The 72,089-nt window shown below is 40.0% G+C and overlaps 1 protein-coding gene and 1 non-coding gene across 6 annotated transcripts; both read left to right on the plus strand.

The window, feature by feature from the left end:
* Positions 1-9,490: 9,490 nt before the first annotated feature.
* TRNAW-CCA lies at positions 9,491-9,563 on the plus strand. The gene has a single exon. It is a non-coding gene; the product is annotated as a tRNA-Trp (tRNA).
* Positions 9,564-17,817: 8,254 nt separating this feature from the next.
* TIPARP (TCDD inducible poly(ADP-ribose) polymerase) lies at positions 17,818-46,729 on the plus strand. 5 transcript variants are annotated; one of them, XM_032630605.1, is made up of 7 exons: positions 17,851-18,068; positions 20,932-21,888; positions 36,819-36,987; positions 37,415-37,597; positions 38,643-38,803; positions 43,676-43,954; positions 44,640-46,405. In XM_032630605.1, the coding sequence occupies exons 2-7, from the start codon at positions 20,972-20,974 to the stop codon at positions 45,085-45,087; spliced, it is 2,157 nt and encodes a 718-aa protein (XP_032486496.1). In that variant the 5' UTR covers positions 17,851-18,068; positions 20,932-20,971; the 3' UTR covers positions 45,088-46,405. The 5 variants fall into 5 exon arrangements, with proteins under 5 accessions (XP_032486497.1, XP_032486498.1, XP_032486500.1 ...); XM_032630606.1 differs by lacking the exon at positions 37,415-37,597 and having other exon boundaries at positions 17,818-18,068; positions 44,640-46,729; XM_032630607.1 differs by lacking the exon at positions 37,415-37,597 and having other exon boundaries at positions 17,823-18,176; positions 44,640-46,729.
* Positions 46,730-72,089: the final 25,360 nt, after the last annotated feature.

The raw sequence follows: 72,089 nt of genomic DNA on the forward strand, positions 1-72,089 counted from the left end.
GCTAGCGAAAGCCACATCATGCATGACCTGGTAGGCCACGGTATGATGTTCTTAAAATTTTACTTTCTGACTGTTTGGGTGAAGAGATTGGGGTTGGGGTGAGGGTGACAAGAGGTGTATCAGAGAAATCACAGAGGCCAGGTGTTGGCTTAGACCAAAGTGGTAGAAGAGGAATAAAGAGAAATACATTTAAGATTTTTTGTGAAGGTAGAACCATAGGGCTTACAGATGAGTTAGATGTAGGAGATGAGGGAAAGGCAGAGGTTTCTGGCTTGCACAGTTGCATGATACTGAATATACCACTGTCTGAGTTGGGAAGACTGGGGGAGGACAGGTAGAGCTGGGAGACTTTGAAAGAGAATCAAGAGTTTGACTGGAAAAAAAAAAAAAAAGTTTGACTGGGGCTATGTTGTGTTTGAGATGCCTGAGAGAGATTGAGAGAGAGATGGCAAGTTAGTAATTATGTTTACAATCTGGAGCCTACTGGATATATGGTTGATCAGTGTATATAATATTTATATACAATGTATATTTATTTAATTAAAATAGTATTTAAAGATATGTTAGTGGGACTCCATATTTCAGAGATTGAAGAGGATAGTGTAAGAAGATAGAGAAGGAATGGGGAAAGGAAATAGGAAGGAAACTGGGATGTGTAATGTACCAGAGGTCAAGAGAAGAGAATGGTCAACTGAGAAGTGTGCAGCTTGAAGGCTACTGAGAAGTGAGCGTGAGGATAATAAAGTGACCATTAGATTGGACAACACCAAGGTCACTGGAGGCCTTAATCAGGTAGTTTGGAGAGCATGACAGAGGTGAGCAATTTAAGACAGTACAAGTAGATAAGTCTTTGGGGAGATTAGGATAGCATATAAAAAGGAAATTCAAAAAAAAAGAGACAGATCTGGGGAAGGAGATGGGGCTGAAATGAACTAAGTTTTTAGGTACGGTGAGCTTCAGGTTGCTACAGAACATCTGAGTGATAATATCTTACAGGAGGCTGGATTATGAATTGAGAACTTTGGAACCATGTATGTGCAGCCAAAGCTGGGACAGGCATCTCTGGCCCAGATGCCCTTTTAACATACCAGGTCCCCTCGTACTGTCCCTGCTCAAGGTCCTGATGTAAAAGAGATTTAGCATCTAACCTGTCTTCCAGACATGAGGCTTGAACTACTCACCTCAGCTAGTAGCCACTGACTCCATCCTCTCTCTAGAATCTACAAGCCACCTTAGCCCTTTCCGTGGCCCTACAGTTTTTTTCTGTAAGCGAAATTTCTAGAAGTAGCATTTCTGGGCCACAAGATATGTCTTGATCTGACATTTCAGAGGCATGACTGTGGCAGGTTGGAGAAAGCTGAATGAGATATGCTGTCTCTCTCTGTTCCTGCTCTGAGTGGTACCTTACTTCTGCTTGGTTTCTGTAGCCTTTGCTAAATAAATCAAGAACTTCATCTTTCTTGGGTCAGTTAGTGTGGTCTCTTGAGCCACTCCATGGCCCAAGACTTTCTTTCAGTGTTGGGAAGGAGAAAATAGCTATGAAAATCAGAGGAGGTGGGAGGACTTTTGGAAGTGGAACCTATTATATATGATTACTGAGAACTTTTCTCAGCACTTTGGTTTAGACTGTTTTAAGATTCCTCATGGGAACACTTTCTTGTGAGAGTTGCATGCAGGTATATTTTACAGACTCCTTTTCCTTTTTTCAAAATAACTTTAACATACACCTACTCAAATAAGCCACCCATCTTATATGAACTGAGTCATTTGTCAATAACAAGTGCAGAAGCCAGTGTGGAGGCTGACTGCTCCATCAAGAGCACAAAGTGTATTGTATTTCAGCTTAAGCACGTCGAGCAGTGAACTTTTCCTTGTTCATAGGACATCCATTGACTTACATGTGGGTCCTCAGTGTCCTGAGAGAGACTGTAAGTTCAATGCAAAGGGGACAGGGACACAACATGGGTAGAACATGATAGAGATGATGTATGGTACATCAAGAAAGGACTATCTCATTGTATTCGTTATTGTATTAGTGTCCTAGGGTGGCCACAACAAAGTACCACAAAGGGGTGGCTTAGAACAACAGAGATGTATTGTCTCCCAGTTCTGAAGGCTAGGAGCCCCAAATCAAGGTGTTGGCAGGGCCATGCCTTCTTCTGAAACCTGCAGAAGAAGTCTTCTTTGCTTCTTTCTAGCTTCTGGTGGTTGGCCAGCGACCTTTGGTGTTTGTTGGTTTACAGCTGCATAATTAGTCTCTGCCTTCATCCTCACGTGGTATTCTGTGTCTGCATGTGGCTGCCGTCTCTCAAGAACACTAATTATGTTGGATTAGGGCCCACCCTACTCCAGTATGACCTCATCTTAACTAATTATGTCCATTTCCAAACTTTTGTGACCCTGTTTCCAATTAAGTTCACAGCCTAAAGTACTAGGGATAAGGACTTCAACCTATCTTTTTTCTTTTTTTGAGGAGACGCAGTTCAGCCCACAACACTCATGTTCACATCAAGGAAGGGATGGGAGGGAGGAAAGGGGGAAAGAAAAGTGATAGTTATGGATAATGAGTTGGAAGGCTAGTTGTCCCCATTACTGTTTCCAGACCACTACTTCCCTACCCTTTTCTAACAAAAAATTGCTTCCAGGGGGCCCTGCTATTTGGCTAAACTACCCTCTCTTCCTTTCTTCTGGTAGATATTGTTATGTACTGAACAGTCTTCTGTTCTTTGCACTAAATACTGGGCAGTGGTTCTCAAACTCTTCTGGATATTCCAGATCACCTGGGAACTCGGTAAAAATACACAGAAGTCCAGGCCCTATCCTGCTTCAACCAGCCTGTCTCTGTATCTTCTAAGGCTCCCTCAAGTTTGAGAACCACTGGCTTTGGACATATGGCTTGCAGTCTTTACCCCAACCTTCGCCAACATCGTGGGTACGTCATCATCAGAGTCACAAAGATGACTCTGCCAGCACCAGACCTTTCATTTCTTGACCTCTTCACCCTCAGTGACCTTCTACTCACTCCTTCAGAGCCAGCCTGTCCCACAGCCACACCCTGGACCTTGTTGGCATTATCTCATTAATGTGCGGAAGCAATGTCTCTTGCCTCCTACTGGCTTCCTACAATTCCTTCCTCAGCCCCTGGCCATCTGGTGGCAGCTCCTTCCAGCCCGTCTTGAAATCTGAGATAGCTCCTGACTGCCTCTTCCCACAGGCCCCCATGTGGTCTAGGAGAAATACCCACCGCTGGGAGGGGTGCTCCCAATGCCGCCTTACCGCTCCCCCCCTCCCCTTTGATCAGAGCTTCTCTTACCAGTCCTTACACTTTTCAAACTTAAGGAGGCACATTTGAAGCTCTTCAGGTTGCTTCCTTAAAGTATCTCTCTCACTTGGTTTAAGAAGAGAGGAGAACCATTCCCTTCACCTGGGGGGGTGGGCGCGGAAAGAAAAAGCCAAGGTATTCCAACAATTCTCCAAAGAAAACTTCTCTCAATTTTTCAGCTCTTGTGCTTATACAAACTCCAGTTGGGTGGATTAAAGGTCACAAAACCAGTTTGACCCCTCTTTACAAGTTCTGCATTGGTGGTATAGCCCCTCATTATAGCACCTATTGTTTTCTTCTCAGTCTTTAGGCCAAAACTAAAACAGAAAGAGCCCCAACTGAACATCCTGTTTACACAGTACACTGCTCCCTAATTTAGGAAATGGCTAGTTCCTTTGTTAAACAATTTTCACTAGGACCATTCCTTGACCTTAAGGGGACCCTTCCCTAATTCGTGGTCCCATTTACTTTCACCACTAGCCTTCTCCCACCTCCCTGCATCACAGGTTAGATTTCATGGTTCCTACTCTCAGTAATCCTCTTGCCAATGCCATAAATTTCCTTGTCTTCTTATCTTTTCCTCACATCAATCTGGAAAAACCTCCATCCTGGATGAACTCTACAGCCTCCATGCCTGCACCCAGGCAGCTGTGCACCACACTTTAGAAACACAAAACCGAAGTCATTATACTGTAACACCTTCTCCCTAGCAAATTTGCCACCCAACCTTCAACTGCACCCATCCTATTCTCTTTCCCTCCTGTTAAAATAGAGATATTCCCCCTTTGGTCCAAGACCAATGCCTCTGTTTCTTCTTTGGATCTCATTCCCTCTTACCTTCTTAGGAACCATACACCATTAATTATCCCTTCTTCCATCTGGATTCCTATCAGTGTCTAAATATACTAAAGTCTCCCCTAGATTAACAAACCTGTAACAGCTTACACTATATAAAGTACTGTGCATCACTATTATGCTAAGTACTTCATATATGCAAATTATTTAGTCATCATATTACCCTGTGAAGTAGGTAGTATTTTTATCTCCATTTTTTAAAGAGGAAACAGATTCAGAGAGATTACATAACTTGCCCAAGATCACACAGCTGATGAGTAAAGTGGGATTCAAACCCAAGGAGTTTGGTTCCACAGCCTTTTCTATTCTCTGGATTCCCTGTTGGTCTGTTTTTGTTGTCTGTTGTTTCTCCAGATTTTCCATTTCATTGTCTTGTCTCCTCCATGAACTGCTTATTCCCCCCATCCCGCTCTAACTTTTATTATGATAAATTCAAAATTTACAGAAAAGCTGCAAGAATAGTGCAGTGGGCCCCTATATACACTTTACTGAGATTCACACACATAAATAGGTGTATACACACACACACACACACACAGTTACACAATGACATGATTCAAATTTCAGTTACCATGGTATACTTACTGTAATTGTGTAAAGACTTCCCTGCCAGAGCTTCAAATAGCTACATAATGAACAGATGCCCATGATGATCGGTGACAGTGACCAATCATGACACTTCTTTCAAAAATCCATGATTGGTCACTGCACATCTGTTACTCAGTTCATGCAGACAGCAAAGCATGCAATTGTGTTGCCTCCTTGTCTCTCAGTGATAAACTCACATGACATTTTATAAAAATGGATACTGATCAAAAAAGATGAAAGTGCAGGAAAGAAATTAAAAGTGATAATGCTAAAAGTGAAATTCCAATCAAACATAAATGGAGTTGTAGAAGACAGAACTGGGAATATTGACACTGCCACCATTAGAAACACTCTAGATATGCAGCCAGAGGAACTTAGTGAAGGCAAACCTATCAAGATTAATGAGGAAAGTGGTTGTGATGAAAAGGATGAAGATGTCCTGGAGGGAAGTGACATTAGCAAAAACTTCACATTAAAAGAGCTTTTGGAGATATTTCACAGCACTGTAAGTGCAAATGATAAAAGGATGCAAGCTGATCCAAACTTAGAAAGGAGTATGACAATTTGCAAAGGCATAGAGAAGATTCTATATAGTTAGTTACATGATCAGAAGAACTGTTCAAACTACTCTGTTTTACAAAGAAAATATTTTAATCCTCAATGTTTCTAATGGTTTAAATTACAGTATACTAAATAAAAATTAGTTTTACTAGTATTTCATTTTCCTACATTTATAACTGACCATAAGAGTTCATAGGGTTTTGACAAAACTGTTTAAAGGTCATGCAACAGTGGTAATTTTCCCCATTGATTATTAAAAATAAGTTTGCACAGATTCACTTTACACAGTCATTTCTGAGTCCTGTACTACGATGCAAAGTGAGGACTGCATATATGTATACATATATATATATTTTTTGCCTGAGCCATTTGAAAGTACTCTGCAGATATCATGATGCTTCATCCCCTAAATATTTCAACATGTATCTCTATCTCTTAAGAACGGGGCATTCTTCTAGGTAATCACAGTACCTCTCTTACCACTCTGAAGAACTTTAACATTGATACCATATCTAATATTCATTATGTATTCAAATTTTCCCAACTGTCTGAATAATATCCTTTGTAGCATTTTTTAAAATCCAATGGCTACATAAAGGCCAAACATAGCCTTTAGTTGCCTTTAACGTAGAATAGTTCTGCTGCTTTTTTTTTCCTTTTCTTCTCCTGACATTCATATTCTTTAATGAGTTCTGTAGAGTGTCCCACTACTTGGATTTGTGTGATTGTTCTCTCATGCTTAGATCTAGATATTTATGTTCTAGAACTTGTTTCTTTCACCTGCCCTCCTCCCATTTCCCAACCAGTGCCCAGGTACCTATGGTAAGGTATGGTGAAATTTCTGTAATGTCCTTCTCTCCTTTTTATTCCTTTCTCTCTCCTTAACCAAGTAACCAACCAATCCTCTTCTCTCAAAAAAAAAAAAAACCAAACTACTCTAAGTAACTCCCTCAACCCTGCCACACATTCTTATGACTGACTGAAATTCCATCATCCATTCCCTTCATTCTGTTATTTCTAGGAGAGTCTCTCTTTTCACCCCTTGGGTGCTCAAATGCCTGTACATTCTCTATCCCAATCAAAATCTGCTCTCAAGAAAAGACTGAAAACCCTTATATTCAAAGTGAAATGACTACCAGCAATTTAAAAAGGCACATCTCCCAGGGGAAGATTTGCCTTTTAGCAAAGTTCTGTGGAGATATATGCCCAGTGCTCAGCCAGTTGCCAGGGCATAATAGAGTCTCTAATTTTTTGTTGAATTAAATTGCCATATAGCTCAGCAGGCAAATTAGAGATTTCCATATCAAACTCTGTCTTCATTAAAGCACTGCTTTCAGTGGTAACTCTTTCTACTGATAAGTTCATATAGGAGGGCTAGAGTCTTGGATGACCAGGTGGGCATTTGAAGAAAATCTTTGAAATATTGTTGTTTTACTCTTGGCAAACAAAGTAATACTTGTAATGTAATTTTCATGGATGGCTTGTCTCATGAACTAGTTTATAAACTTGAATTCAGAGAAAACAAAGTTATGATATCTTTAGGTCTCATTCTCCCACGACTCCTAACACATGCCTTACCTGTAATCAAAGTTCAACAGATGTATACATTTGACAAGAATGCTACATAGATGATGGTTTGTCCTCTTTTGTTCATCATATCACAAGGTATATAATGTCTGTTCATAGTCATTTAAGTTTTATCATTGGGTTAAGGTGGTGTGTGAGATTTCTTTAATTGTCAGATTACCTCTTTCCTTTAATTATTAATGAGTACTGTATAAGGAGGTACTTAGAGACTATGTGAATATTTTATTTTCCAATCTTTCACCCAGTAGTGTTAACATCCATTGATAATCCTTCCCTTCTCAGTTATTATTTTGGTGGTTACAAAATGAAGATTTTCTAATCCCATCAATCCATCTACATTTATTACCTGACATTTTTCTGTAAAGAAGAGCTTTCCTTCCTCTCTTGCACCCTACCCCCACCCCCTGCCTTTTTTTTGAATATTTTAATTGACTCATGGATCCTTTTTCATTCAATATGCTATAATGAATTGCCATCATTATTTTTATCTTTCAGATTGCCCTGTTTTGGCTAGTAGGAGGACCTTTAATCTGGCTTCTGTGTCTTTTGACATATCCCATTAGTTTGGAATGCTTATTTGGTTGCTTTTAATTGAGTGCCAGATATTGCATTTGGATAATTGTACAAATAGTTGGAGGCCTACAATAATATTAGCTTTCTCCAAGGAGGATTTATGTTTGCTTCTGGCAAGAGGTTAAGGCCACTAGCAATCCTAGATCATTTTAATCCAATTGGAGAACCTGAGAGGATTTGAAGCTGGGAGGGCTGGTCTATTTCTGGTTTACCCTCACTCCCAATGCAGCTCTTTGGGTCCCAACCCAAAACCTGGCGTCACTCCCTTTGACCTTCCCTGAACTTCAGTTTTTATACCCCTATCCCTGCTAGTCTGTCAAAAGTTCTGTTCAGCTTCTTAGCCACCTCTTTGGAAAAAGTGGCTTGAAATGTTCTGCTCACCTCTGAGTTTTCTTCTCTCAGGTCTTATTACCTTAAATCTTTGTGTTAGCTCTTGGAGTAATTTTTAAAGTATTTTTTTTCCAGCTTTTGTGGGTTTTCTGGGTAAGGTGCTAGCCTGAATTACCTAATCCATTACTAGAAGTGGTAGTTCTCCTGACCCCAGAGTTGACTTTTAAAAATAAAGTATGGTCACATCATCTTTCTAATTTAAACACTTCAGTGACTGCCTATCTTTCTGCAGAATTGTTAATTAAGCCTGAACGTCTACATCCCCAAATCATCTCCAGCCACTCTCCCTCTCACTTTCTGCTTTCCAAACCCACTCACTCTTTTTTGCATGCCACACCTTCACAATTCTGGCTTTGCACTTGCCGTTCCCATCTCCTGACCGCTGTTCGTTTCTCCCACCCATCTCCCTCTGAGCTAGTTAATGCTTACTTAATCATCAGAGCTCAGTCAAATATTTCTTCGCCAAGGAAGCCTTCCCTGGCTCTCCCAGCCTAGGTAGGTCTCAGTGATGGCACCATGCTCTTCTGCAAAGAACTTAGTGAGGTTTGTAAGTTTAGGTTGTTCTGAGTGATTATTCAAGTAAAACCTGTCATCTTCCATATCCTATGTGAAGGCAGGGATCATGTCTGTTCTGCTCACCATTGCACACTCAGCGACTGCTTGTGGCAGGCATTCAGTAAGATAGAAGAATGAATAAAAATAATTGTCAATCAACAAGTCCTTTTCTGGTTCACTTATCTACGCAATTAGCCCACTTATTTTTACCAACAGGTCCTCATGTAGGGTTTTGTTGATGCAGCTAAAATTTCCTGGCTTTTACCTTTGAAGTCTGATTAAAAAAACAGTTTCGGTTTCCATTTCTCTTATGGTCACGTTGATTTCATGTCTATAGAACATTATTTTTAACCAAAGACACACTGTTTTTTTGATGACTTTACAAAACTTTGAAACCAAGAGTTTTCCTAGGTTTCAATAATCATCGAGAAAAAGCCAGTTCAGATCCTTGATTTCCAATTTAGTTAAGTCTTCAGAAAGTGAAAAAAGTCAGAGTCTCAGGCAGGTGATGAAGTCAAAATAATACAGCAAATAATGTTGCAAACATTTTGTTTAATATAGATTTCCCTGATAGAGTAAATTTCCATCTGTTTTGCATTTGAAAATAAAAGACAGCTGTTTTGTAGGCAAGAAGTCAATAAATAATGGGAACTCTAATTGATACTATAGATTTCTGTTTTAAAGCCAGACTTAGGCTTACATTGCTAGAAACTTGTATGCACCTGTACCAATTGTTAATTTTCATACTGTAATATGCTTGACTTGGATATTTTTCTTTCTGTAAACTCATAGAACACACAAGTGTCAACTGTTTCTTTAGACTCTAATTTCTTACTCAGCTTCCCCGAATGGGGTCTTCATTGACAAAGTTAGGTAATAGGAACTGTAAATTAGCTTAGATTTATAGGGATTACAGTTTGCCTCAGCTGGAGAAATATGAAATGAGTGGACATCACTGGGCAACACCTCACTTTCAGGCTTTGTGAAAATAAATCTCCCTCATCTACAAATGAAGAATGCAGCCCAGTACTCTTTTTAAAAGACACACGTTTAGGGACTTCCCTGGTGGTCCAGTGGTTAAGACTCCGTGCTCCCAATGCAGGGGGCCCAGGTTCAATTCCTGGTCAGGGAACTAGATCCCGCATGCCACAATGAAGATCCCGTGTGCTGCAACTAAGACCCAGCGCAGCCAAATAAATAAGTAAATATTTTAAAAAATAAAATAAAAGCTAGCCCTAGTCCCACCAGGGTCCCTAAGTTTAAATAAAATAAAATAAAAGACACATATTTAGGCCCTCCTAATTAACCTTTATGTCAAATGGAGGAACCAATGTATTCACCATGTAGGTTTAGAAATGGGGAAATTCTTAGATATGATAGCAAACAGTCCCAACTTTTCTCCTAAACTCTAGTCTTCTTATCTACTAACCATCTCCTCCTTTTTTTTGCTGCGTTGGGTCTTAGTTGCGGCACACGGGATCTTTGCTGAGGCCTACCGGATCTTTTGTTGTGGCGTGCAGGCTTCGCTCTAGTTGTGGTGTGCGGGTTTTCTCTTTCTAGTTGTGGCGCATAGGCTCCAGGGCCTGTGGGCTCTGTAGTTGTGGTGCACGGGCTCTCTCGTTGAGGCATGTGAGCTCAGTAGTTGTGGCGCATGGGCTTAGTTGCCCCATGGCATGTGGGATCTTAGTTCCCTGACCAGGGATCGAACCTGTGTCCCCTGCCTTGGAAGGTGGATTCTTTACCACTGGACCACCGGGGAAGCCCCTAACCATCTCCTCTTAATGTGTCCAAAACTACACTCTTGTTTCCCTTTGCTCCCAAAAGCCTGCCTTCCACAATCTTCACCCATCTCAATAAATGACAATTCCATTTTCCTAATTGCTAAGCTGAAAACTGAGGGATCATCCCTGGTTCTTCAGTTTCCCTCATAAACTATGTCCAATTCAACAGCAAATCCTCTCAGTTCTACCCTTATCATGCTTCCAGAATCTAATCACATCTCGCCACTGCCACGGTTAGTACACTGGTCCAGGCTACCATAATCTCTTGCCTACACCAATAAATGATCTTCCTGCTTTTACTACTGCCATCCTACAAGGCTCTTCTACAGCCAGTAGCCAGAGTAATCCTTTTAAAATGTAAATTATATAGATTTCTGTCTCACGTTGGAGTCCAAACTCCTTACCATGGGCCTAAAAGATATGAGATCTGGTCTCTGGCCACCCCTTTGACCTCTTCAGCAGAACTTCCTTTCATTCATTCCACTCCAATCAAACTGGCCTCTCTGATTTTTTTTCTAATATGCCAAGCTTGCCTCTACTTCAGATGCTATTCCATCTACCTGGAATGCTCTTCCCCTGATATCCTCATGGCTAGCTCCTTTATCTTCCTCAGACTTCTGCTTAAATGTTTCCCTTTAGGAAATGCCTTTCCTGAACAGCACACCATTTTTAAAAAGCACCATCTTACCCAGAGTGACTATACATCTCGATTTATCCAGGACAGTCCTGGTTTTATTGGCATCGTCTTAACATAATTGTGAATAATTACTCTCAATGTGTCCTTGTGTGATATACTATGTGGTTGTCCACCCTTAACATGTCTTATTTTTACAGCTTTCGTCACTACCTGATATCACCTGTCTGTCTCCTCCCATTAGAATATTTGATAAGAGTTAACCATTTGTTCTATTCTCTAGTATCCCTAGCACTTAGAAATGTCTAGAACATAAATACTCAGTAAATGGGTTGAATGAATGAATGAGTGAATAGGACATTAAGTACCTGATAATGTCAAGTGCTCTCTTGGGAACCAGAGAGGAAAAGATAAATAAGACAGTCTATATTCAACGCACCAGCCCCACCTGAGAGATTCTGGTTTGACTGGTCTTGTGTAGAGACTGGAAACAGATGTATACATATAGGGTGTGTGTGTGTGTACACATATATATAGTCAGTGGCTCAAGTGATTATCACAGGCCAAGTTGCAAACCTATGGTCTAGGAGCTACATGCCTGTAGAGGAGTCAGAGGTGAAAGGCAAGTGCACTTCAGAGCCATCTCTTTTCAGTGAATGGCTAGGATGTCCAATCTGCCAAAATCACCATATTGAGTTTGGACATTAGCATTAAAATTTATGCTCTGTACATGATCTTGCCCAGTGTGGCTGGCCAGGGCTACGATGAATTAAATTCCTAACTTCTGTTTTTGTCACTGGAAACAGTGTTTACTGTAGGGATAGAGTACTGGTTTTACAGAGCCTGAACAGCAAGACTGGGAACTATTTATGGTCCAGAATGTCTTAAGACAATATAAAAAGTAGGGACAGGGAAGTTGTCCATGGAGAACAGATTCTGGGACTTGATGAAAATGAGCAGTTGGACACAATTTATTTGCTGCAGGGAATAGCTTTGTAATCAAACCTGTGCATAACCCTAATTATATCCTTAGGATAAATTTACACAGTAGAAATGCTGTTAACTCAGATGATCTCTGCATACAATTTTCAAGATCATCTTTAATTACTTGGGAATTCACTTTTTTAAAAAGTAAACTTTTTTCTTATTAAATTTAGGAGTACTTCAAGAAGAAACAATTGAGTTGCTTAACATTCTAAGGAATAATAATTCTAGATACTTCAAGAAATCTTGGTAATTCTCTCCTCTGACAATTTATAGTCAGGCTTAATTCTTCCTCACTATGTATTCTTAGCACTTTGCAGGTGTAACTCTATTATAGCACTTACCACACTATAGTGTATTTATTTGTTTTCCTCTTTGGCCATACCCTCCACATCTCCTTTCCCTCCCAGCACTACCTACCCCTGCTCCAAGTCCACCTCCCCAACCCGAGAGTGTTTTAAACTCTGAACTCTTAAAGCAGCAGTGCCTAGAACATCTTCAAAGTGCAGAATCCTCTGCCCTCTGAGATTCTGATTTAGGAGGTCTAGGGTGGGGCTGGGGAATCTGCAGCCAACTTTCCCAGGTGATCTGGGTGGTCAGTTCACAAACAACTGACAGAAAGTAGGAATTATCTTAGTCATCATTGCATAACTAGTACCTGGTACATATACACCCAATAAATGAATAAACTGAATGAATGGCCTGGAAAAAATGTGGGACTTCTCTGAAGGAATCATTTCATATAGACCAAAACCAGTTACATCAGAAAGCACTTTATGTGCTGTGTGAATTACTCAACAGGTCCAAAATGAAGGGGATGAAAGAGCACACTTGGCTGTCATGGATCCTGTGAAGATAAGAACAGTCCAGCAGATGATTAGGCAGTTTACAAATACAAATCTTGGCTAAACAGAATAGCTGGTGATCTGGCATAAGCATTTTAGAATTCATCCTATTCATATTTTATCTATCATTTTCCAGTAGGCCTTCACTTTTCCTAGACATACGTACCTTGTTGCCTCATCAGAGGTGGAGAAAAGAAGTTTCAAGAAAAAGATTATAAATGAGAAATATTTTTAAAACTTGGAAATGGTCTGCAAAGCGAATATTCTATCACTTTATGAAAATATGAATCTTAAGTTTACATTTATCAAGGCATGTTCATGTCAAGCTCTAAACCAACCTACCTCTGAGCTTTGAATGAATTCACCATTCATGCTGATGAAATTCTCTACTTTTAGTTGCTGTGACATATTCTCTAGTAGCTTTTTCCAATCTTCTTCCACCAACACCATATTTAAGACCCACTTGAGGTAAATACATTTCAGCCAAAATCTTTTCTTACTCTAGGATCCAAGGGTGCCGAACTGCCTCTCAGGAAACTAGGAAATCTTCCTTCAGATACATTCCAGGAGTTGGCCCATTAGTACAACATCAAGACAGAATTTTCAATAATAGGTTTTACGTTTTAAAACATCAGTAATTCAGTTGCATAATATCAATTCGGCTTTTCTTTCACTTTGAATACAGTACATACATGCACTTTGAGTTAGAAAATAAGTTTTCCTTATGTACATAGAAAAAATTATAGCTTGGACTTAGCACTGACAGATAAGGAATTGTCAATCTGCCATTTATGCAAATTGGCTGTGTTCTCAGAACAGCATTGCTAAGAGCCAAGGCCTCTGCTTTCAAATCTCAGGTCTTTAATGACTCTCTGAGTCATGCTAGTCAGTTTCCTTCTTGGTGTGGTAACCAGAAATGATTATCTTTCCACCAGAAGGTTGTTGGGGAATTAAGTATTACTGATAAATGTGAAAACAGAAAGGAAGAAAGAGATATTAATACTTTGAAGCATGTATTCTGTTAATAAAAATGAAAACAGGAGGTCTTTGGTCACTTGAAATTTCAGGTGGTCTCAGCTTTTACATAAGTTGTTCATTGGAAGTGCTATACTGATCAGTCACGCTAAAGCAAATCCAGCAGACAAGGATAACAGAAATTATCAATAAAAGGAGTACATGGAAAGGTAATTAGAATATTTCAATCCTATAAGCATATTTAAAAGCAATTAAATGGCTTAGGGCCACATACAGAAAGTGTGCACATGCATATGCTATATATGTCGAATGTTATGTTTTGTCTTTTGTAGTTCTGAAGAGCGTTCAAATAGGAGCCACTTCTTCATGTACTTATAATGTTTAATCCAGTGACTTGAATGTCGTAGATACTCAGTGAATGAATGATTTTTTTAAAAAGTGAATTAAGTTCAGTGACAAGAAACAAGTTAGGTAAAACTTATTATAGTTACTTGGAATGTTAAACAGCTATTTGTTTAAAAGCTATTTGTTTCCATGTGTTAACATGGAAAACTGCTTATAATATAGTGTTAGGTAAAATAGGAATACACTGTAATGTTATTGTGAAAAACCTGTGAATAAAATAAGACAGCATAACTATAGGAAAATGTTAAAATGGGACTTGAGAAGTTTCAACTATGGGTAGTCTTATGTCTCCTCTCTACTTTCTATTTTTTCTTTAATAAACATGTATTTCTTAATCATATAATTTGGCATATCTGGAATTGGCAGCAAATGCTATAGGAGTTGATGTATTGCTTTGTGATAGCTCTTATATTTCTGACATGCTAGGTCATGCTGCTGCTAACTGGTAGAGCCTGCAAGCAGGAAGACTAGTTAGAAGATAACTTATGACAGTTTATGTATTAGCCAAGAATATGTTTAGCTACACATAACAGAAAACAGTTTAACCAAATTGGAGTTTATTTTTCAGACTTACTAAGTCCAGGGGTAGCCACTCTAGGGCTGCTGCAGCAGCTTTAAGATGTCCTGAATGACCCAGGCTCCTCCTCTCATTCTGCTCCAGGATCCTTAGCTTATAGACTTCATATTTTCCACATCATGTTCACCTTCATTTTTGTCATGAGGTTCCATCTCCATCTTCATGTTAATATTCTAGGAGGAAGAAAAAAAAGGAAGAAATGAATTGGGGTATATCTACATTAGGAAAAAAATTCCTTTTTAGACATCTTCACCGTGTGTCTAGAACTATATCCATGGCCACCCAAAAGTGTATGGGATCTAGGGAAAAGCATTTGTGGCTAGGCACATTGCTAGCCCTTCTCCTCAAAAAAAAAGTATCAGGATCTTTCTAATAAGAAAGAGGTAACAAGCAATGTCTTTCCCTTCTTCTCATATAAGGAATACTCATCCCCTCCCTTAAAGAAAGAAAAAATCCCAAAGTCTCTGCCATGAGCTTAGAGTCCAAGATTCAGGAGTCCCAATGATGTGGAGTACTCCCCAGTAAGAGTGTGGATCCTCATGGACCGGCACCAATTAAAAAAGTTACCTGCCTCAATACTCCTATTAAGTGATGATGGATAGACAGGGTACATGATGTTGGTAAAACTCCTATTCAGAAAGGCGAAGATGGAAACACCCAGTGGTCACTGGTCCATAGAACATCTCATATCCTGTTGGAAAGAGCAAAGATTCCCTGCCCTTGCTTCATCAGTCAATTCCTGGTTCTGTTCTTTAGGAGGATCTTACTACTCCATTATATTCCAGGGATCACATCTGAGGCAGACAATATGGAAGATACATTTTCTGGAGAAGTAAAATTTTAGCAGTCTGAGAAGTCTAGATCCAAGAGTGGTGAGTCCAGAATCTGGTGCCATTTTTCCATTTGGGCCAATTGACACTCTGAAAACAGTAATGGAGAGGTTGAGAACTAGCTAGAGTTCTCTGTTGCCTCAAGGGGAGTAACTGGGGAGTGGAGGGTGAAAAATAAGTTGGATTCCAAAGAGCTACATCCTGGGAGTAACTTTTAATTATTAATCCTTGATTGGGGATTAAGGTGATCTGCTCTTAGTCTAAGCATCTCCCAATATTCATGGCCTCAAGCAGTCCCCCTCCCACATAGACTCTGAGCAGGGTAGTGTGACTTGCTTTGGCCAATAACACATTATTGAGCATAACGTAAGCAAAGGCTTGCATATTGAGGCTTGTCTTCTTGGAATGCTCCCTCTTGGAACCCCGAGAGGGGTCCATGCTGTGAGGAAGCCCAAGTTAGCCACATGAAGAAGCCTTGTAGAGGAAAACCAGGGAATTCAGCCAAGGGCCCGAACAGAGGCCCAAGACATGTGGCCCTAGTTGAGCCAGGCCTCAGCCATCTGAGACACCCCAAGTGAGACTCCAGATATGGAGCAGAGATGAGCCATCTGCACTACGCCCTGACTGAATTCCTGAGCCAGAGAATCCCGGATCATAAGCAAACAAGAGTTGTTGTTTTAAGTCATAAGTTTTGGGGTCACTTGTTCACAGCAATAAATAACTGAAACACTGCTAAAAGAATAAAGAATGTATAACAAGTAACCTAATTGTTGAGAGGGAATAGAATTTAAAATACTTCAAAAGAAGGCAGGAAAGGAAAGGAAAGAACACAGAACAGATGAAACAAATAGAAAGCAAACAGTAAAATGGTAGATTTAAACTCAGATACTTGCTTTTAGGAAATTCCATATGTGAGTAGGCACACATCAAGATTTTGTCTCAATACAATTTGTAAAGCCTGGAAATTCTAGACTTTTACTTAGTAGTACCTGAATTCTGTCCATATCATTCTCACCTTAGTTTAAATGGCATCAACGCACCTGCCCTGATGCCATTTGTAATAAGCCTGCTGGGGTAGGATACTACCCTTAATCTATTCTTTGCTGATGTGTCACTCAAGTTTGGTTTAGAACAGTTTAAGAAAGGCTTGGAACCCTAATATTTATTACAAAAACCTCTTATTTTTTACAGGCTTCCATGTTTGGTAAGGTAATAGCTGACTTTTTCAACCCAGAATGCCTCCAAGTTACAGAATTAAGCCACTTTAGATTTCAGGCCACATGAAGAGAGTATCTCTTTGCGAGCTGTGTTCCTTTTTCTGCCAGCTGTTGGGGATACAGTCGTGATTAATTTTCTTTGATTTTGACCAGGGCCTCTCCCCCCGCCCGACACACACACATATATGGCGATTATATGAATTTAACGTAGTGTTTCTTCCTCCACCGCTGAAAAATTATTCAACAGACTCACCATCCAGGGCATTTTACAATCCAGAAAATATGGAAAATTCACAGGCGGTGTATATTTTAGAGGTGAGTACATGGTGCTCCGAAAGCTCCATGAGGACAGGCAAGGTGTCTTGGCTGATCGGGGCTGTAGTCTAAGCCTCCACTTCACCCGGCATGCAATAGGCACTCGACAAATTTGTTGAATGAATAAACAAGTCTCTACCGTGTTTGTGGCCTTTAAGACACATATACGTGCTTCTACTGTCAAAACCCAAAGGTTGGTTTCCCTTCTGCAATGCTGAGAATGTTTCCCGTGAAACAGGAATGCGTGCACCAGGTCGGGCAATCGCAGGGCATGGTGCGCCGCAGGGCCTGCTTGTGCGGAACGGGGCGGGCGACCCCGTCTGGCCGCAACGGCCATAGCAGCTGATCGCCTCCTCTCGGGGTCGGTGGCGTCAGGGGTAGGAAGCCTCTAGTGAGGAGGCAAATAAACAAAGCCAACCGCACAGAAACGGGTTGTTCCGTTTCACATCCTCCCTCTCCTCCCTCGGGTGCCTGAGTTTCCTCCGAACAAAGTGACCCTCCATCTGTCTGCAGGTAGGTGGAGCCCGCCGCACGGTGCGAACCTCCCCTCCTCACAGCCACGCGATCCCGGACGCTTGCGGACGTAGACCCTCCGGGACCCAGCTGGCGGCGAAAGGACACGCCCCCTCCAGGGAGCACGGGGCCGCTGCACGCACACCTCGAGCGCGCCTCCCCGCGAGTAAGCGCGCGTGCGCACGCGGGGCGGGCCGCCTACCCGTCACCCACTGAGCTCCCGATCCCCTCACCCCACCCCAGCCCCCCTGCCTCTCAGGCTCCGCCTCCGCGACGGGGCTGCCGAGAGGAGGCGACCGGAAGCCACTTTAAAGCAGAGCTCGAGGTGACAGGCGAGCGAGCCGGGTCGGGAGTGCAGTCGCGGTTTTCTGCGCTCCCGGCGGCGGAATGGCCCGGGCGCCGCTCGCCGCGTCTCCGGCCTGCGACCCCTAGACGCCCGAGCCCGTCCCCCACGCCCACCCCCACACCCCCCCCTCCCCCCCCCCCCCCGGCGCGAACAGTGTAAGCCGGCGGCACCGCGACTCGGCTCCTGTGGTCCGTTTTCTCAGGCTGCCCGTTCAGGTAAAGGGCTCCGGGTGGGCTCTGAGGGGCCGAAGAGGGACCCTCGCTGGGAAGGCGGGCGCGGAAGGGGTCGTCAGCCTCGCTGCCGGCTTGCTTTCACGTACAGGGGTGAGTGCTGTTTAGACTGTGCCTTTTTGTACTGAATTCACTCGGATCCCGTCAATATCAGGACGGCATTGGTTTACACTTCTTAGTCACTTCGGGCCTCTAGCAGGTGTATAAATTGGAGTTAATTCGCTGAAGGGTTTAGTCTGGGGCGCCGGCGTCTCCCCATTCCCACTGGGTCGGGGAGACTCGGGGGTGCGTCTGTGCGGTTGCCCCCGCTGGGCAGACCCTGCGCGCTCTGGGGCGCAGATCGAGGGGGGAGGGCACGGCCGCTGAGAGGAGCCTTCCGGAGGACCCGTGTTCCGGCTGCAGCCCAGAAGTTTGAAAGCTGATTTCAGTTTAACTTTGAAGTCGTCGCCTTCCTCCCCGCCGGCCCGAGAAGCGCCCGCCGCTTTTCCCCGGCTCTTCTCGGGTCGAGCCTCCGAGCCTTGCAGGACGGTCTTCGCGGGAAGGTCGGTCGAGGAGAGAAAGAAATTAACTGTGGAAGGCGCCACGAGTGGCTTCTGGAAGGGAGGGCAGCCAGGGCGGGAGTCTCTCGTTGGGTGGGAGGAGGCTGGCCCGGGGGTGTGAGGGCAGGCGGGGGCAGGATGCTCGGGAACACACGGGATGGGCCGCGTTGCGCGGAGTTGGTGCGGCCCGGGGGGCCGAGCTGAGCAAACTACCGCGGCCGGCAGGAGGCGTCGCTCGGACTCGAGCGTGGCGCTGCGCCCGGCCGGAGTGCTGAGTTTGGAGCGGGCAGTTTCCCCGGATGGTGCGAGGGGTCGGGAGTACCCGAGAACCGGGGGCATCACGAGGTGAAGGGTAGAGCGGTAGGTCGCCTACAGCGGGGACTGGAAGAAGGTGTCCTTCCAATCTTTATTTTTCTGTTATGCAAACTAATTGAGGAACTAGGTTCTAGTGACTTCCCCACTCCAGCCACTCCTCCAGTTCTCTGCCCCTTTCTCGGTTTTATTTCTGAGGTTGACAGAGGGCAAAAATAGGAAAAGTTGTGGCGTGTGTGTATGCACCCGTATAAATGAACTGGGTTTCGTCTGTTTTGCCTTGATTGGGTGTGATAGGAGTGGGGTGTGTGTGTGTGTGTGTGTGCGCGCGCGTGGGGGAAGGCACAGGCCGGTTTGGTGTGGTGAAGAGGGAATACCACAATCTGTGCCAATTGTGCCTTGAGGCAAGAGCACCAAATGATGAATAATAACGCCTGGTTTGGCTGCTTTCCAGTTGATTTATGTCTTATGTCAAGTCTCTCCTTCTTTCATGAAGCTTTTCCTAACAATGCCAGCTCACATTGAACTTTCCTTTTTCTACCTTTTTTTTGTACTTACTGTGTGCATTAAAACCTTGTTATAAAAAAAAACCTTGTTATATACTGTGTTTTTACTTCTTTTGAGTTTGATCATTAAGCACTTTTTACACATGTACATTTATGAATCTCTCCAATTAGTTCTTTTTAATATTCATTTTTCTGGGTACTCAGTTTTATCATTTTGTTGCTATTGTTGACTCATAAAGCCTCACAGAACTAGGCATTTAATAGGTGCTTTTTCTTCAGTAATTCAGCAAAAAAATATTGTGGAGCACCCACTATGTGCATTGTGCCAGGCACTGTACTGGGTACCTGGGATGCATACTTGATGAAGTCATGAGCCCTTGCATCAAAGATTTCTTTCAGTCTGTTGGACAAGGGAGAAGATTAATTGCTCATCACCACCCCTTTACCACCTGGCACAATGCTCAGTAAATATTTTCAGAATTAGTTAATGAATGCTAGATTGTGGAGGAGACACCATTCATCACTTTACAAAGTTTTCTTTGCTTTTTACTTAAAGTTCCAGTTTCTTTCAAGGGGTCTGATTCTTTGAAGAAAGCACTTTTTTAGTCACTGAGTAGTTCTTTAGGGATCTGAAATTTGGTGTGTTTTTTTTTTTCTTGTGTTATTTTTCTGTGCCTTCATTTGTCTTTTTGAAGAAATGCATATATGTAACTTTTCTGAAGAGAAGGAGGCCCCTTTCTGTATTAAGAAGTTGTGTTTGGTTTCTGAAACAGTGTGCAGTGGTTGTTGCTGATGTAGCTTCTGTTACTAACAAGCCCTGATATTCTTCCTCCAGTAGTGGTGATGTTTGGGGATTGCAAAAGTAGACCCTTAACATCCTTGGGGAATATATTGGAACTTTCTGAATCTAGAAATGCTTCAGTAGGCTTTCTCCCATATAATATTTCGATTGAGAAGCCCCTGTTTCCTGAGTGTATCCTTACACCCCAAATTCACTCACAGTTAACTTTGCAGTTTTTCCTGCATTTGACAAACTTTTTTTTTTAACAAAGAAGTAGTTTTTGTCACCTCATGAGATAGGCAATACATAAACAACTGTGAAGAGAACCACAAAGCAGTAGAGATGTGGTTTCCCCACTGTCATTAGATGCACTTATTTCTACCCCTCACCCTCCACCCCATCCTAGACTTACTGTAAACATTCATACCCCAGCAGAATTACAAGTCATATATTAAGTCCACAAATAAATGTCAAGAGCCTATTGGAAGATACTATCTCTCTTTCACCTTTACCTGTTGTGGGCTTTTGAATAACCTTGGCTGCTTTGGAGCCTTGATTTCTCAGTAAAATTTAAAACTGACCTGTAAAGGTGAAATACAGTATAAGAGGAATGATTTCAGGGACTTAGAGACTAGAACAAAACACGTTGATGAATGAATAGGATTCGGTTGTTGTCAGCTTGTAAATGATATTCTTTCTTTTCCTGGTAGGATTTTTTAGACTGAGGAGCAATTGGAGCTAATCCACATCATGGAAATGGAAACCACCGAACCTGAGCCAGACTGTGTAGTGCAGCCTCCCTCTCCTCCTGATGACTTTTCATGCCAAATGAGACTCTCTGAGAAGATCACTCCATTGAAGACTTGTTTTAAGAAAAAGGATCAGAAGAGATTGGGAGCCGGAACCCTGAGGTCTTTGAGACCAATATTAAATACTTTGTTAGAATCTGGCTCACTTGATGGGGTTTTTAGACCTAGAAATCAGAGTGCAGAAGAGAGTAGCTTACATGAATCTATGGTGAAAAAACCTTTGGAAATCAATGCATCGTGTCCACCAGCAGAAGACAGTATGTCTGTCCTGATTCCTGATGGAACAAATGTCGGGGGCCAGATACCAGAAGCCCATCCTACCACTGATGATCCTGAACAAGTGGTTCCAATCCAGGATCATAGCTTTCCACCAGAAACCATCAGTGGGACAGTGGCAGATTCTACAGCGGGGCACTTCCAGGCTGACCTTTTGCACCCAGTTTCAAGTGATGTTCCTGCTAGTCCTGACTGCATAGACAAAGTCATGGATTACGTTCCAGGGGTTTTCCAAGACAACAGTTTTACAATCCAGTACATTTTGGATACCAGTGATAAGTTGAATACTGAGCTCTTTCAGGACAAAAGTGAAGAGGCCTCCCTTGACCTTGTGTTTGAGCTGGTGAACCAGCTACAGTACCACACTCACCAAGAGAACGGAATTGAAATTTGCATGGACTTTTTGCAAGGCACTTGTATTTATGGCAGGGATTGTTTGAAGCACCACACGATCTTGCCATATCATTGGCAGATCAAGAGGACAACTACTCAGAAGTGGCAGAGTGTATCCAATGATTCCCAGGAGCACTTGGAAAGATTTTACTGTAACCCAGAGAATGATAGAATGAGAATGAAGTATGGGTATGTATTTATAACTACTTTAAAGCTATTATTAAATCCTATAGAGAAGGTAAAGAGGCTTTAGTAGGGTAGTTTCTTTCAGTAGTAACCTAACAGGTTTGGTTTTTTTTTTTCTACTGTTATTCTTTTGGCTGTATGCTATCCTGATTTTTCATGGCAGTTGAATGCAGGCTATTTATCTAACCAGACAATGAAGGTTTTATGATTTGAACAATTCACATGTCACTCTGTGCAATATGTGTGTGACTGAGAAGTTGCATATACATTGAGTGTTGTGAATCAAATACTATTTTAATCATACAGGAGAGCTTGCTTTTGAAAGAAAATCCATGGAGAATCTTATAAATTACGAATGCCTAATTTATCTAATTTTAAAGTTTTGTATATTGAGTAGTTCCTGTTTTTTAAAGGAAAATAGTATTATTTGGAGTTTTTGTGGCCCTCTTTACATTTTGAATAGTCCAAACAGTTTTTCTGTGAATGATTCCGAAGTACCTCCCAAACTTCTGAATCATGCCCAAACATGTTAAATCTCTTTTTTAGTTTCCTTAAAGCTTTTTACCATTAATTTTATTATTCTGTTTATCTTACAGATAAAATAAATTGTCCCACAACTCAGGGTATTTTTTTAAACCTGAAAGAGTCTTACAACAGTGAGTGAAGGGAAAATTTATGTTAATGGACATATCTGTTTGTCATTTACATAAAAAAAAGTTATTCTCATGTTTTTGTAGGCAAGATATGTATATAAATAGTTTGGTTCTTTTATGGATGTCCAAGCATTATTCACTGATAGGGAACTGAAATTTCCACATCTCAGTTCTTCTTTAATGAACTTGAAAGTGGAGAAAATAATACTTGCCACATGTAAAGTTGCTAGTGCAAAAATGGCTATATAATAAGCATTGATCTTTAAATTCCTAAGTTGTTTCTCCTGTAGTATAAAGGGACTTAAAATAGTAGGCTGACCATCCTAACCCAGAAGTTCGGGAGAAAAACTTTGTGGAGAGTCATCTTTGTTCCCAAATAAGTCAGGTTACACTACCCAAGTGTCTGGAGAGTTAGAAGGCAAATGGTGGCAGTGAACCATTTTCATGTTGTCTAATTCTATTAGTTTTGATGTTAACCTTCTGTGTTCTAACAGTGCCAGAGCGTTGTTGGCATTACAGTAACCTGGTCTTTGTTTAACTTCTCTTGCTCCTATTTAGTATTAGCTAGGTGGTTTTCTTTGAATATTTCAGTTGTATAGTACACAGATCTATGTGTCTTTTTAGCAACTTAATTACCATGAGACTGGAATTTTGCGTCTTGTGTTTCAAAAGCGACATATGGAACAAGATGAGAAACAATATAAAGCCCAAGTTTAAAGGCGTTATTTTGTAGAAGACCTCTTCGGATAAAAGTAAAGCTTATATCAAAAATGTAGTTCTCCTGATCATAAATGCATTCTCTTGATAATGTAAATGCATTCAAGATTCTGTCTTGCTTGGGTAGCAAAATTCTCAGATCCTGTAACAAAGCTAAGTACTTCTGACTTATTTTTTTTAGCCAGCATTGGAAGAGAGAAAAATGTTTTCCATTTTGTCTTAAAAATCTTTTTAATAAGGTATTGTCCAAAATCTCTGTTGCCCATGAGCTAGCAATTCTGATTGGTATGTCAAGGGTAATTAATTTTATATACTCTCAAAGCCACTCTAATCCTTCCATCTCCAGATTGCAAAACTGTGCAGAACAGTGGCCTCCCACTTCACTCTTATAAAGCAAATTTCCAGTCTGCTAAGTACTTCAGCATCTTGGTACATTAAGTTTCTATCTGTTTGAATTGCTCAGGAAGAAACTAGCAGGATTATTGTCCAACACATTACGTTCTATTACCTTGAGCAAGGCAAGACAGATATTTTGATTCCCAGAAAATCCAGGAACTCTTATGATAGCAGCACACTGAATATTTTATCCTTTGGTAAAATGTCTTTGCTGAAGAATAGACACAGATAAAAGCCCATACGCATTCATTGTTGGATCAGTTATAAAGTAGTTGCAGTGAGTGCTTGATTTCCAGATCAGTTTTAAGGAAGTAAATTAGTGTTTATTTGACACTTGAGAGGAGAAGTATGAGTGAATTATTATACGTGGTTCTGCCCTGATAAAAATGGCAAAAAGTATTAACAGTTAATTACTAGTAAAGTGAAGTTCTCTGTGGACTACAGTAAGAAATGTTATAAGATTGTAGATAGCTAAATGTCAAAAATTAGGCTTTTGGGAAGTTGACCTGTAGTCATTGCAACCTGGTTTTCCTTGTATTCCAAAGCTATGTTGTGTTTCCTGGCAACAAGATGCAGATAACGGCATGTTGAGCCTTGCTGAGAGATTCACAAACAAGCTGGAGCAGCCCAGGTTCACATGGTTACCACATTATTTGGCTAAAGCTATTAATCTCTGTGGTCAGGCCTGTAAAGCTGGTCTATCTGTGCAGATTGCACATAACCAGGAAGTGTGTGTTCAGCTGTGTATATGCCCAAGTCGAACCAGTCTTTAGATTCAGGAATAATGAATGGCAGTTGTTTATCCCACTTGTTTTCAGCAGTTTATATGACTTGGTAAATCATTATTATATACTATACCCATAATAGTTCATTGTGTGGAACTTGGGGAAAGTTCATAGTTCTGAGTCTCTAGCAGAGACAAAAGTTCATAGTTTCAAACTGTGTAGATAAAATTCTTTGGTTTTTGCAAATGGATTTAACATCTAACTTAATCCAAATTAGATGTGCAGTGTTCATTTTATTCTCAAGAGTGAATGGAAGGAAAGTTGAGCTAGATAAGTTCACAGGTGCCTTCCAACTCCTTAGTCAAGATGCTTAGATACTAAAAACACGTGTAAAAACAGGATTTTAATAATAAAAGTGCCTACTTGGTTCGTTATAATGAAATTATTTTAATTACTCTTTTCCAATTTTGCCTTCACCCCAAATTATACCATTCCACTTTGCTTTCTCATTCCTTTCGTACATCTGCAAAATCAACTGGAAAGTAGTTGTATGTATGAACTCCCCATATTTAGATGCTAAGGCTTTTGCACACGGGATGGGCTTTGGAGAATTTCCAAATTCCAGATAAGCACTTAAGAAAACAACATCGAATGTTGTGTTTTCCATTAAGAAAACATAGTCTCTGACAGTTTAGGCACTCATCCTTAGTAGAAAATGATATTAAATGGCAGGACTAAGCAGTTTTAAAAGGGTCTCGGTAGCTGTGCGGAATACTGTTGTGGATAATTGAAATTGTGGAGGATGTGCAAATCTCCCTTTAGCAACTGCGAGCACCATAGGTTTTCACATTACATTCATTTTAAAGTGTGCCAGAATAGTCTTCTAGTTATTATCACCCATAAGGAAGAGGCACTGTGCTGACCTTATTTTGTAGGTAATTTCACCTACTGTGAAAATATGACTAGTGATTATTTCTAATTCTGAATTTCCTGCAAAGGGGGGAGGATGAAGAAGAAAGTTGCAAGCTCTGACTCCATGATTAATTTTTCTCAGAAGACAGTGTTCTTTTCTCCTCTTTAGAATTAAAGCTTATTGATAAAAAAGGAGTTTAAATTTTATAGCTTAAGCCTAGAGTGTTGTCATAGTCTTAGCTAATTAGTTTTGAGTGATTTTGATTGCTGGTGGCTCTTAGAAGTTTTTGTTCTTTTAAAAACTGTCCAAGGGACAATACCATTAGAAGACTTCACAGGAACTCTGTGAAAGAAGACAAGGAGAATTGCATATTAGTGATAATAAAGAGCATATGCTGTTCTTTTCTATATGACTTGCAGAGTGGATTATCTAAAGTAGAGCAAGCTCCTGACTGAACTCTACTGGAATAGTTAAATTAGCCAAGTTAGCTCTGGCCTGCACAGCTGTGATGATGTATGAACTAACTCATTATGTGTTATTGATAATACTGGAGAGAGGAGAACAGCTGAAACTTACTATGCCTTGTGACTTTCTGGTATTTCTTGAATATACACAGCTGGATGAGTTTGAATTTATTTTAAAAATTCTTGCCTAAGAGAAAGCAAGAGCTCCATAAGCAAGAACTGTGTTTAAAGTGACTTTCAAAATAATGTGCCTTGTGCTTTAGGAGAGAGCAATCCAGTGAATTATTTTCTGTACCTCTTTATGATGCTATTTACATATGAAATAAAACTAATTGGCTTCTGTCTATACTAATCCAGGGAAGTTAATGGGTCTGTGTAGAGCTGTCATGGGAATCAATAGCAGTCATTCATTTATTCCCTTTCTAAGCAGATTAGACTTTTTGAAGCAGCTGTCACCTGGCTTCAGGTTGGGGTCAGTCTGTTCCTGATATATTCATGGTAATGAAAATGAAGCTTGCAAAGATGTGTAACTTTTAAATCAGACAGTTGGAGGAGATAACTTACAAGGTTATCTCACAGTTCCTAAAAATAATGGCGTGATACATTCATTTTACTTTTTATTGTAAATAGAAAAAAATAATAACTCCATTCAGCATTTAAAACTTCATTCTGCATATGTGAATGTGCAAAAAAATGCAACTTTTGACTGATTACTGTGTTCCTGTAAAACTTCCATTGTTACACTAGAATTTCTAGATTCTAGATTTGCATTCTACCGTAAAACAAAGGTAAATTCATAAATTCCATCTGTGTGCATCTTTGATCTTAGTGATTCTTAGTTTCATATTGGGTTTGGGGGGGCTATTTCTAAAGAGTGTAAAGCAGTATGTAGCCTTTACAAACCTTGACTACTTATGGAATTCTACTAAAATCGAGCCATTTGAGATGGTGACTGTTTTCCTATGGCCTCTTATATCTCATCCCCTGATTTGAGACCACCAGATTCTGCATCCTTTGTCTGATGGTAATAATTTTGATCACATTTAAAATAGGACCTGAGATCCTCTTAACCTAGGTCATCAGCCTTTGATAATTACCAGTATCCTGTTTGTGAGTTGTAGTTGCCTTTTTGTGGAAGGAAAGCTTAAGTACTTTTGAGTTACAAGATGATTCTTGATTATCCTGGAACAACTTTCTGTAAGGCTGGTTCAAATTGGACACTGGTAAGTTTTGCAAGAAACTCCCTTTGTAAAAGCAGTAGAATTTCTCTTTTAAATAAGTCTGAGAGTCTTAAGCTAAAAGGAAGTGAATATGAATGATATTTGTATCTTTGGAAAATACCAGAGTGCTGAGGATTGAGCCATTTTGTGTTTCATTCTGGGCTTGAAATGGTTAGGTAATAGCTTAAGCCCTTGAGGTAAACTGTACTTTGCGACACCATAAACAGAAACTGTACAAAAGAATAAAATATTTCTAATTAAAGTTCATTTCTAGGAGCAAACAAGTCACGTTTTTAAATATGAAGGAACTCCCTTAACAAAACCAAATATTATTTTTGTATTTATGGCAGTGCCTTCTAGGGATCAGGGATCATACTGCACAGACTTACCTCTATTTAAAATCCCTGTAAGTGTTAAACGTAATCCAGCCCAGTCCCCAACACATTAACTGAAAGCCTCAAATTTCTAATGTAGATGAATTCCTTGTTAATAGGGGGATTTTAAATTACAAGGGATAGGTTCTGAAATACATTTTGAAATCTTTGAAAATAAAGGATTTTACGTAAAAATAAATTCCACTTATTTAGCTTGGTAGTTTGATATATATTTGATTTGTGCAAAAGATAGTATTGCAGTCTTGTTCTAAATAAATATGACTAATTCTGTGATCAGGCACTCAAATTTTAGAAGTTGCTTATATTAATAAACTTCTGATTATGAAAATTCCAATTTTCCTTGCTGACCTGTCCAGTCGCTGTTGCTAAGACAAGCATAGAAGGGAGTTAACTGAGCATTCCTATTTGCCGTGACCACACCGCAAAATGTGTCTGTCTCCTCCATCTTTCTCTGCTATTGCTGTTTACTTACTGGTAACACCCACTTGACCAGTAAAGAACCTTTGCATGGTCATCACAATGAAAGGATAAGCATGTATGAGAGTGGGAATGCTAGAGCAAGTGTTTCTTTTCACATTCTACAGAAACCAGTGATTTGCGAGTATGTGTGCCACAAAATGTTGTGTAAGGAGTGTATTAGAATCCCTCGTGACTAAGTTATCTGAGAGGGAGATCAGGAAATTTGTATTCCTTATGCAAATAGATATCCTTTGTTTTGGTGCTATTGCTTCTGAGCTTAAGGAAGAATTTGTGAATAGTCTTACGTTGAAACTTAGCACTACTCATAATGATTGGAAAATGTATAGTTTAAGCCACATTTACTGGAATTTCTCATTATTACATTAATTTTTTGTTTCCTTTTCGGATTAAGAGATTCTTAAACTGTCCCTCTCATTTGACATATAGCCATAGAGTTTGTGTGACTTTCTTTGCTCTAGGTTTTTACCAGCACTGAATAGTCAGGGAAGAATGGCAGGGGTAGGGGTCCCAGGGTGAACTTTGCTTGCAGTGTAGTACATGTGCTTTCAGAATCTTGCCTGCACCCTGTGATCTTCAAAGCTCCTGCAGCTGATCTGGGCATAGGGAGGGCAAATGGCACAAAATACTTTAAGTAATTTCCTGCTGCGGTTGGTCTTTGGTTTCTGACTGTCACCTGGCTTCGCTCTTTCATTTCCAGGCATTGTGAGAATAAAAATAAGCACAGGAGAAATACCAGGTTTGCCTTTCAAGGTAATAAAAGAAAGACATCGTTGAATGGGGGGGGTAGAGTATGTGAAACAGGAGGAACTTTGCTTGCTTGCCTTCTGATGTTCGAATTGTCAGAAATGCTGCCACACATCAAAAACTTTGTGTAAAGTCTTCTATTGATACAATTAATTTGTTACTAAAAATTAATTTAGACTGTCTTAACTAATTGATAAAATTGAAAGAAACTTGGCTTTGTAGAATCTCTCTCCCCTAGGAAAAGTTACTGACTTAAGACCCTTTTGAAAGATTTTGTGGTCATAGTTTACAAAACCTAGACAATAAAAAAAATTCTCTTAATATGTTTTCTGTAGGAAGTTTTTATTTTTCTTTCGGAAATTTGCTTTAAAAACTCTCAGTGATAAATTCTTTATATAGTTTGTATACATTTAAGTCTCTCATGCTAAGAGCCTCTTAGTTATATCTGGGTTCTCATGATAAGCCATCAATGAGTATATTTTTAATTTGGTCACTTATCAATTAGTTTATCTGTACTAATTGGGGAAAAAGACATGGCAAAATTTTAAATAAAAAGGATTTGTTTATAATTTTAGAAGTCAATTCAGAAATAAGCTAATAGATTGTATCTTACTAGGGGTTATTAGGGGATATATTTTATGATAATTCTAATTAGTATTTCATTTATGAGTAAATGAGTTCCAAATTGTTTGAAGTTATTTGGAAACAGTTATTTTAAAGAAATTTTAGCATTTGCATATAACTGATTTTATAATTATATAGAAAAGTTTTATAAGTAAATATATTTCAGCCCACTTTAAACGTCAAATTTCATATACACAAAATTTAATTAATCAGCTGAGAACACAGCAGACATTTTTTATTGTCTACTTTGAGACAATTAACCTCCTTTCTTGATAGAAACCTCTCAGTTTTAAAAATATTTCACTTAAAGGGGATATTTACTATTCTTCATAAAAAACAATAACTGCATAATTTAAGGTAGTATAAGGCATAATACATTTCTTTTTAATCTGTTGCGTGCTTTCTATCCCAGCTGTTCTTGTAGAAGTTGTTTCACTTCCTTTTCAGGCCATGGTTGAGAAGTATGTCTCACTTAAGTTACCTTCTAGGAGTCTCAGGACATGTGACTGAACTGGGATAAAAGTTAAGGCTATATGACATTTTTGATGTCTTCAGTGTGCAAATTTAAGCCCGTGCCTCCATAAATAGATAGCAGTGAGATCTTCTGATCTTATAAGCATAATTTTTATTTATGAAAGATTTTAGGCTTATCCACATTGTATTCAAAAGTTCTTTTGTATTCTTTGCTTTGAACTGATAGTTTTGTAATTAAAAAAAAGCCCAACGTAACAGTATTTTAGTAGGTTCTCTTCCTCAGGTGGCTATTGTAATTTGCTTTAAGTGGTTGTATGGGGTAGAGGGGACTTCAATGTATGATATATTTAGGGGTTTAGGAAACAGGTGTACTCAGATGGCTGTGTCTTAGTACAAAATTTTTTGAGAATAAACTTACACGTATTTGTTTAGTTCCCCGCATGCTTTAGAGAATATAGAATAATAAAAGCTTAAAAACAAGTATCCTTTCACTTAGAAAGCCTACCTCACTGCCTTTTTTCTCCTATTTCTTATCCTCTTGTTTCTATTTCACTGTGTTCACTTCTAGAATCACTTTAATACCACAGATTATATGTCTGACAATTTGTAAATCAAACATGGGGTTTACAAATAAATGTGGTTCCACACAGCATCCACTCATTAACTTACTGCCTTCTCATTCACCTGTTTCGAAGATGTCCTAGGAGGGACCAAGAGAGCAGCACACACAGCCAGAAGTTTGCCCTAAGAAAGTTGATCCCCAGAAACTCATTGACTCTTAAAGTATGGAATATTTTTACCTACCCAAAAATCTTTTGAGGTAAATCCATGAACCAGGTTTAATGTTAATTGTTTTACGGAGTGATCTAAATCTCAGTAATCCTGCCTTGAATAGGTCAGTGTCTCCTTAGAGGTGGGCAGGTTTAGTTGTGAGTCAACATTTGATTCTTAGTCTGCTCATAAGTACTGAGGGCCATATGCAAAATAATTAAAAAAAAAAAAAAACTCCCAATTTTGATTTGTTCGTATGTCTGTGCCTACAACTACTTCTGGATACAAAGGGGAAAACCCAGTTGTTACCAGGGCCCGATGTCATAGTGTAGAAGTTAAGTAGAGAATTTTAACCTCTGGTACATATTGAAAGATACTGCTTTGTATATAGGCAACATACAAAGATAGATAATTTTTATTGCCTCCCCAAATAGCTCTGCGCTATTTATTCGAGTCAGTGTTAGCAAAAGTCTTAATTAGTAACAGAATAAATGACAGTTACTATGCTTCTAAAGCAGAAAGAGTACATAGTCCTCTGAAGTTTAATAACTACACTGCTATCACAAAGTATGTTGGTATTATATATGCCATGGCTTTGGTTCTCATCACCTTGTAACATATTTGAAGGGATCTATAAGCTGCCAGATATTCCAACATTGCTAAATGAGTTCCTGGAAACATCAAAGCCAGGTATCAAAAGCCAGCTATATTTCGTGCGCCTGTGAAATTTCTTTAGCAGCAGCAAACATACCCCATCTGTCATGCCTGTCTCAAGTCTGTAGCAGAAGAGCCTAAATACTCTCCATATTGCATTTGATCTTTATCTTTCTATCATTATGACCCTTAGTTTGGGGAGACATTTTCACTTTACATCATAGTAATAAGTAATTGTGTCTGATTAATCCAGCTATGAGGGTGGGTGTTGATTAGTTTGAGGTCACAGGTTTATCCTTGTAGAAACCAGTTAACTTTTATAGGCAGGAAGCCAAGGTTCCGAAGTCTAACCCACCTGGTTAAAACTGTACAGAGTAGTGTCCAGAAAACTTTATACTTAATTGACCTTTGCTAAAGTCTGAGTTCTATATCTTATTTGCATCATCTTCCCACTTAAATGTTTTCCATCTCCTGTGTCTCCTGTTTCATTTAATGGCACCATTATCCAGTCATCCAGATCAGAAACATGGGACACATTCTGGACCCTTTCTACTCCCTTCAGCTCCCCCATGCAGTTAGAGTCTAACTCTTAAATACTCTCCAATCATCCCCACTGTTACCTCCTGAGTTCTCTACCATCATTTGCTTTATATGCAGTTCTAGTAGCTATAGGTGGCTAAGCATAGAATAATAAATATTAATAATAAACATGCTAATAAATATTTAGCAAATAAGGGCCTGTCTCCACCCTTCCCCCACCTTCCTCTACCAAAAATAAACAAATCAGTCCTCCATATCACTACTGTTGGAGTGATGTTTATAAAAAGGCAAGTCTCTGACCCTTTTTGAAACTCACCAGTGATTCCTACTGCCCACAGAATCAAGTCCTAACTTCTTAACCTAGCATACAAAGCTCTTCATTATCTGGCCCCAGCCAGCCTATCCAGTCCAGTCTTATCTCTTATCATCCCACTCACACACACATACACCCTGACCTCCCACATGAACTGCATGTGCTGCTTACTCTGGGTCTCTTGTGCCTCGCTTGGTTGGCTTCTACACATGTCAGTCACTCTGCATGTGGTGACTCTCATTGTCTGCCTGGTGGCTGGCCAAACTTGGCTCCCGTTTCATCCATTCTGGGACACCTTCCTTGACCACCTTGCGTGACCCCTTTCCCAGCAGAGTTAGGCCCTCTGCCTCTGAATTGTTCCAGACCACCTTTGTGCCACATTTCACACTGTGCCACAGGGTTTGCTTGTCTCTCTCTCTCCCCACTGACTTTGGGTATTTTGCCTTTTTCATCTTCTTATCCCAAGATGTAGTCCAGTGCCTAATCAGTGTGTCTACTTAAGATTACTTTCGTTTGTTTTCAGTTGTCACATTTCTTTCTTGGTTTCAAACAATTTATAGAGAAATTGCCTAAAATGGTTACACTCTCATGAGCTCCCAAATGCATAGTCCCAAGAACTATTTATCCAGCAAAGAGATCATGTCCTGACTAATTTCTGTTTCATTCAGCAACTATTCTTTAATAGTTTTGGCTTTCATTACGGCTCTATTATTTATGTCGCAGGCCCTTTTTACTTTTTAGTATCTAAAATATACATAGAAGAAATGATGGTGTGTGGGGCAGACTTTCTGACTTAGTGTGGGTGTTGGTGCTCTGTGTGTTAATAATATATGTTGGAAATGTTGGTATGTCAAGGTGTTTGTTAAGTAGGAAGAAAACCACTGTTAGAAAGCATGGGTGTTCTTTTCAGAATTTTTAATTAGTTTTGTATCTGGATTCTTGTATTGGTATATGTGGTGGTATGTTTGTTGGTGAAGCATGTGGACACAGAATTGTTAATATTTCAGCAGTTCATGTTCATTCTTCCCATCAAAACAAAAATCAGCAATCTGTTCACAATATTTTTTTTAATTCATCATGATAAGGTTATATTTTGGGTGAGTCCAGATTGATTGATGGTAGCCGCATGATATATTTAACGAAATCTAAATCCTACTGTGCAGTGGCTATCTCCCATACTCACTCTTTTCTGGCCATCCCTCAGTAGGGCTACCATTAAGTCAGATAGGGTTCTCATCTGCCAGGATGATTGCATCTTGCCTTTGTGAAGCCCTATCCTCCCCACCTCCACCCCCATCTCTAGCACTGTCTCTGTTGCTCAGTTTTTACACATCCTGTATTTACTACTTTGACCTTTTACCACAGTCTGCTCAATACTCTAAATTCCAACCTTTATTTAAGGCTCTGAGACCCTGGACTTAGCTCCTTAGCTCATGGCCCGACATCTCTCACAGTGTCTGTTATATATCCTGTTCACATTTTCTCATCTCTTATGTACCCTTGTTTAGGCTTCCTTTTCCAGCTCTCTGTTCCTGTCCTTCCCTGTCCCTACCCTTCAAGCAAAATACTGGAAGAACTCTTTTTTTCTCGTTCTTCCACACAACCTTCACTTACTGGTAATTATTTCCTATTAAACTATTCCTAAAATTCTTTCTCTTACAGAAAGCTATCTTGGATTGATACTGGAAAGCCTCTTACTTTTCCTGACCTTTACCCATTCCTGGAGGAGTAGCCATCTCCTCTCCCATAATGCTGCATTATTCTGTTCTTTGTCCTCTCATTCTATTCTTTGTCCTCTCATTCCCAGAGTGTACTTGCCACCGATGAGTTTAGATAGGCAAATGTACTGCTTCTTTGGTTTTAGATTTTGTTAGTTATTTCCCTCTTGAAGCCCTGGAAGTCAGGGACTACATCTGCTTAATTATTTGTGTGTTGCCTTACAGCCCACCATCACCATTTCCACACACACGACTCATAACTGCTTTCTGGTAACATGAAACAATGGCTTGATAAGAGTGGTAAATGTTGAACATTTGGCATTCGTGTTGCATGAATTTTACACTGATGCACATTGAGGAGAATAAAAACTCTTGGCTTTGTTTTTTTTTGGCTGCATTGGGTCTTTGTCGCTGCACACAGGCTTTCTCTAGTCGCGGCGAGCAGGGGCTACTTTGCAGTATGCGGGCTTCTCACTGCGGTGGCTTCTCTTGTTGCGGAGCACGGGCTCTAGGCGCGCGGGCTTCAGTAGTTGTGGCACATGGGCTTCAGTAGTTGTGGCTCACGGGCTCTAGAGTGCAGGCTCAGTAGTTGTGGTGCACGGGCTTAGTTGCTTCACGGCTGTCGGATCTTCCCGGACCAGGGCTCGAACCCATGTCCCCTGCATTGGCAGGCGGATTGTTTAACCACTGCACCACCAGGGAAATCCCGGCGTTGGATTTTTTAAGGATTCCCTGTTTAAGGGAGAACAGGTGGTAAAATTAATCTCATAAAAAGATAATGTTTTTCAGATTTGTTGTTTTGTCTCTGTCAAGTCTACTAAAGCATATTGAAAATCAAATAGAGCTAAAACAGTACTTTGATACATCAATCCACAGAACAGTTGATTGTAGTAAATTAGGATTTGTCATAAAAACTTCATAATGCCCAAAGGACTGAAGTACACAGAGAACGTAGCAAAAGCTGCAGTTTTAGATATCTTTCTCATGCAGATCATTATCTATGAAGTCTCAATAATACAGGAGTAAACAGAAATTGCTAGAGAGATGTCCAGAATAAAATCTGATACTTTAATAGCAAAAAGCATTGGCTGTTTATATTATAATGTATGTTATTAACATAATGACTGCTCTTCTAAGAACTCCATAAAGAAAATACTGAGGATTTATTAACTCATAATTGGGAACAGTTACTGGGAAATAAACTTAAAATAGGAAAATCTGTTTAGAAACTGGAAATGATCTTAACAGGGAGAAGGAGGTTAATATCTCTCCACTCAGTGATAACATCAGATTCTCCTAAAGTTAAGGAAAAATTGTTTAAAGCAACTTGTTGTGAAATTTAATTTAGGTATAGGGGTTCCAGTTTTCAGTGTTTTTCTTTTTTGAAGAATTTCCCAGAAATGTTTTTTAAAATTTTGGATTAAGTATTCTTTTTGACATAAATAATTTTAAACAAAGTAGTGTTCAAATGTGATGTAAACTACATTTTATTGTCTTCTTCCCATTTCACACTTAAAATTATATGTTCCATTTAAGACTACATCCTACTAGTTAGGTTGAAATTAGGTATCCTAATCCTAACTTGAAATTAAGCAAGAAATTAGGGTTTTTGGAAGCTTTTTAGGAATTTTTTAAGGACCATACTGCTTTTTACAAGTTACGTGCTCCATGGCACCATCAGTTGGTATATGACTTTATTTTTCTTTTTTCAAATAGAACCTGATTCACAAATTGTGAACATTGGGGTGGAGGGTGGGAAATATTTTCTTTCCCTCATATTTGCCAGGGTGTTTAGTGAGAGATGTTAATAGGTCTTTATGGGTAAAAGGGAGAGAGCACTGTCATAGGTTTAAAAGAGTACCTTCTAGCCCTCATCATGGTACTTCAGTATCTACCTTAGCATATTAAAGGGACTGAGGAGTGGCTGCAGTAAGTAAATTGTTTAACTTTGTGTAACCAAGTTTTTCAAACTTTTGACCACAGAATGCTTTTTGCCCAGAATACTTATTAACAGTCCTTGAAACAAATGTTCGAAGAGCAGTCTGGAGCGTCATACTAACCAACAAAACCCATAGATCAAAATTAATACCTTTTTCAAAATCTTGATTTACTGAAAGGAAATATGTTAATTATTGGGAATATCTGTCCAAACACCTGGATTTCACCTGAGCCAGTTCTGAGTGCCACTGGATCTGGAGTATTTGGATGTGTGTTATAGACAGTCATTTAGAAATCTGTGGTTGAAAGAATGTATTTGGAAGCTTAGTCACTCTGCTTATATCTGTGATGTTATTATTTTATGTTTTCTTAGGGGAATTTTGAAATACACATGAAGAGAGAGAAAAATAAAATGAACATTTTGCCATTAATGGTTCAGATGTTTCAAACACTAGATGAAGTTCCATTAAAAAAGGAACACGTTTTTTAGACCACCCATTATAATTTTTTAAGTGATTCTGATTTATATAGCAGGACCTGCACACACACACACACACACACACACACACACACACACACACGTAAAGTGCTTATTAAGCAGCAGCAGACCAGATAACAGAATGACAAAACTATTCTCATAGCTGAACTTTACAGTAATCCAAACTATTTTCTCTCATGTTTCGTCAACTTTTTCTTCTACCCACAGGATAAAGGACAATATTAATGTTGGGTAGATGAGCAGTACTTGCCTCATCTGGGGTCATTTTATTTTTCCTGTCTTTCATCAGACAATATTGTGTATTCCTATGTTGACTTACGAAAACTGATGCCTCTTGAAAAAGAGAAGTTCGTTTCTCTGCTTTCTGTGGCAGCTTCATCTTAGAGCTGACTCCCTGATTGGTTGAGACCAGGTTTGGCTCATCCCACTGTGGTAGGGAGGGTGGGACTGTGTTGATTGGTTTAGGCCAGTGATGTTAAGGGATGGAATCAATCCCTACTCCATGGCTTGCACGTTTTGGTCTTAAGGCATATACGAAATGGGGAAAAAAACAGGAATGATGTCCTTTTACTCCAAACAAGACAAGCTTTGAAAATTCTACAGTATGCTATACTAGATATTTGTAATATCACATGAGATGTTTAGATATTTCCATTATTTATTAACAGTTCATTTTTTTTCTTGGGTCTTTTTAGAGGACAAGAATTTTGGGCAGACTTGAACGCCATGAATGTGTATGAAACAACTGAATTTGACCAACTACGAAGGCTGTCCACACCACCCTCTAGCAATGTCAACTCTATTTACCACACAGTCTGGAAATTCTTCTGTAGGGACCACTTTGGATGGAGAGAGTATCCTGAGGTATTTACAGGTTCTTTTTTCCAAAAGTGCGTTTAAATTTTTTTGTCTTTCACTGTTCCTTCTCAACTATGACTAGACAGAACCACAGATCAAAGAACTTATGGATGTAAAATTGAGTCTTGTTGATATGAGTAACGCTTTTCTCTCTTGATTTTTCTGAAAATATATTTTTTTCCATTAATCTGTAACCCATAAATAGAATACCACTATTATCAGAGAGAACATGCTTTTCCCAGTATCTTTCTTTCTTTCTTTCCTTTTTTTTAGATTTAGGGGGTAGGAGTTTATTAATTAATTAATTTATTTTTGCTGTGTTGGGTCTTCGTTTCTGTGCGAGGGCTATCTCTAGTTGAGGCAAGCGGGGGCTACTCTTCATCGCGGTGCGCGGGCCTCTCACTGTTGTGGCCTCTCTTGTTGCGGAGCGCAGGCTCTGGACGCGCAGGCTCAGCGGCCATGGCTCACGGGCCTAGTTGCTCCGCGGCATGTGGGATCCTCCCAGACCAGGGCTCGAACCCGTGTCCCCTGCATTAGCAGGCAGATTCTCAACCACTGCGCCACCAGGGAGGCCCTTCCCAGTATCTTATACTATAGGAGCCAAGTATTAAATGTGGTAAGTACTCAGACTCAGTGCCGCCTTTGGAGTAATTTTAATGAGATGAGCACTGATGTAACTTTTGGCTATATCTGGCTCCTGGTGGTTGGATCATGTGTTACACTATTAGCAGTTTAGAAGTCTAGGGGGAAACAATCACCCTTAAGCCCCTGGAAGAAGTACTTGAAAATGTTTACTGAACTGTGGTCAGGCAAATCAGTCATTTAAAATTCTATCACATGTGCACATGCATCCTTAGTCTGAGATGGTAAGAATAGTTCCTCCATCACAAAGCGAGGTTTTAAAATGGTGGTGGTTTATTTTGCCTGTGAGAATTCTGAGTCACATTTAAATGCCCTGAAATGGACTTAAAGATTAATTTCACATTCCAAAGATCTGAATTCTTCAACTTGATTAAGTTCATTTCCAGTATTACAAAAAGGGAGAATTGACTTATCTACCTTAGGTTTTCTTTTAAGGCAATAGCAAAAGAAAATGACCTAGTATGTTAATTAGTGTAAAACATAATATTGAGTTAAAATTTCTGTCTCTTAAGTAGTCACTAGGATCTAATACCTTTCAAAGAGAATAAGAGGCTGTTTAAAATGTATCCTCAGAATAGTTGGACTGTCCCTTTGTTTTTCCTCAGAGAGGTTTCTTGGGTTTGGAACTTAATTGGTTTATTTGAACTGTATATACTAATATCTTTAATCCTGTTCTGAAACTCCCTTAAGAAATATTAAAAAAAAAATCTCCAGGACATTCTTATAGCCTCAAAATAGAATAGACTAATCCTTCACATGTTTCATAAGGTGGAAATCCATGTTCTGAACAGGAAGCATTTTTCTATTCTGCATCTTTAAAGAAAATAAAATTCCTACATGTAACAGGAGGTAATTTGACTCACTGTACTTTATTGAAACACTTCTGATGTTAATAGCAAAGTTAAACTATTTTTACCTTTAGTTACATTAACATTTTTCATATTTTATAGTGACTATTTACCATTTATTGCTTTTTTAACTTGCTTTTTTTTCTTTACCGTCTGTTTTCTACTCCGTAGTCTGTTATTCGATTGATTGAAGAAGCCAACTCTCGGGGTTTGAAAGAGGTCCGATTTATGATGTGGAACAACCACTACATTCTTCACAACTCATTCTTCAGGAGAGAAATAAAAAGGAGACCCCTCTTCCGTTCCTGTTTTATACTGCTTCCATATTTACAGTAAGTGTCCAGCAGAAAGTCTCATCTTTGCTTCCATTTTATGTAAATGTACACTTAATGCCAAAGAGAAAAAGACTGTAAAAGACTAACTTATTACCTTTAGAATATAAAATTCTGAGTTATCTTTAGATTTAATTCTTCAAAAAATATAGTTCAGATAAGCTGCAGTTAACCCAACACTAAATTTTCCACAGCTAAAAGTACTTATACAGTATCTGGGATAAGACAGAGTTTGCATTTGCCTCCTTCATGGAAGATTGAGATACCCTTCCATGTTATGGGACTATTTCCCAGCCCAGGTAAACTGCCTTGGCAAGTAGAGAGAGTCCCTCAAGGTGGTGTTCTCCATTCTTCTTCCTTGAGTGAATTTGCATGGGAAGAATTCACCTTTTCAAATAATTTGCATTCTCATTTGCTCAGTAAGCCCCATCTTCCTATAATATGCACTAAAATTACCTGTCATACTTTTAGGTCGAGACAGAACTCATCCTTCTGAATTATAGGTGAGCTCTCCTTCCATTTTCCCAAGTGCCATTTTTCTTTTCCCTCTCCAGAGAGCCCAGTGGCACATCTCCATAGGTCCCAAAAGCTGGGGCACATTACCATTAGCAAGGCCATGTCTGAAAGGTAGTATCTCTAGGGAAATCATTATCTACTCTAGTCAGATACACCATATTTAGAGCTTGACTTTTAAAATGCTACTACGTTTACTTGGTTTTATGAACTGGGGAGGTCTAGGGTAATATTGGTTGGTCTCTTCTGCTGATCTTTGAGGTAAAAATCTTCTTTTGTATTCTTACTAGTAGTTTTTTATTCCAAGGCCAAAGTGTGTTTTTCCCAGATCATTATGGCAGAGTGTTAATGATTCGAATTCTGAGATTGCAAAGGGAACATTAAAAACAAAATAGAAACAAAAGTCCCTGAAATGCTAGGTACCCAAAAACAATTTGTTAATAAGGCAGATTTTAGAAATATATATATCGACTTGAGGTAAATATGTGCTTTCTTCTTAGTTCAAGTGTAAGGGTTTTTTTAAATTATTATTAGAAACTAATAAAAATGCCATTTCACTAGCACAGCTGGAGATAGTGTCAGCGTCCAGTAGTTAGGAACATATTGTCCTCCTAGTGAGACAGTGGAACTCATCAGTGAGACCGGCAGCTTGGCATGCTGAGCCAGTCAAGCAAGATGCAGCTTCTGTGAGAGAGGAGGAATGCTCATTCATGTGCTGCATTGTTGGGGGAGTTTCACAGAATAGTGAAAGTTGATTTGTTTCCATCTTAAGTAATTATGGAATACCCTCTTCCCCCCACCTTTTTTTAAACTTAGGCTTGTTTTGTAGAAGTACGAACTGTAAAAATAATATGAGCAGTAGTAGAATTAATGCCACAGATATAGCCTTCCTATTTATAACATAGGCTTACAAGAGAACAAAGTCACTCTTTTCTTTTTAAAACTTCCTAGTTTAGTCTTCTTACCTGGAACAGTGATCATCAGGTATAAAGTAGGAGCTTAGCAAGTCAAAGAGATAGTGCAGACATTTCAAGAGGAAAAGAGCAGAGAAGCAGCAAGTTCACTAGGGTGGAATGGGTAAATGCAGCCTTCAGTTCCTGTCTGCCCTAGAGTCTGGGGCTGGCCTAGAGGGCAGAAAGAGGAGGGAGACTAATTCCAAAAAGCAGATTTCAGAAGTAGATTTCCAGAGAGACTGTGATCTTAGCCAGGAAGAAAGTTTTGTTTTTAAGTGTTAGCAAACACAAAGGGTCAAAGAAAAACATAGGTGTCAAAAAGGCCACAATTATCAGGGAACCAGAGATACCTAAGAATTGGGAATGCTAGAGTAGGGAGGTGGAGTAGGGAGGTGGAGGGTGAGGCGGGGGCTTAGTTCATGAATTACGGCAAAAGCTTGGCTCTTTTTAAAAGAGGGTTTCCCTGCTTTTTTTCCCCTTCCAGTTTTATTGATATGTAATTGACATAAAACACTGTATAAGTTGAAAATGGACAGCGTAATGACTTAATATATGTATATGTTGTAAAATGGCTACCACAATCAAGTTTAGCTAACATTCCTCATAGTTAAAATGTTTTTCCATGTGCTTTGATGATTTTTAATAGGGCTGATAAAAAGGATCTTCTTCTTTAATATTCTTAGAATACTTGAGCTAAGGCTGCATAAGCACACAAATATCAGACTTAGAGGTTTGGAAGTCCACTTCAGCTGGAAGGACATCTGCCCTGTGCAGTCACCTCACGGTCATGAGAAGGCCTGAGAGGATTTCTTTGACTCCTCCCCAAAAAGGATAAAATTAAATTTTACTTCATCACTGAAGTTAGGTTAGGAAACGTCTTTCAGAATGGCCAGGGGAGGGAAGGAGAATGATAAAAGGTGACCTTGGATTAGGAAAATTTGTTCTTCAGAGGCCCTTGAGTACAAGTGCCGTAGCCTTTGACTTTGCCTCTCTAAAGAAGGCTGGTTACGGTGTGAAGCTCGCATTATGTCATTGGAATATCCATGAGCTGAATACAAACTCAGTATTCTTGGAAAATAAAGCTACATTTGTAACTGCTTAGAATATGTATTTTTAACCCATGGCAACCAGAGTGTAGAGTTCCATCAGACAGATGTCTATATACATTTTTATGTTTTAGCCCAATTAAGATGTTGGCTTATTATAAGTGAGTATCCATGGGTAAGAATGGATGCTTAACCAAATACATAAAATCTGATTTAATGTCTTAGGATAGATGGGATTTATTTACACAGGCTCATCTTCAAGCATGTGTAAGGAAATAATAGACCCCACCAGTCCCCTGAAAAAGGAAAGGAGACATTTGAAGCTTTCATTTTGTGAAACTGATTTCTAGGCAGGAGTGCTAGCGGAAGGAAAAGGAACAGTCTCTTCCATTGTCAGTGCCACGTTTTCAGTATGGCTGTGACAGCCTAAAACCTATTTTGGGCAGAGTGGTTGGGAGAATCTTACCTTCCTCCTTCAATCCAGAAACCTCTGTTGGTAACTTCAACCCCTAACAATACTGGGAACTTTGCAGAGCAGGGATAGAGGGAACAGCTAAAAATAAGGAGCTTATAGTCTGTGTTTCCTACCATTACTCTAGAATGGTGATGGCTTTTTAAGGAGTTACAGACCTATCAGAGTCTGATTAAAGCAGTAGGGGCCTCTCTTCAAAAAAATGTATCAGTGAAGGAAGGCTCTGGAGGAATCTGTCAGGGCTTTGTGAAAATGCTCCAGAAGACAAGAACTGTTGTGCCCTCTGTCATGAAGGTTGGGGAAAACAGCACCCCTTTAGATCTGCTTCTGAACTTAAAAGCACCTGGGGGATTCTGCAAGCCCCGGATTCACCCAGAACTCTGTCTCACAAAGGGACTTTGAGGCACATTAATCATAGGCGCAGCTACTTGAAGGAGGTGGGGGGTAGAGGAGGCAGGTTGTACCTCTATAGCAAGCCATCTCTTAAAAGTCAAAAGGCTGTGGGGTAGTGGCAATGGTAGTGGGAATCAGGCAGACCTGAATTGCAATCCTGGTATCCATCCATCACTTTCAAGCCTTGTTTAAAGATAAAAACGAAGACAAAGAAGAAGAAAATATATGTACATGTGAATTGTGAAATATATGGAAATGCAAGGAGTATGTGCTTAGAAACTAGATAGGCCTGGGTTCATATGCTGTCTCTGTTCTTTACTAGCTGTGCTGGTAGTTTCTTGATTTGAAAAGTGCTCTACAGCAGTATCCAAGTATCCAATAACCAAGCCATTGTGTGGGGTTATGACAGGTAGTGACACTGGGTGTGAAGTGCCTGGTCCACAGTATGTGCTTAGTGTAAGGTGGCTGATGGTAAATATCCTCCTGGAGATTAGATGCATGTTCACCTATTGTTGTAACCTCTGTGTCCCAAAGCGCTTTTGAAAATTTCAGTTTCCTAATGATTTGGCAGACTTAGGGCTTCCCCGTGACCAATGTATGCTTGTGAGTGGAGTAGTGCCCCAGCCCCGAATCTGGGTCTCAGGGTCAGGATTATCTTTCTCTCTGCTTCTTCCGTTTTGCTCTGTTTTGAAAATGGCTAAGAAAAATGATTTAAATCATTTAATCAGGCAGGAATAAGTAACTGCTTGTCTAAACTCATCCTTCAACGTAACAGACCTGAACTGAAGGTTCAAGGATATTCTAGTGTCTAGGGCTTAAAGTAATTAGCTCCATCTTAAGCACATCTGAAGCTATAACATTTGAATTGTATTGATGGTTTTGTTGTTATATGTGATATTTAAAACTGAAGCAAATGCCAACTTTCAATGCCTACTCCACGATTTGTTTGTTTTTATACAAAAACCAAAGTATAAGCTTTTTATTTTTAATATTTTCTGTCATCTCCCTGTAAGCTCCCTCTTGCCCTGCTTCACTTTGCCTCCACTCACTATGCTTCCCCATGTACACAACCTCTAGCAATGACACGTTTTGTGCTTAGTACAGCAAAGTTTGAGGAACGTATATAAATTGTTCCTCCCTTGAAACGGAGCATAACTATATAGGCAAAAGAGGAATCCAGGATCCAGAAAGTAAAGATATTTATAAATTGGCACTTGCTTGCTTGCCTTGCAGCAGTACATTCCAGAGTTTTCTCCACAAGGAGGAGGCCAGGGGAAGCTAATAATAGGTTATCTCTATACAGGCAGTGTTAGCTCTAAGGTTTTTTTTTCTTTAGTTGATAGCATTTTCTATGTTGTTTTTTTAAACAAGCATTGAAGCTATCCAAATTATAATATTAGATACTGCTGTAGAGCACTGTATGTGAGATGGAGGTTTTGATGTAGAGCACCTTACTGCTGAGGTTGTACATTGACGTTCTCCCTCTCCCTTCTAGGACACTTGGTGGTGTTCCCACACAGGCACCTCAGCCTCTTGAAGCAACCTCATCATCACAAATCATCTGCCCAGATGGGGTCACCTCAGCAAACTTTTACCCTGAAACTTGGGTGTATATGCATCCATCTCAGGACTTCATCCAAGTGCCTGTTTCTGCAGAGGACAAAAGTTATCGAATCATTTATAATCTTTTTCATAAGACTGTGCCTGAGTTTAAATATAGAATTTTGCAAATACTGAGAGTCCAAAACCAGTTTCTTTGGGAGAAATATAAAAGGTGAGTCAGCAGTATGAAAAGTTCGAGAGCTTTTCTTGATGTAGCTAATGACAAATGCAGAACATAATAGTAGAGACTTGCATAGAACTTAATGTCATATTTGTTCATATATTTTTAACTCACATATAATTCTCATAACAGACCTACAAGAAAGATTATTACAATCTGCATTTTACAGAAAGGAAACCGAGTCACAGAAAAGTTTGGTAACTTGCCACAGGTCATACAGCTAATATGATACAGTGCTGGAATTTGAACCCAGGCAGTCTAGCACCAGAGGCCTTGTTTTTAATCACTTTACTATGCTGCCTCTCAAGTCAGCAACAAATTAATGTAATTCAGAGGGGATACATGTAGATTTGAGGAACCTCAGAATTAAGAGACTCTCAGGTTGGTGGAATTAGGTAAGGAAGTCACCCTGAGATGATGTGAGAACTAGATTTGAAATGGAAGAGAGAGCAGGTGAACAAATGGTTGATGGAGAAAAAAGGGAAAGGGCTTTTCTTGTCTGCAGTGGAAAAGATAAGTTTAAACTTTTAGTATGAACTTTGATGAGATTTTGCCCTTGGTAGCTACTTTAACATTTCCTCCCCATTGAAACCATCAAAAGAAGTTTATGACTAAATCATGCCTATTAAACTGATCTATTCATTTTTCTGAATTCCCTGTCCACTGTTTGCCTTAGGAAAAAGGAGTATATGAACAGGAAAATGTTTGGCCGTGACAGAATAATAAATGAGAGACATTTATTTCATGGAACATCCCAGGATGTGGTAGATGGAATCTGCAAGCACAACTTTGACCCTCGAGTCTGTGGAAAGCATGCTACAATGTTTGGACAAGGCAGTTATTTTGCAAAGAAGGCAAGCTACTCACATAACTTTTCTAAGAAGTCCTCCAAAGGAGTCCATTTCATGTTTCTGGCTAAAGTGCTAACTGGCAGATACACGATGGGCAGCCATGGCATGAGAAGGCCCCCTCCCGTGAATCCCGGAAGTGTCACCAGTGACCTGTATGACTCTTGTGTGGATAATTTCTTTGAGCCTCAGATTTTTGTCATCTTCAATGATGACCAGAGTTACCCTTATTTTGTTATCCAGTATGAAGAAGTCAGTAACACGGTTTCCATTTGAAAAATCTTGGTACTGATAAATTATTTGTATAAACTCAATCCAGCATTTGTAGCAGGTTTTGGATGGGTGGGCCAGAGTGGGGAACAGCATTGACATTAATAGGGCACTTTTAAGACCCATTTTTTTTAAGTTGCTAGAAAGTGAAATTTTTTTTTAAGGAAAAACACACGTTTTAAAATGACCACTTATTCTTTAATTATTTACTAATTGTTGTTAGTGTACTCAGTGTGGAAAAGACTACAGATTGCATACTCTTTTCATTCACACCTGTACATATAGGCAGCAGTGTTATTGGAAGCATTTTTTATAAAGAAACTGAACAGCCTAACTAATTACATGTGGCTTAAGCCTGGTAGAAGTTTGGCCAAATGAAACGGAGGCTGTGAGCAAAGTGAGGATTCTATTTATTTACAAAGATTAAAACTGACTGGAACTAGTACTACCATATTTAATCCCTGTGCAAAGCATCACTGCGGTGCTGTAGGATAAGTTCATGACACTCTGGTGGGTGGAAAGAAAATTCTATTTCTATCAGCAGGACTGAAATATGTCACCCAACCAGAGAACATCAATGACTTTAACTGTTCTGCAGAGTTTACCCGAGAACTCAGAGTTCTGTTTAGAGGAAGTAAGAAAGAAAAGGAACCATTTGAAAAGTTTGTCACCAGCAAAATTTTTCATTAACTAGTTCTCTGAAATGTGATTCTCGTGTTAAACTTCAGCATTGGAAAACTCACTCTCTTTCATTATCATCCCACCCCAGTTTGAAGGAGTTGGGTATCTAATTTGGTTAAAGCCAGTCTGGAGAATTAGAAGTATTACTTTATTTTAGGGTTCCAGACCTAGGCCCTGACCGAAGGTTTTAGAGAAAGGAAGTACGTCTGTAACTGAATTGGTCAGGTTTTTTACTGTGCTTTGCACAAAGTAGACCCTCAAAAGAAGTCTTTGTTGACATGGAAATATTGTTAAAGGTGGAGCTCCCACCCTTCCGCCTGCTTTGCCAGATGCAGCTGGGTTCCCTGGCCAGCTCTGTATTTTACACTACTTCACAGAAACACAGACTTGGAAATTGTGCCACTGGCCCAGCAGGAGCAGTGTTAGGTGAACATGCCACTGCCTCAGCTCAGAGAGGTAGCAGCTTGGTGTACTTCGCCTTAAGTAAAGCAAATGGACCTGGATTTATAAAAGCAGTAGTGGTTGTTCACAAAAGAATTCACCACGGAATTCTTTCAGGTACCAAGCTCCCCTAGTATGTTTGTGGTTATTTCATTTACACACAGCCCTTCAGGAACTTCTGTGTTGTTGAAAGCAAGATCTATCTATCCTGATGTCTCAGTGACTCGGCCTGTTTAAGCACTTACCAGGGCTTCCACACGGTAATTTATTTTGCCCTAGTAGATCTTGTTGTTTGCTGCCATTGGCATGAAGCAGCCAACTGAGGCTGGTACAGTTGTCCTTTCATTCAATTGTAACTTGTAAACCGGTGATTCCCAATCTTTTTCAAGTTAAGACACCTTACCGTTGCTTGTTTGATTTTATGAGACTTGTTCTGTTTTTTCTCCCTAAAGAAAAAAAACTTTATGACATATTTATTTTTTTAATAAAACTGAGCAAAAATAAAAGTTCTGGTAATTCTTTAAAACTTTTTCTTGTGGTTTTGGTTTCATTTAAGACAACTGCGTTCCAACACGTAGTGGGTGATCTGTAAATGCTGGTCGGTTGCTTGAATGGATGTGTGATTGAATGACTGAATGAACAGACCTAACCAGAAACTGCTGCCTAAACACTTGTGCTCTGATAATCAGCAAAAAATACATTATCTGGCAGTCAACTGTAAGTCACAAGAGAATAGTGAATATTTTATTTTGCAGGTAAGTGCTTGAGGGAATGGGACAAGTTTTATTTCAGCAAACTGCTGTAGTAAAAACTATGACCAGGTTGTCCCCTGCAACAAGTGCTGAAGGAAATAAAAGAAGTGTAAAAATCTCATCTGCTCTCAAGCATCTCCGCTTTCAGCTAACCTAAAGTGACCCAACTGGTAAATGTGAGCCTCTCTGACAGTACTTTCTCTCCAGTGTAATGATTTTTAAATTCATGTATAGTATTGTATGTTCTAACTAAACAAGAACTATGGAATCAGACTAAATTTTGTAATGGTTCCATGGATTTAAAACATACTGAAAAGCATTCAGTAAATCTATCTCCCTACTGGCACAGCTGTAATTTACACCATTTCAGAAAGCTGCAACTCACTCTTAAAACTATGGTTAAGATTTTCAGAGGGACTCTGCAAACTAAGATATTCCAGTGTCATACAATTCTGTAGACAGGAAGGTTTATGTGTGCAAAGTTAATAAATATTGGGCCTTTGTATTTATAAATTCTAAAACCCAACTCCACATTTTTTAACCTCTTTTAGTAAATGGCTTAGATATAAAAAATAATTATTAGGGCCTGAAATACTGATCTTTGAGGAGGAATTTTTGTTATACTAGGTCTGAAAATGACTTTTAAGAAGGAAGAATATATTCAATACCCAAACAGTCCTATATGGTCAGTTTAAATCAGGGTTTTTTTCCCTCCTTTATTTTAGGAAGGTAAGAAGGCTTCATGTGGTTAGTTTACTCATCTTTGTAGTTTTTTTTTTTTTTTGGTTTTTTAAGACTACAAATGATAAGAATGTTACAACTTTGAGACCCTATAATGCAAATTTTTGTAAAGTGCTGTACAAATCAATAGCGTTTATTTACAAATTAAGAGCCAGAAGCAGTATGGAGGCTCCTCAAAAAACTAAAATAGAATTACCATATGATCCAGCAGTCCCACTCCTGGGCATAGGTCCAGACAAAACTAATTCAAAAAGATACATGCACCCCTATGTTCATAGCAGCACTATTCACAATAGCCAATACATGGAAACAACCTAAATGTCCATCAACAGATGAATGGTAAATATATACAATGGAATATTAGCCATAAAAAAGAACGAAATAATGCCATTTGCAGCCACATGGATGCAACTAGAGATTATCACACCAAGTGAAGTAAGAAAAAGACAAATACCATATGATATCATTTACATGTGGAATCTAAAATATGACACAAATGAACCTATCTACAAAACAAACAGACACAGAAAACATACTTGTGGTTGCCAAGGGGGAGTGGGGCAGGGAGAGGGAGAGGGATGGATTGGGAGTTTGGGGTTAGTAGATGCAAACTATTACATTTAGAATGCATAAACAAGGTCCTACCGTATAGCACAGGGAACTATACCAAATCTCCTGGGATACACTATAATGGAAGAGGATATAAAAAAAGAATGCATACATGTGTGTAACTGAGTCACTTTGCTATACAGCAGAAATTAGCACGACATTGTAAATCAAGTATACGTCAAAAAAAAAAAAAAAAGCATTTTCCTTAGAAATGATAGTGTTGGGTTTTAAAAACAGACCCATCTAGTATATTGACTTAGGTACTCTTATTGCAGGAAAGTTAGAGAAATAAAACAATACTTTTCCTTAGCTTGCTTACCTCACTCATAAGCTGTCATCATCATAGGTAGAAAAAGATGTTATCGAAGCGTTTCATCAGCATTATTAGTTGGTCTTATTTTATTGCTTTACTCACTCTTCAGCATATTTTTTGGGAGACTAACGCCTGAATAGAACTCTCAGATGGCAGCTCTTTTCAGGCTTTAATCTTAGATGAATGTGGAAGATTTGTGTGTTAGAAGTGTTTCACGAACACTGCTAAATCCTCCAAACCAGAGCAAAGATGCCCACCCACTTTGATGATGTCAGAATTTTATGGGCTTAATTGTTCTTAAGTACCTAATTAATAAGATGAAAAATGACCAAAAGCTTCTATGAGTTCAGTGATCTTTTAAAGCAAATTCATATTAACATCACAACAGTATCTACGTTTGATATGTAGGATATATTTAGTCTACAGGCAACGTTTAGTGCTCACATGGATTAATGGGCTCCTTACGATAACTCCCATATGCTGCTAAAGTTTACAGCCAACAGGCTGGAAACCACTGGGCTAGACTATTTCTGTATTCAAGTTTTATGTCTATCTCAATTATATCCAGTCTTAAAATAGCCTTAATCAAATCAGCTAAGAGGCTCAACCCAGTGTTCAAGAGCCTCTAACCCTTCTAAAATAACAAGTTTTAGGTGCCAAATTGTCATTTGTGGGGCCTTACGTCCACGTACATCAGCTGCCCTTCAGTGTTTCACAGCACATTAAGGACTGCATCTAACAGATCTGAGTGGCAAGAGAACACTAAACAGGTGCTATTCAACTATATGATAATGCAAGACTCTTCAATGCTAATATGAAATTCTTGTGTAACCATCCGTTTATAAATTTTTTTGAGGAGCAGTGATGGATTTGGGGCATTAACCCACATTTTTCTGACAAAGGTCCTCCTTGAAGGTTTGCATTTCATAGTATCTTGGTTAAGGATTTAAATCATAATTTCTAAGCTGAGTTCAATGAACTGTTCCACTTAGGAGTAGCAGCCATAAATCTAATGAGAATTACTCTCAATGATCTAAGCCAACTGAACCCAGTAACTACAAGCTTTAGTTCCAACCACTCATAAATGTAGCTGAACTTCTTCTAAATGTAAATTTCTACCCATATGACTACATTTTCTAAAAACACAAGTTTGTGGTCTCATTTATAATTAACTTGTAGGCATACATAAGTCAGTGCTGGATAGGAGTAGGAATGCAGATTTTGTGAATCATTGTTACTCAATTTTGCAGTGAATTACTGTCATCAGAGAGCAGTGGCTTAGTCACAAGCCTGTCTGAGAAAATTACACAATCTTAGTGTGTGGCTTGTGGACTAACTGAGATAAAGAATGTAAAGCAGCACAGTGCCTGGCTCATGGTATACAATCAAATTTTAGCCAGTGGTAGTAATAATAGAAGTAGTAGTAGGGTAGGCTGAATAACGTCCCCAAAATATCCAAGTCCTAATCTCAGGAACCTATGAATATGTTATATGGCAAACAAGGCTTTGCAGACATGTTTAAGGGTCTTGAGATGGGGATTATCCTAGGATGCCCAATGTAATCACAAGAGTTCTTGTAAGAGTGAGGCAGAAGGTCAAGAGAGATTGGAAGATGCTATGGTGCTGACTGTGAAGATGGAGGATGAGGCCATGAGCCAAAGAAGGCAGGTGGCCTTTAGGAGCTAGAAAAGGTAAGGAAACATGCTCCCTTAGAGCCTCCAAAAGGAACACAGCCCTGCTGACACCTTGACTTTAGGAATTCTGGCCTCCAGAACTTTTTAAGATAATACATTTGTGTTATCTTAAGCTACAAGTTGGGTAATTTGTAACAACAGCAATAGGAAGCTAATACAGGTAGTAAATATAATAGAAATTATATTGAATCATCAGGAAGCTGTTCTAATATAAATTAGTAATTAAAAAGAACACTACAGATATGAAAAATTCCAATGCTTGTTGGAAATTTTTAAAGGTTATGTGAAATCCCAAGAGAGTAGACCGCCCGCCCGTGGCTTCCCAGGAGTGGTATACATACATACCAAAGACAAACCTCACTTAAAATAAGGCTGCTTCTAAGAGGTATTTAAAGACTGAATAAAGACAAGCACTGTAGTTGGTCAGATAGCCCAGTCTTCATGAAAGACGGGAGAGAAAGCAAATTGCTTTTGAGAAATGGTTGGTGAAAAAGATGTAGGGATGAAAAATGTTAGCACTGAGATTGTCTAATAGTGGGTTTACTTTGAAGATTCAAGCCTCTTTTGAGTGATCTTTTGTTCCTACTAGGAAAGAGTACACATCTATTTAGAAAACATTTGTGGACTAGCTCCTAGAACCCAGGGAATTCCTCCTTGAAAGGGCACTGCTCCAGGATATAAAGTAGCTTCCTTTAACTTAGCAAGGTACAGAGTTTTCCTCAGCCCCTTGTTAAGGAATATCAGAAACCCTTGTCTTTTTACTGCCTCAAACTGAAAGACTAACTCCACTCTTAACCAGCTCCTGTTTTTCTGTAATCAGAAAACAGAGGACCTCATTTGGAGCTTTGTTTTGAAGGAATGAACATCCGTTTAGCTTTGCTTTTGTCTGTTACACCTTCCTCCAAAGAGTCTTGTGGAGAGGGTCAAGGTAATCAGTTTGTTGTGGTAAAAATACATAAAGATGTCTTAAATCATAATGAATACAATGAATTCTTTATCTCTCATAACAGAAATCCAGAACAGGTTATTCCAACACTGATTAAATTCAAAGGTGCAACAGCTCCCAGGATTCTGTACGATTCTCTTGGTTCTCCCCTCATGATTACAAAATAACTGCTCTGGCTCCAAGTACTACAATACATCCCATTTGTGACATCCAAAAGTAGGAAGGGATGATCCTCATCTAGTGCCTTTTATTTTTTCTTTCAAGAGTTAGTAAATCTTACAAAAGCTTCCTAGTTGACTGCCATTTTTGTCTTTTGTCCTGGGTTGCATCTGGTGACCATGCTTAAACCAATCCCTGGCAAGGGGTACAGAATCACTATGAAAGATGTGAACTAACCAACAGTCACTCCCTAGGGCAGGGGACTAATCCATTAAGCAGGTGACGACCCATACCTGAACAAGATTGGGGTTTTGTTAGGAAAAAGGAAAATGGCCACTGGGGAGAAAACCCAACAATTATCTATCTCAAATATTGTTTTTCAAGGTTAAATGAAGGAATTGTATTAAAGAGCACCCCTTGGGGAAGTTTTTCAATCTATTTCACAAAGACCCTGGGTACCCATTTCCTTAAAGATCAAATGGTTGTGGAAGAAAAACATTACTTCAGAAAGCTTATAAACTGACTTAAAGCTGGATTTACCACTGTCTGGTCTGTGAAACTTCCAGATTCTAAGTGGAGCTATTTTTAATATGAAACTTTGGCCCTTATAATGGACTGACATCAAAAAGACCGTGCAGCATGGAATGCAGAAACAAATCTTAGCCCCATTATCTCCATGTGGGGTAACTTTAGCAGGTTAGCATCAGTTTTCCTTATAATAAATAACCTCATGGGCTGTATAAGGAATAAAAGAGAATTCATGTAAAATGTTTAGCACAATAATAAATAAATAATAAAGCTGACTTCTTGTTACTTGAGTCCAAGGACTCAAATGAGGCAAACTTGAAGATCTATATTTGGGAGTAGGGATAAATCCCTGTAAAGTTAAAGTATTCAGTTTCCTTGGTTTTAGACTCAAGATCTCCTACCTCCTAATCACAATTTTTAAAACTAAAAACTACAAACATTAAAAAAAATACAGCTAAGTAGAATATAATGAAAACATACTTCAATTAAAGAAAAAATAGAATTGACCACACACACACACACACACACACACAAAAGTTAACTGTCTACCCCATCTCTTAGCATCAATGCCAACCCCTCAGCTTTATGAACTGCTACAGCATGCTGGGGTTCTCACTCAGAATTTGGGAGGGGAGGTAGGATTGGCAATGGGCAGCATCAGAAATGGACACTCATCCCTCAGAATTTGCTGGGACACTATAGGCCTTGAGTTTGTGGCAGTGAGATAAGCCTACTTGGAGACAATAAAGTTAAATTATCTCATTATCAGCAAGCAAACTCAGTAGCTTTCTCCATTAATGCACACAAACATATCATGGAATTAAGGTATTACCAGGCAGTATCTGACTGAGAAACTCAGGAATACCCCATCCTGGGTGTGCCCCGTTCTGCCTTGGACCCATCAACGTCACCTTCCCACAAGATCTCTGAGGAGGTATTTGCCCAAAGGAAGCAAAGCAAAGAGACTCTTTATTATCATCTGGGGTCTTGACTCCAATCTCTTAATACAGTAAACTGGACTGAGGGTTGGAAGGTGGAAGGCTACTTTTTCTATTATTAGTTAGGACCAAATGCCCTCGGATCTAGCAGGATATATAGAAGCCCTTCTTCAACTACTCCCTACTTCCAACGCCTTAATTGGGGTTAAGCCTTTACTTCTATGATACAAAGAAAAACCAGTTTAATTCATTTTCCTGTCAACTCTGAGAAAAGTATTCATTATTTAGAGCAAGGATTGACAAACTTTTTCTATAAAGAGCTTGATAATAAATATTTTAGACTTGGTGTGTCACACAGAATCTCACAACTACTGAACCCTGCCATCATAGCACAAAAGTAGCCCCAGATGATGTGTAAGTCAATGAGAATCGCTGTGTTCCAATAAAACCTTACTACTAGCCTGAGGTCATCTATGCTGTATACCACTTTTCATTCAATGTAAATAATTGAACCATAGTTAGTTTATTTGACTTGTTACTTGAGATGTTCAGGTACTGTATTAAATTTTTGCTTCTTGCTCCTACTGTAGCTGTGCTCCTAATTATAGGGAATGTACTATTATTACTTGTTAAGATTTTATTTTCTTTCCCTCCCTATCCTATATTAGACTATGTTCAACTCAAAAAGAAAACGGAAAACCTTTAAGAAGTCTAAGCCCTTGTGGCTGACATTACTTGTGAAGGCATGTTTTTCACTTTGGGGTCAGTGATGGATGATGAGGCCACTATGAGAAGGCTTCCATCAATACACTGATAGACACACCAGTTGAAAGGCAGTCCCATCCTTGCTGTTCTGGTTCAACAGAAACCTCCCATCAGAGGACAGAATAGATGAGAATCCAACTGGATAAAATAGTGGCAGATGGTCAGTCTCTTACTGGGGTTCCAAGTGGACAGAAACATTTTCTGACTTTGGAATTTTCTGTCATAGGGTGGCCAAGGGCCTAAAGAAGTCCCTAAAGGCAAGAGGTCACTTATAATAATCCCCACCCCTTTGTTCAAGAGTTAGAGTTGTCTCGATGGTGGTGGGGTTCCCCAGAGCCAAGAAATAGTACAGGGCATTTCACTGGAGGCAATGAAAGACAACAGGATGGAAAGGGTAGAAACTATATTACAGAGCTATGACCATATATTTGACAAGGCTCAGGATCAGCCCCAAGTCTGAAGAGGCCTCAATGTCAGATATGCAAGAGATCAGCACTGGGATATGGGTTTTATTCTAGTCTTCTCTCCGGAAATGGGAGAAGAGGGTATCCGATGAGTAAAAACAATGTTAGAAGCTGCAGACATACCTAGAGACAAAATAAGGAGCTCTAGAGGGCTTCCCTGGTGGCGCAGTGGTTGAGCGTCCGCCTGCCGATGCAGAGGACACGGGTTCGTACCCCGATCCGGTAAGATCCCACATGCCGCGGAGCGGCTGGGCCCGTGAGCCGTGGCCGCTGAGCCTGTGCATCCGGAGCCTGTGCTCCGCAACGGGAGAGGCCGCAGCAGTGAGAGGGCCACGTACCGGGAAAAAAAAAAAACCTCTAGAGAGTTTTGGCGGGTATTCATAGAATTGCCACAGGACCTCAGAAAAGCCAGCGAGGTGGTAGTGATGGCTATGGGGGTAGTGATTATGATCATTGGAGTGATGATGTCGGTCCTTCATGTTTTTGTTTTGTTTTTTTGGCCACGCAGTGGCAGGTTGTGGGATGTTAGGTCCCTGACCAGGTACTGAACCTGGGCCCTTGGCAGTGAGAGCATGGAGTCCTAAACACTGGACCTCCAGGAAATCCCCCTTCATGTTGATGTTGCCTGTGATGATAGCAGTAGTGATGTGGTGGTGACGGAGATGATATGGTGATGGTGGTTGTGGAGTCATGCTCGTTGTCAAGGTGGTCATGTAGGTCATGACGGTGGTGATGGTGATGATAGCATTGTTGCTATCAGTAGCGGTGGCGGTTGAAAGAGAAAAAAATAAAGACAACTAGTACTTGATCTAGAAAGAAAGTAGGGGTAATAAATTATATAGTGTCCAGCTCCACTATAAAGACTCACAAGGAAAGTACAAAAATTTTGACCTTGAGCCCTGCCTCAGAATTCAATCTGATAACTTTGGAGCCAGAAAAGAAAAACAGTAGATTCAAAAGCTTCTATTGATTGTTTAGTGAGAAATAGAGACCTATGGTGAATGGTTTTCTTCTTCTTTTTTTTTTTTTTTGGAAGATATGTTAATAGATTCTTGATTTTGAAAGTGAAGCTTTTCACCACCTCCACTCTTGATGGCTTGATGGAGAGGGTCAGGGCTGCCTTATTGTATAACTCCAGGGAGTGTTATTCACACATCTGTGTGAATAGCACCCTGGAGGAGTTTAATGCTCAGACTGCAGCTATGCTTAAGGCCTTGGCATGATAGAGTAGCCTGTAGTTGTCTGAGAGACTGGGGCAGGGATTCAAGGAAGAGCTAAGAAGGCAGAAAGTTCTCGGAAGGGAAAGAGTAGTGCCAACAACAGGGAGACAGGCCAGGCCCAAAGCTGTACAGAATCGATAAGATATTCCCAGCAGTGGACAGCAGTCCATGAACTTAGGAAGGGCGTTGTGTGATACCGAAATTTTAAGTTGATTCCTGTTCAGAACTGTATTTACCCTGTGTTATCCACACACATAAGTCTTAAGGCTTATGATAGCCTTGAGTCTCAAGGAATGCTGGAAATGAGATTATGTCCACTCTTGGGAGTCATGTGGAGAAGGAATAGGATGGAAGACTACAGGTGATGGACAACTGAGCGAGGACAGAGATATCAAGCAACCACCAGGAAAATGTAACCACCAAAAGAATTTAAGAACCTTCTGCAGAAATTCAGGGGCATGTGCTGGCCTTCTCATAAAAAAGTGAGGTGGGAGAAATTGAGTTACTTCATTGGAATATTAAAGAAAAGGGTGACCCTAGAAGGCTGGAAATGTTTATTGAATATTTATGATATTTACTGAACATTTATTATGTGCTACACTATGTATTAAATGCCAGGCCTTATCTCAATTTATGGTGAGAAAATAAGACCTATAATAAATTATTTAGATCAAGAGAATGTAGCCAGTGAGTGGCAGAGCGCTATTTAAACCTATCTGCTAAATTCCAAACTCACACTCAAAAACCACAGGTCTCCAAACATTGTGATGATACGTTCCCATCATTAAAAACTTTGGAGGCATGTACCACAATCTTTGTATATTTATTTACTCATAAATTATATATAATGTACATATCTTCTCCACTAATAAATTATATGCATTATAAAATAGACATGAAAATAGAAAAGAGATGAAGTAAATAATTTTTTAAATGTTTTAAAAAGAAATGTGTTTTTATATTTATTAAATGTACACAAATATTTTTATTCTTACTAAAAAATAATAATAGCTGGAAAAAGCATATCACAAATATATCCAAATGGAAGATGTCCATCACCGACTAAGCTTACTAAATCATGATAGTCATTTTTCGTTCTTAACTTCCTTAGTTTTGGAAGTCCTAGCCATGGCAGTCAGAGAAGAAAAAGAAATAAGAGGAATCCAAATTGGAAAAGAAGAAGTAAAACTGTCACTGTTTGCAGATGACATGATACTATACATGGAAAATCCTAAAGATGCTACCAGAAAACTACTAGAACTCATCAGTGAATTTGGTTAAATTGTAGGATACTAAATTAATAAACAGAAATCTCTTGCATTTCTATACACTAAAGATTAGAGAGAGAAATTAAGGAAACAATCCCATTTACCATCCCATCAAAAATGAATAAAATACCTAGGGATAAACCTACCTAAGGAGGAAAAAGACCTGTACTCTGAAAACTATAAGATGCTGATGAAAGAAATTGAAGATGACACAAACAGATGGAAAGATATACCATGTTCTTGGATTGGAAGAATCAATATTATGAAAATGACTATACTACCAAGATAATCTACAGATTCAATGCAATCCAAATTACCAAAGGCATTTTTCAGAGAACAAAAAATTTTTTAATTTGTATGGAAACACAAAAGACCCTAAATAACCAAAGCAATCCTGAGAAGGAAAAACAGAGCTGGAGGAATCTGGCTCCCTGACTTCAGACTATACTACAAAGCTACAGTAATCAAGACAGTATGGTACTGGCACAAAACAGAAATATAGATCAATGGAACAGGATAGAAAGCTCAGAAATAAATGCAAGCACCTATGGTCAATTAATCTGTGACAAAGGAGGCAAGAATATACATTGGAGAAAAGACAGTCTCTTCAATAAGTGGTGCTGGGAAAACTGGACAGCTATATGTAAAAAAATGAAATTAGAACACACCCTAATACCATACATAAAAATAAACTCAAAGTGGATTAAAGACCTAAATGTAAGGTCAAATACTATAAAACACTTAGAGGAAAACGTAGGCAGAACACTCTATGACATAAATTGCAGCAAGATCTTTTTGGATCCACCTCCTAGAGCAGTGAAAATAAAAACAAAAATAAACAAATGGGACCTAATGAAACTTGAAAGCTTTTGCACAGCAAAGGAAACCATAAACAAAAAGAAAAGACAACCCACAGAATGGGAGAAGATATTTGCAAATGAAGTGACCAACAAAGGATTAATCTCCAAAACATACAAACAACTCATGCAGCTCAATATTAAAAAAACAAACAACCCAGTCAAAAAATGGGTATAAGATCTAAATAGACATTTCTCCAAAGAAGACATACAGATGGCCAAAAAACACATGAAAAGATACTCAACATTACTAATTATTAGAGAAATGCAAATCAAAACTACAGTGAGGTATCACTTCACACCAGTCAGAATGACCATCATCAAAAAGTTTACAAACAATAAATGCTGGAGAGGGTGTGGAGAAAAGGGAACCCTCCTACACTGTTGGTGGGAATGTAAATTGGTACAACAATTATGGAGAACAGTATGGAGACTCCTTAAAAATCTAAAAACAGACCTACCATATCCCATTCCTGGGCATATATCCAGAGAAAACCATAATTTGAAAAGATATATGCACCCCAGTGTTCATTGTAGCACTATTTACAATAGCCGAGACATGGAAGCAACCTAAATGTCCATGGACAGAGGAACGGATAAAGAAGATATGGTACATATATACAATGGAATATTACTCAACCATGAAAAAGAATGAACTAATGCCATTGTAGCAACATGGATGGACACAGAGATTATCATACTAAGTGAAGTAAGTCAGAGAAAGACAAATGCCATTTATCACTTATATGTGGAATCTAAAAAAATGATATAAACTTATTTACAAAACAGAAACGGACTTACAGATATTGAAAAAAAATTTATGGTTACCAAAGGGGAAAGGTGGGGGGAGGGATAAATTAGGAATTTGGGATTAACATATACACATTACTAGATATAAAATAGATAACCAACAAGGACCTACTGTATAGCACAGGGAACTCTATTCAATATTTTGTAATAATCTATATGGGAAAAGAATCTGAAAAAGAATGGATATAGGTATAACTGAATCACTTTGCTGTACACCTGAAACTAACACAACATTGTAAATCAACTATACTCTAATATAAAAATTAAATTTAAAAACTTTTAAAAACAAGAAATGTAGTGTTTTTATATTTATTAAATGTACACAAATATTTTTCTTACTAAAAAATAATAATAGTAGCTGGAAAAATTATACCATGAATATATTCAAATTGAAGATGTCTATCACTGACTAAGCTTACTAAATCATGATACCAATTTTTTTTCATTCTTAACCTCCTAGACAAAGATTTCTGTTGAAATTCAGCTAGTAAATATTCATATTTCCAGGGATTCCCTGGTGGTGCAGTGGTTGAGAGTCCGCCTGCCGATGCAGGGGACACGGGTTCATGCCCTGGTCCAGGAAGATCCCACATGCCGCGGAGCGGCTGGGCCCGTGAGCTATGGCCGCTGAGCCTGCGCGTCCGGAGCCTGTGCTCCGCAACGGGAGAGGCCGCAGCAGTGAGAGGCCCGCGTACTGGAAAAAAAAAAAAAAAAAAAAAAATTCATATTTCCAGATGTCAGTCATTCTTGCAAACTAATAGAGAAGTGTTGCATTTTTATATTTTTAACCTATGGCTTCAAATTCCATCGAAACTCTTCATTTAGAAGACTTTTAAACGGAAAATTTCACTTCTGAATGTTTCTAAGAATGCATGAGAATATTTTTATGTGATATACTGTTTTTAGAAATAGAATCACATAAAATGGAAACACATCAAAATATTCTTTTTCAAAATGTTCTTTCCAAAGTATGTCTTGTGAAATAGATAAGTATTTCTTATGCATCATTTGAAAGTGAAAAGACAGTGACACTTGAAAAGACAAAAATGTTTGTTCAAAAATGTCTTCTAAGTCACTAGCATCAGCTACTTGTCATCAGAAGAAAGTCAGAAACTTTGAAACATTAGTGTTTTCATAAAAATAGGAATGTATAAGTCATCTTTAATGCTACCTTTCTTTTAAGCATTTTATCCTGAGATAACCAGTGAATCTAGGTAAGAGACAAAGATTTTCATGGCCACAATCCTCCCATACCTATCTTATAAAATTTTACAAAAATAAAACTATTTAGACAGGGTTTGGCAAATGTTTTCTGTAAAGGCCTTGATAGTAAATATATTAGGTTTTCCAGGCCATACAGTCTCTATTGCAACTACTCAACTCAGCTGTTGATGATACTAAATAGATAATATTAAACCAAGGAGCATGCTGTGTAAATAAAAATTATTTACAAAAACAGGTATCAGGTGGGATTTGGATGTGGCCATACTTTGCCGACGCAAGACTTAGGGTGGAATAATCCTTAAATCCACTCAACGAAGTGCAGATAACCTGCTGTATGTTACTCCAAAAGGGAAAAGAGTACTAGTGCCTCCGTCTCCTCTGGGAACCTTACTTTTTCCCGAAGGTACTATGTCTACTGTATGTGATGTGTCCCCATCCAACAGACAGGCCTGATGAGGGTGCCAGTGTCAAAGTTGGGGAAACAAGATTTTTCTTAAATACCTTTAGATAAAGAAATGAATGTAAAAAATGCTCCAAATTTTTGTCTTGCATCTCAGTTGATCATTGTTTACACCCCACTCTGGAGATCTTCACTCAAAACTATTGCACATCTGGCTATGAAAGCAGATCACTGGGATAAAAATGGGAGGTGAAGTGAAGGAGCAGGTTGTGGGAGCTTTACGGCCTCTAACACTAGCCAACTTTCAGATTGTTGGGCGTGGGGGGCGGCAATGTGATGGCGGCCTTCAAGGATGAAGGTCAAAGACTACAGAGGTGAACCAATGGAAGAAGAAACAGAACAGGGCTTGGGCTTTGGACAGACTTTCTAATCACCATCCATCCAAAGTCTGTTGTGCTCTTACCACACTGTTGTTATGATTTAATTAAAGGTATGTCTCTACCAGTAGACTGGGAGCTAGCTCCATGAGGGTATCTTTATATCGTTAGTACCCTTTTTTTTTCTTTTCTTAGAAACCAGGTGTCATGAACACTCAAATAATGTTTGCTGAGTAAATGAATGCAGAGGTAAAGAAGAAGTGCCACAAGATTTGGGACTCTTAAGGAATAAGGTTAATTTAAGATTAACTAAAATAAGACACATAAAAATATAAGGCAGTGTAAGTCTCCAAAGTGTCCCTGTGCGTCTCAGCACCACCCCAAGTGAGGGAGGGAGGAAATTACTATGACTCGGGAGAAAGGGATATTTCGTCATCACTGGGAGATGTGCTACATAAGGAGATGCAAGGTAAGCAACCAGTTTTTTTAATTGCGTTTTTTCCACAGATAGCCAGAGTGGCAATGATTCAGTTGATTTGATCAACAGACTGCAGAACCGGAAAATAATGGTAAAACACAACCTACTTCATGCCAAATTATGTGGTTTGTTCAGACTTACTGAACTGGAAAAGGCCAAATCACTTTTCACTTGGCACTGCATAAGTATTACCTACAATGATTAAGGGCAGAATCCCAGACCATGTCAAGATATCAGCCAGCGGATGACATGTAGTCCTCAAGCAGGCGTGGCTTCCCCTGAAAACAAAGGCTAATCCTATCTTCTGTATTTCATATGTTTGAGCTGGTATAATTTCATATATCTCAAGTGTTGTTAAACCTGGATATTATTTGTCAGTTAAGATTCTTTCAGTCACACTAATCTTTGTGAGCCTTATATATAGGTTTGTGCTGGCTCTCTGAAAATTCCTGCTGAATCAACATATTCACTTCTCTTTGGGATAGGGAAATGGACCACACAGTTTGAAACGGAGTGAACAGAGGTGTGAGTAAAATGTAAAAGTAGGAAATTAATGTTACTTTTCAAGTAGCAAAGGACTCTCCTTGGAGAAAGAAAAGCTAAACTCTAGTCCCAGCTTTCCTGATAGCTTTATCCAAGTTACCCAGCCCTTCTAAGCCTCAGTTTCCTCATCTGTAAAATGAGTGGGTCAGAGCTCTACTAAGACTTCTAACTCTATGATTCTAAGACAAATGAAGAATTAATACGTCTGTCTTTAATACTGAAGACCTTGACCTTAATGACATAATATGCTTCATCAAGAAAGTCATCTGATTCCAGGCTGACTGGAAGGTGGAAAGTACAAGTCGAAACTCAAGATTATTCACACTCCCGCATCTCCACAGGACTCTCAGACGTATTTACTGCCTCTAAGAGCAGCCATTCTTTGTGACAGCCAATCTCAGTCTTGATTTCTAGAGTCGTGTGAATTATTCTTCCTCAGGTTTCTCTCTCTCCACCTCCACCAGCCAGTGCCCACACCACAACCTTTTCCTTCCCTCCTCCAAGAATACTAGAGGGTGTGTGTCTTCAAGGGCCACCAAAGCCTGCCCTGAAAACCTGATCACGAGGACAGGGGACCCTGATCTGGAGTCAACCCAGTCCTCTCCAGTGACCCACTTTTTAATGGGTAACTTGCCGGCTGGAAAGGCCTCCCGTGATATTGACTCTGGCCTTCTCCCCTGCGGCTCGTGCTCCCGTGCAAGCCCAACGGCCTGGGCGTCCAGAGCTTTTCCGGAAACACCTCTCATCCGTACCGGCTTCCCAGAGCAGGGAAACTCTGCCAAAAATGGATGGCATCCTCTTCTTGAATGGAGCATTCAAAGCTGCTGCCACGTGTTGAAGGTGAGCCATTTCTGTCTCGTGTGCCCCTCCTTGGTCAGGCTGTGCTCTGACTCAGCTTCACATGCAGCTGTTCCCTGGGGTGTTATCACGGTTTTTTCTAATGAGCCATTTCTCCTTCCTGCAGCCGCTCTGGGACTCAGACCTCAGGTCACTCTGCGAGTCCCCCAGCCTCTGCCTCAGCATGGATTCTCACAGCGACCTTGCAGCTGATGGAAATTCTGCCTGCAAGCAAGTTAATTCCTCATGCTTCTACTAGATACATATTTAATGCATTTTTAAAATAGATACTGAATGTCATTTCCATGGCTCTTGCAGATTATCGATGGCAAATTCTTTTCAATAAACTGTTATATGCATAAATGATTGATTTAACATGGGGCAGATTTTATTACCATGAGGAATAGAGGTTATAAGTATTATTTGCTGTCCTCCGTGGCACAGCAACGTCGGAAACCACAGACTATGCTCCGAACACAGACATCTGAAAAACATGTGATTTCCATCGTATTTCTTAAAAATTTTACTGGTTGCTGAAGACCCTTATCGGGCCATAATTATAAATAGCCCAGAACATGAAATAGCTGTGAGAGCTAAGAAAGACCTTCCTGCTGGAACAAGTTCATTCTTAGAAACCAAGGCCTCTTATAACTTAGGAGAAAATTGTAATATCATATGTGCATTAGACAGTATTTTTCAAGAAAAGTCTTTTTCCAATTCTTTATCTGAACATTGGTCAGGTTATTTGTTCAAATCTTCGAATGGATTAGAAATGAGTGCATTGTCTTCCAAAAAAAGGAGGTCCATCCTAAGAGAAAATGCCTTTCCTGAAACATTTCCTAAACTCCCTCTTACAGAAGCCATATTTACTCCTAAGAAATGCCCACATATTGAACCAGCCAAGAAGACGATTACACACTGATTTTAGGAGCTTTTCCATTTTTCTTTTTTTTAAAATAAATTTATTTTTGGCTGCGTTGGGTCTTTCTTGCTGCATTCAGGCTTTCTCTAGCTGCAGTGAGTGGGGTCTACTCTTCATTGGTGCGCAGGCTTCTCATTGCGGTGGTTTCTCTTGTGGAGCACAGGCTCTAGGGCTGTGGGCTTCAGTAGTTGTGGCCCGCAGGCTCAGTAGTTGTGGCTCGCGGGCTCTAGAGCACAGGCTCAGTAGCTGTGGCGCAGGGGCTTAGTTGCTTGGCGGCATGTGGGATCTTCCCAGACCAGGGCTCAAACCCGGGTCCCCTGCATTGGCAGGCGGATCCTTAACCGCTGCACCACCAGGGAAGTCCTGGAGCTTTTCCACTTTTAACATTTGAAATTAATTCCAGCCAGAACTGTGATGTATAAGTACACATGAAAAGAACTTTGTATGAAGATTATATATAATTATACTGCAATGCTCTATTTTTCAACATGTTTATCAAATAGCTAAGACATGCACAAGTAAAAAATGCAAAAGTTACAAGAGAATATATAGAGTTTCCCTAATTCTCCCTTAATCCCTGTTTAGGCAAAAACTTTGTTTCTTGTATACCCTTTCAAAGATAATGTGTATATATATATTTTTTCAAAGATGATAGCATATTGAACATAATTCTTGCATGCTTTTTCCTCGCTTAAATTTATCTTGGAGCTCAACCTCATTCTTTTTAATGATAAGAAATTTCTCTCATATGAATGTTCCATAATTTACTTAGCCAATCTCCTAGTGATGAACTTCTGGGTTGTTTACAGTCGTTTGCTATTATAAGCTATGTTGTGGTAAATATCCATATATATAGATAGATAGATAGATACCCATATGTCTTCCTGCATATATGCCATTGTTTCCATAGATTAAACTCCTACAAGTGGGATTATTGGGTCTAAGGATAATTTATTTTTGGCCATGCAGCACAGCTTGTGGGATCTTAGTTGCCCCACCAGGGATTGAACCCAGGCCCCGAGAGTGAAAGAACCAAGTCCTAACCACTGGACCACCAGGGAATTCCCAATAATGTATTTTTAATTTTAGTAGATATTGCAATTTTGACCTCCTTAGAGACTGAACCGATTTACAAGCATTCCTTACATACCTCTCCCAACTCAAAAAAAAAAAAAAGTATGAAAGAGCAATGCTCTCCTAATAAGTCTCTTTGCTCTATTTGAGTTTGTGTTTGTGGAATTGCTTTAAATATAGAGAATATCAGACTATAACACAACTGACATAATATTATCACTCAGGTCTCAACTCAAATGTTGTCATTCCCTCCACAAAGCTTCCCTGACCACCCAAAACACACATCCCCAAGCACACTCTAGCTCACTCTCCTTTGTGTATCACTGTCACTTATCGCTATCAGAAAATTACTTTGCTTCTTTGTTTATTCTCTCCCCCTACCCTGCCACCTCTCACTAGAGGGTAAACCTTGGGAGAACAGGAAGTATGACGACCCAGTACTTTGAACAGAACCTGGCATGGAATTCACACTCAACATGTGTGTGTTGAGTGAAACCCTGGCTTCAAAGGTACCTTTGTTACCCGTGGATGTGAGTTTGCTCTGGAATAACTTTCCAGAGCCCTCCAAGAAAGGGGATGGGAGTTGCTCAGAGGAGTTTCTAACACATTCTGGGAATACTTTACAGGCCTCAGAGAGAAAACAGACTCCCACAATTTTGAGGAAAACAAATGGGGCTGGTAGAAACCATCTAGTTCTTTGATTTGGGCCCGAACAAAAATCACATTATCCTTAGTTCTGAGCAAACTATGGGTCCAAGTGGAATAGAAATTAATATTTGTAAAGTGGTTTGAAGAGTGTCAAGCACCATTGCTACGGCTATTAAGAGAATAGAGAGATATTCTTAATGAAAAACAAAGAAGTGGTTTTTGACTTTCAGTTCATAAAGTGCCCCCTTTTGAGGAAGTTCTGTCAGGTGGTATCTGCTGGAGAGGTGATTCACTAAATACAGGTGGTAATAAATGAGTGTTTGTCAAAAGGGTGTTTCTAAATCCTCTGTGGGTTATTAGCTGGGTCCCGGGTATGGCTAGCAGGCTCAGCTAGGCCTAATTAATTAGATTCAGCTGTGTGGGAAACTTTAGTAATGACTGTTGGTATGAATATTTCTCGCTGCCCATTAACTGGCTTGGCACCAGGAAGACGTGCAAATGCCATTTGAGCTTTCTAGACGTTATATATTCCGGGAGATACAGGATGTTATATATTCTGGGAGATACAGGCAATACCATGTAACTTTTCCCATTGGAAAAGATTTTTCAGTCTTAATACAGGAAGTAGGTTCATCTTCATTGTCCAAGAAAGTACATTTCTCAGAATTCTTAGAGAAGCTTGCTACTCAGTTCCTTATACAGAACTTGCATGTAGGCTTTCATGAGCCAGTGCCATGTCAAGGGGAGGCTTCTGGGGTTTAGACCCCTTTAATCCTCATTGGAGTCGCCTTTGCCAATTCTTTAAATGGACAGAGTGTTTTCTCAACCTTAAAGTGTTATGAAAGTGCAGCTTCCTAGACAAGTCTCCCAGCTACATGGCTGGCCCAGAGCACCCCCATAGAGCAGTCCTGAAGGCACCCTTGGGCCTGGTCCTCTAGATCTGAAAGCCCTGGAGAAAGCAGTCCTGGCAGGGCCATGTGTCCAAGGACAGCCTCGATTGTCAGCTCACTACTTCCTCCCCGCCAGACATACCACCTCCAGGGAATTCAGTCTGGGTGGCCTTTCATAGAGTTCCCTGTTCTGATCTCAGCAAACCCAGGGCCTAAGTGAACTTCTGACTCTGGGGAAGAATGTTGTGGGACTGGGTTGTCCTGTGTGGAACAGAACAGGTTCAGGAGAACTTTGCTGAGTCTGCCAAGGAGTTTCTTCTCAGGCCCAGGCCCTACAAGTGGAAACTTCCAAATATTAACTCTTAGTAAAAGGGCCTGATAGTCACACAAGACCCTCCCTCCAAGAGCGGCACAAAACACTGAGCCCCCCTAGACTGGGTCATTTGAGCAGGTGCCGTCTCCAAACCTGGGAGGAAAGTATAAAGCCAAGTTGGGAGTGACTAGCGGCATTCAAGGTTTATTTGAAACACATGATTTCTAAGACGTAAGGACCAAAGTTGACCTGAAGGATTCAAGATATTCCTTCTCATACCACATATTTTCCAGGCCTTTTGTAAAATACCCTCCAAAGAAAAATGAAGGATACATTTGTGTTTAAGAAATACACAAGATTTTGAAAAAAGGTTAATGCTAGAATCCTGCCCCATTTAAGATTCTCCCATAGATTTCCCTTACAGGTTATCAAACATCCGTCTGCGTGCCTTAGATTTTCTGTCCAGGAAATAAGAATTTTCCCACAAGTAACCTAAGCTGCCTAAGGGGAAAAGGTGGAGAGACACACATACTTCCTGGCATGTGGAATGAGGAATGATGTTATGATTCCCACTCATATGATCCACTGAGATTGTTGCTGAAACAAAATGCCCTCTAATTAAGAGCGCTGCCCCTTAGAAAGGCTCATCTTGCCAAGCCCTGCTTACAGTACTAACAATGTCTGCCTTTTGAATGAGTACCTAATAAGAACCTGTGTCTCCACTCAGTTTTGCAGAGATGAGGCACAGTGTAAGGACATGGCTTTCTTTTTTCCTTTTTTTTTTTTTTAAAAAGTCCTGTACCTGTTCTGTCAAGGACCTGTGGCCGGGTGACCAGTGTGGCTATGAATAGCCTTTTTCCTTTTTTTTTTTTAAAAGTCCTGTACCTGTTCTGTCAAGGACCTGTGGCCGGGTGACCAGTGTGGCTATGAATAGCCTAACCCTGAGTCAAGTTTGTATGAGAAAAGCCTATGTGGGATATTATCTTAGTCAGCTGGGGCTACCATAGCAGAATACCATTGCTCGGTGCCTTAAACAGCCGAAACTTATTTTCTCACCGTTCTGGAGGCTGGAAGTCTGAGATTAGGGTGCCAGCTTGGCCAGACTCTGGTGAGGACTCTTCCTGGTTCGCGAATGGCCATCTTCTTCCTGTGTCAGAGACAAAGAAGAACGAGAGAATATGAGGGACCCACCCAAAAGCCACACTACAAATACCTTCACCCTGGGGGGTGCAGGGCTCACAAAGCCACCAGCCAGACAAGGCCCAGCTATCCGCACTGAAGGCTAACAAAACACAGTCCAAATTCCTTCCTCCTTCGTCTAGTATTTATTGAGCCACTACCGTGAGCCAGGCACAGGTCTAGGCAATGGGGATACGGCGACCAAGAAAGTATTGACATTCCCTACCCTCGTGAGGCTTCCAACTTATATATTCCACCAAAAGTCTGGCCCTCAATAATTCTGATACAGAGCTAGAGGCTCTGACAAGCTAAGGTCTAAGCACTCAACCAGTGTTGCATTTTTAAGATGTGCATTGTTTCACGTTTCTTGCCTTTGTCGAGTTTTGAGACGCCCCAGGAGTCACATTCTGTTCAGAGGTGGAACCACCCAGGGTGGGAGCAGAAGCCCATGAGCCTCACCCCATGAGTACTGCTTGGCCCTGTGGCTAACATACTTACCGCCTGGCTGTTGGGCTGCACACTGCAGACCTGCGAGCCTTGAAGTCATCCAGTCTAGAGACTGAAGGAAGAGCAGAGACATCAACGGCTTATCAGACGGGGACTCTTACGCAAACGTACGGCAGGCAGAGAGCAGAACATACCAGCCATCCTCACTACCCGTGGGAGGAGACTACTATTTATAGAGGGGAATTAATGTCAGGTGGACTCAGTTACCAGGGACTAATTAAGCCCTATAATTAAGAGAACTGGGTAGTCATGTGAGAGAAGCTGGACCTGGTTGAGCAGGGCTATACAGAAGGCAAAAGAGTAGCCATCTTGAATGGCCGGATCATATATTGGCCCTGGACCAGACGGTTCCAACATGCACCCGTTTCTTCACTGACAAAGCGGGGATGATGCTGTTTACCTGTGTCCTAGGGATGTGTGTGAATCTTACCCAACAGTCAGAGATTGGAAAGCCCACTTAGGTGGAAAGACAAGTAAATGAGCTTTACAACTTGCCTTCACACAGCTAACTTGCTGCCTGCCTTTTAGGAGATCCGCGTATAAACACAGGACCGTGTAATTAACCTGATGTCAACACCAGCTGAACAAAGGTACAGGGCTGAGGAGGGCCAGGTGGCCCAGGAGAGACACATTTGGGCAGAGGCTTTGGGAGAGAAGGAGCCCTTTCTTCTGGCTCCTCATTCAGATCCCTTCAAGGGAGGAATGACCTACCAAACATGGGCAAACAGTTCCCAGACTGCTGAGTTTCATTCACACAGAAAAAAACACAAAAAGTTACCCCTGGCAGGCATTTATTTTCCAAGAAGCCATGGGCAGCCAGCGGCTGTGGGCACTTGTCCAGATACTTCAGGTGGAAGCTGCCATTACCTGATATGGTGATGTCTGCTGTGCTAAGTAGGGCGTGGAACATGAACTGCATTTGGTCCTGTGACTGCTGACAGAGATGGGGGAGGGGTGGGAGTTAATGGTTAAATTTCTATCTCCCATGTTGTCCAATGTTCTTCTTCACTTGGGGAAATAACTAATATTGTGATGAGATGATTTATAATGAATTTTAAAGGCATAAATGCCTTTAAAACACAAGGTGTGAGAGAAAGCCATGTTGTCACTATAGTAATAAAAAATGCAAAGGTAGGGCTTTCCCGGTGGCACAGTGGTTGAGAGTCCGCCTGCCAATGCAGGGGACACGGGTTCGTGCCCCGGTCCGGTAGGATCCCACATGCCTCGGAGTGGCTGGGCCCATGAGCCATGGCCGCTGGGCATAAACAGAATGGTTATCAAAACAGAACACAAGTAACAAATGTTGGTGAGGATGTGGAGAAAAGGGAACCCTTGTACAGTATTGATGATGGGAATGTAGATTGGTGCAGCCACTTTGGAAAACAGTATGGAGGTTTCTCAAAAAACAAAAAAATAGAACCACCATATGACCCCAAAATTCCACTCTGGGGTATATATATCCGAAGAAGACGAAAACACTAATTCAAAAAGATACATGAACCCCAGTGTTCATAGCAGCATTATTTACAATTGCCAAGATATGGAAGCAATGTAAGTGTCCATCAACAGATGCATGGATAAAGAAGATGTGGCACATATATACAGTGGAATACTACTCAGCCATAAAAAGAAATAATAATGCATTTGCAGCAACATGGATGGACTTGGAGGGTATTACACTAAGTGAAATAAGTTAAAGACAAGTACTGTATGATATCACTTATATGTAGAATCTAAAAAATAAAAGTAACTAGTGAATATAACAAAAAAGAAACAGACTCACAGATGTAGAGAACAAACTAGTGGTTACCAGTAGGGAGAGGGAAGGTGGGAGGGGCAAGATGGCGGGGTGGGTGGGGGGGAGTGGAAGGTACAAACTATTATGTATAAAATAAACTACAAGGATATATTATACAGCACAGGAAACATAGCCACTATTTTATAATAACTATAAATGGAGTATGACCTTTAAAAATTGTGAAACACTATGTTGTCCACTTGTAACTTATACACTACTCTACATCACTATACCGCAATTAAAAAATAAAAAGACATAACGAGCTCAAAGACTGTCAGGGCAAGATGTGGCAGCATTAAGGAATCGTCTCCCCAAGGCTCTCCCACAATTTAAAGGAAACGTCCTTCCTTCCCTCTTCCTCTCCTTTCCGTCCTTCATTCTTCTCCCTCCCTGCTCTTAACCATGATTAACAGGTTTTAGTGCTTTAAATAAAAAGCAACACCTTTTTGACCTCTCTGTCCTCCGAGGTGTTCCAAGTGTGTCACCTGCCCAGTGTGACTGCACAGGAACGAGAGAGACTTCCAGGTCTGGCTTGGGAAGATAAGTCTCATCACTTTGTGGTCACAGCACATTGTTTCGGGGGATTATCAACTCCTAGGGAGGGAGTCAGGCAGGCAGACAGGCAGGCTAGTGACCCCGCAGGAATGCGAGCTCTGGTGAGTTTTACAATAAGCCAGCTTCCACCATGGGAAAGCCATCCCTTCTAGAAGGCCCAGCAGGCACGCAGTGGGATCAGGTGCCTTGCAGCCTTCTTTGGGCCAGGTGTCTGACTGTATGTGTTCGTGGGGTGGGCAGGGCAAGAAAAAAACAAAACAACCAAAGCAAACACACCGCTGCCCTCACCTTGAGTCCCTGCACCCTCTCTTCATGGGTCCCAGATCCCCTGATTTCAGGGCCCCTGCAACACATCCTTCCCGACACCCCAGGAGTTGTCCTCTGCCCTGGGTTCATAGAATGAGACCTAGATGATGCCGAATTCTGATTTCTACTCTGAACAGTCAGCAGAGCTGAGTTCTGAACAGCGTTGTTTGTTTGTTTGGGGTACGGCCTCTCTTTACAGGTTGGTCTGTTTTCCATTCAGTGGTTAACTTTTTAATAAATAGACATTAGGAGCTGTGAGTTCTCACTGGGGGTATTAGTACATCAGACTGGTGATTCAAGAACTCTGAGCCTTAGAAACTAATGACAAGCAACACAGGTGACCTTGTAAATGTGCTCACGTCCCCGGGTCTGTCGTGAACAGCCTCACATTCTGGAATAACAGACCTTCCCAGCACACCGGGCCCAGGCTTTCAGTCTCATAGCGCTTTCTCTACCCCAAGGAGAAGCTGCTCTGACATAGTGTTCTGCATAAAACATGCAGTCCAGCTGGAGGGATGGGTAGACATGATCCCACTTTATAATTTTTCCAGTTATCGCACTTCCTGTCCTCAGAGCAGCGAGTCTCTCCGTGCTTTTTGGAAACACATGTCTCAGTTGGAGTTAACGCTACAATGCCACCGATGGGGTTAACTATGGTCCAGGCAGTCAGCTTGTTTGTGGACATACCTTGTGGACTCAGGGGCTGGTCAAGATGATGAATTTTACACAGTCAAAAGGAGAGTCACTATGTGCATCTGTCATCAGGGTGCTGACATAACACTGGGTTTTTCTAGCATGCTTTTTTCACCTTCCCAAAAAAGGTAGCATCGGCTCTCAGAATGTTTAAAAAATACCAAGCATAGGTTACCATAGGAATTGTTACATTTCTTATCATTGAAAAGAATTGAACAAAATTACAAAAAGGCAAGGCAATATGTTGATTCCTATATAAGCTAGGTAATACATACAGGGAGAGTTATTATACCATTTTCTATACTTTTATGTGTGTTTGAAAGCATTTAAATAATTTTTTAAAATAGACTCTGAACACCCATTTGAAACGATACAAGGACAGCTGACGTGCAAATTCTCACTCAAGAACTATTAAGAGCTGTCATTTATGGAACACTCAGCCTTAGATCTGAGGATCTTCTATGTGCCAAGCCTCCACATGTGATTTCCAAGCCTCACAACAACCCTGCAAAAACAGGATAATTAATCCAATTTATAGGTGAGACTCACAGAGGCTAAATGATTAGCTCAAGCCACTTGTCAAGTAACAGAGTCAGGACTGGAACACAGACCTGTTGTTCCCTAAGAAGAAGAACTTTCCACAACTCCACACAAACTTCAGCTTTCTGTGGGTGCAGAGTGCATGATTCCCTAGACCCGTGATTCCAAGGTCAGGAGTAAGGCAGGGGAAAGCCATGTTTACCTCCAGCTGATTCTCATGGAAACAGAATTTAGGCAATTCTCCAATTCTCCTTGATTTGAGGCTCTTGGATTCCCCCCTCCCCCCACCAAAAAAAAAAAAAAAAAGGGAAACTTGTTCCTCAAAGTGTCCCCTCTTCAGAGCCTGTCTTTTAAAAATGTATTGCTTCTGGGTGGCATAAAACATTTCAACACATTCCTAATTCTTTCCCTTTGAGTTAATTTATTCCGCAGCTTCATTTTTTTTCCCTGTTGAGAGAGAATGTCCTAAGAGCAGGGACATCTGGGGCAGCGGAGTCACTAAGAGGTGATAAAAGGTTACAAAAAAGGAAAGTGGGGA

Source organism: Phocoena sinus, chromosome 4 (genome assembly GCF_008692025.1).
Source record: "Phocoena sinus isolate mPhoSin1 chromosome 4, mPhoSin1.pri, whole genome shotgun sequence".
NCBI lineage: Eukaryota > Metazoa > Chordata > Mammalia > Artiodactyla > Phocoenidae > Phocoena > Phocoena sinus.

Excerpts from the sequence above, each read along its gene's own strand:
- TIPARP (XM_032630605.1), top strand. The coding sequence starts at position 20,972 with ATGGAAATGGAAACCACCGAACCTGAGCCAGACTGTGTAGTGCAGCCT. Across the intron at positions 21,889-36,818 it reads AGAATGAGAATGAAGTATGG|AGGACAAGAATTTTGGGCAG; the intron begins GTATGTATTTAT and ends GGGTCTTTTTAG. Across the intron at positions 36,988-37,414 it reads GATGGAGAGAGTATCCTGAG|GCTCTGGACGCGCAGGCTCA; the intron begins GTATTTACAGGT and ends TGCGGAGCGCAG.